The sequence below is a fragment of the Panicum virgatum genome, chromosome 3K (genome assembly GCF_016808335.1).
Source record: "Panicum virgatum strain AP13 chromosome 3K, P.virgatum_v5, whole genome shotgun sequence".
NCBI lineage: Eukaryota > Viridiplantae > Streptophyta > Magnoliopsida > Poales > Poaceae > Panicum > Panicum virgatum.
In genome coordinates, this window is record NC_053138.1 from 32,470,278 (window position 1) to 32,531,393 (window position 61,116).

General features: G+C 45.5%; 1 protein-coding gene and 3 pseudogenes across 1 annotated transcript; 3 read left to right on the forward strand and 1 right to left on the reverse strand.

Moving 5' to 3' along the window:
- The first annotated feature begins 2,431 nt into the window (after window positions 1–2,431).
- LOC120700850 lies at window positions 2,432–16,548 on the forward strand (annotated as a pseudogene).
- A 21,955-nt stretch (window positions 16,549–38,503) lies between these two features.
- LOC120700852 lies at window positions 38,504–39,877 on the forward strand (annotated as a pseudogene).
- Window positions 39,878–40,257: 380 nt separating this feature from the next.
- On the forward strand, window positions 40,258–43,402 carry LOC120700853 (annotated as a pseudogene).
- Window positions 43,403–44,810: 1,408 nt separating this feature from the next.
- Window positions 44,811–48,016, reverse strand: LOC120699015 (LEAF RUST 10 DISEASE-RESISTANCE LOCUS RECEPTOR-LIKE PROTEIN KINASE-like 2.1). The gene is made up of 3 exons (XM_039982853.1): window positions 47,251–48,016; window positions 46,308–46,343; window positions 44,811–46,211 (listed from the first exon to the last, which is right to left on the reverse strand). Exons 1-3 carry the CDS (start codon window positions 47,921–47,923, stop codon window positions 45,109–45,111), a joined length of 1,812 nt encoding a protein of 603 aa, XP_039838787.1. The 5' UTR covers window positions 47,924–48,016; the 3' UTR covers window positions 44,811–45,108.
- Window positions 48,017–61,116: the final 13,100 nt, after the last annotated feature.

Consider the following 61,116-nt stretch of genomic DNA (forward strand, 5'->3'; position numbering starts at 1 on the left):
CTAGAAACTCATGAAGGGCCTGGAGTATGACTTATAAGCTCCAAACCGCGGGGATGCTTTTGCAGCCTAGTACCAGTGTAGGGCTCTGGTCAAACTTGTTTGCACAAAACTGGCAATTCAAGGCATAGTCCATTGCACAGTTGTGAATAAGTGTAGCCTTTGTCCTAGATGGAAGTTTAACTTAACAGTCTCTGTCGAATACTGGTATATCAATGAGAGAATGAGGGTATTTCTAGTGTGGCTTGAATTTCTTGGTGGGGATTGTTGGAGTAATGGGCTTGGCCCATTTATTCTAAAGCAATAAAAGAATTTAAAGCCCACTATTAATACTAGGGAATCAATGTTTAATTCCGTACCGGGAATTGAGGAGGATCTCAACCGACTTAAAAGGTGGACTTCTTGTACACCACTTGTGAAGCCGGTAAGAGGAGGACGGTGAACCACACGCGCGCGCGCGCTCGCTCGCCTCGCCTCGCGGGCCGGGCCGGGCCGGGCCGGGCCGTGGCCGTGGCCGAGGCCGAGGCCGAGGCCGAGGCCGAGGCCGAGGCGCGGCGCGGCGCGGCGCGGCCGGCCGGACGGGCGGTGCGGCGCGGCGCGGCGCGGCGCGGCGCGGCGCGGCGCGATGTGATGGCTATTTTGCTGTTGACAGCAATTAATCGTGCGATTAAACGTGCAATTAAATCTGTAATTAATGGCCATAACCGCATCACCTAAATGACTCTGATGGTGTCCAGATTCAACGATCCTAAGCACCTGAGTCACTATATAAGGAGTGCCATTCCCCTCATCCATCCTGTACCAGAGCACTGAGGCAACTCGGCTCCTCTCTTCTCCCTCTCCAGTTGCAACAACTGAGTTCCCCAACGCTAATTTCTGCGCGCACAGAATTAGCGTGAGCAGGCCTCCGAAACCTTGCTCGCCTTGAGATCCTGCACGGGATAGGCGGGCAATCAGGTTTTTGGGTAACGCTTTAGCGTGACTGCTCAAAAATACTAAGGCTTTGCCCGATTGTACGACTACTTCCTGGTGGACGAGCCGAACGACTACGTCGACTACATTCTGGTGGCCGAACGACTACGTCGACTACATCTTGATGACCGTTCGTGGGACTGCACTGCGAACTTCAACCACAGCACGCTGCTGCTCCGCCCACCTCGCCACAGCGCAACGCCGCTTTGAAGAGCTGCCTAGCAGCTATGCTGTCTGCCGCAGAGCCGAGCCCGGCGCCTCGAAGCTTCACAACGTGAGCCACTTCCCCTCCGTCGGGCGAACTTGCCCCGGTGCTGTGCTTGCTGCCACCGCCGCTGGGCCCCTAGCCACGCCCGCGCCCACGCCCAAGCAGCCAGCGCCGCTCAGCCCCTAGCCTCCTTCCTACGCAGCGCCACGTCGCCGCCCCGGTGCGTCTGGCCCTGGGCGCGCTCCCCAACCCCTCCTCGCCATTGGGGGGGCCGCGGCGGAGCGGAACGGATTGAGAAGCCGTTGAAGGCTGTTTCCCCGCCGGGCGCCGGGGAAGGATTTTCACGGGCAACCAGCGCGCGTGGGGATCGGATTGAGAGGCCGGAGCAACTGATCAGCGGCAAGAGACGGCACATCGGTCGATGTGCTTCAACGGGCAAGCGCAGCAGTCTGTGGCTCTTGGAGCGCGCGCGCGCGCACGCTGTCGCGTGGGGAGGCGACGGCGTGGCCGTCTCCAGCGTCAGGCGAGGGTTCTTTTGCAAATTCGGCATCATAGAGACGGCACACAGACGACCATTGGAGATGCCCTAAGCAGAGCAGAGCAGTGCAGTGTGGCCGGAACCTTTGACTCGACGTCTATCCGCGCACGGCAACTTCCAAGGTACCCAGCCGGCGGACGGGGCAAGCGACGACCGAGGCGAGCCAGTGATGCTGTCCGTCGATTTGATCAAACGCTTGACTCGTAATACACGAATAACAAGCGGCCGGCCGGTATCAACCTTCCGCAGGGTGGATAGAGAAACAAAATCAATAACTTCCGCCGGGTATCGACCTAAACCGCGCTATACGCTAGACGGTGGCCATCAAACTTCCGCCGGGTAGATAGAGAAACAAAATCAATGACTTAGGAGTAAATCATAAGTGTTGGAATGTAAACTGGCCTGTGGGCCTGCCGACCCTCAGGCTCCCCAATAGTGCCTATATGTATTCTGACTTCTATTGATCAATAATACATCAACCATTCCATTATTCTTACGTTATCATGGTATCAGTGAAACGGCTCGCTTCTGCGACCTTTGATTGCTTCCGCTGAATTGCGCCGCCGCCGAGCCCCATGATCGCCGGCCGATCTCGCCGCCGCCGCAGAGCCCCACGCTCGGCGGCTGATCTCGCCGCCGCCGAGGAGCCCTCGCTCGCTGCTGATCACGCCGATCGCGCCTCAGTGCCGTCGTCGCCCTGATCTCGCCGCGGTCCCATGGCTGAAACTGAGGCCGAACGCCAGCCACGCGAGCAGCGTGAGCGTGAGGCCGAGGAGGCCCCCCGTCGCGCTGCCGCCCTCGACGCCTACGAGGCCCAGCATGCCGCTGTCCACGCCCAAGCTCTCGGCGTGCTCAACATCAAGGTACTCGTACCTGTGGTGTTGGATCGCACCGCCAACAACTACAGCCGCTGGCGCACGCTCTTCCTCGTCGTCTTGGGCAAGTATGCACTAACGGATCATGTCCTCACCGATGTGGTGAACGCCGATCGCTCGGCGTGGGTGCAGATGAACTACACCGTCCTCACCTGGATCTACGGCACCATCCACGGCGACCTCCAACAGTCGCTGATGCTGCGCAATCCTAACGCGCGTGTCGCCTGGACCTTCCTCGAGAACGAGTTTCTCGGCCAGCGGGAGTCGCGCGCCCTGCTGCTCTCCGCCAAGTTCCGCACCGTCAAACAGGGGTCGTCGTCGATCACCGACTTCTGCCGCCGCCTGGAGACGATGGCCGCAGCTCTCACCGAGTTTGGCGACCCCATCGGCGACCGCACCCTCGTCCTCACGCTCCTCCGCGGACTCAGCAGTCAGCAGCAAGTTCCGGCACATGGTCTCCAACATGAGGATGCAGCGCCCGTTCCCCACCTTTGAGGAGGCCCGCACGCTGCTCCTCCTCGAGGAGATCGACATCGACGACGTCGACGCCAACGCCACTCCGCCAGCATCACCCGTCTTCGTTGCTGCTCCTACCACAGCCCCGCGCCCTCCTGCTGGTAGTGGCAGTTCGGGCAACAACACCAGGCAGGGCGGCCAGTCTACCCAGCACTCCGGCCGTCGTCGCGGCTGCGGCGGCAAGCAGCCGGCCGCCCACGGCACCAACTCCGGACACGGCCCCGACTCCAGCGGTCCTCGTCCGCCTGCGCCATTCGCCAACCCCTAGGCCGGCACGGTGCAATTCTGGCCGCACCCGTACGGCCCCGGTAGTGCACCAGGGGCACTGCATCGACCTCCACCGACCGCCTTCGCTGCCCAGCAGTACCCGTACGCGACGTCGCCATATTTCTACTCCGCGCCACCATCGTTGCCCACTGGCATCGGCGCTCCGCCAGGGTTTGGCTATGGGGGCGTTCCGCCCGCCCCCCACGCCGCACCACCGGCGCCGCAGTCACCTTCTTGGACACCGATGAAAGGGGGGGTCCTGGGACGCGTCTTCGCTTGTCAACAACTTCAGCACCATGTCGTTGACACCCCCATCATCAACCGAGTGGTATGCTGACTCCGGTGCCGGCTCTCACATGGTCAACACTGCTGGTATTCTATCTTCCTCTCACCTTCCCATGTCATCTGGTCCTTCATCTATTATTGTTGGCAACGGAGCTCTACTTTCTGTTACCTCTGTTGGATCACACTCATTTCCTACACCACAACGCCCTCTTTTTCTTTCTATTGTTCTAGTCTCACCTAGCATTATTAAGAACTTGATATCTGTTCGTCGTTTTACCACTGATAATAATTGTTCCATCGAGTTTGATCTCTTTGGTCTTTCTGTGAAGGACCTACAGACACGTAGCGTGATTGCCAGGTGCAATAGCACGGGTGACCTTTACCCATTCTTCACACCAGCCAGCACTCCTGCTCCTGCCCTTTCCGCTGCAACATCCTCCACCACCCTCTGGCATCGTCGGTGTAACACCCCTCAATTAGGAGTGCTAAACACGATTTGAAGATTCAAATTTGGTCAAAAATATCAAGCCCACGTGTAGCTCTCTCTGCGCTCTCATCCTTGTGCGTGGTCACCGTGGCCAAGTTGGCCACGGCGCCGTCCGTGCACACGCCGAGCGCCGCGTCGTCCGCTCCTGAACTCTCTCGAGCTCGCCTTCTCGTTCGCCACGCGCACGCCTTCGCCCTCCGCTCGCTGTTGCCGCGCGCGTCGCGCCATCTCGCCACGAGCAGAGCTCGCCATGGCCACCAGTCGCCCCTCCACGCCGAGCCGTCGACCGAGCTCGTCCCGCCCTCCACCAACCCCTAAATCCGCTTGCTCTCGTCCCAATGAAGCTCCCGGGCCCGGCCATCACCTCCATGCCTCGCCGAAACGTCGCCGGAGCGGCACAGCACCGCCGCCGCCCGCCGCCCGCCGTGGAGCCGCCGCCATAGACCACCTCCTCGCGCTCCAAGGCCACCTACAGGTCCGCGCCGATCTCCTCTCGCTCCTCCACCCCTCCCTCGCCGCCAGCAATCCCTCCCATGGCCGGAATCACCGTTTCCCTTTCACCCCTCCCCTGTTTTTCGCGACCAGGGACTCCAGACAGCAATAGAAAGAATCCCAGGGTGTTTTCTGCGAAGTCCATGACTCAGATGAATAGTGCTTTAAGGACTTCTTTGTAATTTCTAGCTGTAAACTTTGAAATTCAATATCAATTCGTAGAAAATTCATAAAATAGAAAATCTTGTTGTTTTGGAATCCTCTTGAAGAGATCTATGCAGTAGAACCATAATATGGTAGGTGTTAGTTGCAAGTTTTTGCTGTAGAATTGGATTTGTGTTACTAGTGCATAAATATTGGTTGATTTTATCTTTTTCTTAACTACTGTTTGAAGCTAGGTATTGCAATGAAACTTTTATGGTAGTTTGTTCTTATAACACTAGTATTGCTATAAAAATTTCATGATTAGTTCTTTGGTGTAGCTATTTATTTGATTTAATCCTTGTTTAGTAGACTTTAATTATGGTAAATAGTTTCTGTTCGTAATAAATCATGAAAATATTTCTGCATGTTCTTTTTGAGTATCTTAGCTTGTCCAGGAAGTTTGAGCCTCAGTTCATGACAATAACAGGAGCTAAAAATGAATCTTGCTAATCTACTATCTGTTTTGTTTATTTTCTCATAATTAATTCAGTATAGATAAAATCATTAAAAATTCACAGTCACTAGTTCATTTTTGTGTCAACCTCCTGTTAAATTTTGAGCTTCTGTTTTGATCTAGTTTGACCTGTATAATTCAAGCTTGTTCTATGTGTTGTCTGAATGATTGAATTGTTGTGATTAATTGGCTACATGTCTTGGCATGAGTTTTACAGGGTAGATTAATCTGTTTATTTTATGTTTAGGGTAATTTTTTCTAAATTTATTTCTTTTTGTGCTTTGAGTTATTTATTTATTAGCAAACCGTGACTTATTGTTATAGGAAATCACCCCACTTGTTTATGAAGTTAGTAAACTTCTTTTGCGCCATTGATCATGATGCCATGGGTAGTTAGAAATGTAGTTAACTACTCTATAAACGATTGCCCATGTGATATGATTGTTTGTTACTTGTTAGACTACAACTTTATCGTGAAGGAAAAATAATAGCATCTATATTGTTGAGCAACTCAGAACTGTGCATTCATACATATGCATTATTGCACCTCATTTAGGTACGATAGATGAACCACGTGAAGAACGTGATATTGGAACAGAACACGAAGACGATGTTTGGTGGACATATCCAGAAGAGGCAAAGAACCAGGAGTACATGCTTGGACCGGAATACTCGCCAAGCAAGTGTCATCTAACTAACACTGACTTAGTGTTAATCCCAGGCAAGCCCCGGTGCACATCCGTTTATTTCAAACTATGACACCTATATTATGTTTCTATTACTTGTGCATTAGGTTCAGGAATTATTTGAAACCCTAGTTGCATGATCCCTAGGTCTCCTCGAGTTATATTAGTATGTAGAGGACGATAGAAATGCTATGCTTAATACAACTCGGTAGAAGACGAGTGATTTCGGGTCACTCGCGAGATATAGGATTTCTCGTTATTTTGAGTATATGGAATATTGGAATAGATTGGATAAGGAAAAGAAAATGGAGACCGGGCGGGGAAAGGCTAGCCCGCCTGTGTCGGTTAAGGACCGTTCGTTGCCTGGCCCTGTGATCGAGTTTGAATTGTACTAACTGCATGCCGGGAGTAGGAGGTAGTCGAAACCGGTAAGCCGAGTACTGCCTTGCTTCGAAAGTACAGGAACCCGCACCCAACTCCTGGGGCGAGTCGAGTAGTCGCGGAGAATTGGGATGCAGATGTTTACTTTTGGTGGTCTCACGTTGAGCTCGGCTGACCATATGTCGTTGGGCTGGTTCCTGTAGTTCGAGACGGGGAGGGGAATGGTTGGCATGTATAGTCCGACGGGGCAAATACGTGCCGTGTTGGTTAGGTCCACCTTGCAAGGTTAAATCGGATCGATCCGCCGTACGTCGCATCTCGGATATGAGCACCTTGATCACAGCACCACATCGTAGTGATGCTATATGGATTTTAAGTGATGATTAGTAGAGTCTACCAGAAATTATTACTCCATGTTGTTATGATTGCTTAGCAGGTGCAAATAATAGTTAATGATTTACAAATATAGAATTTGGAGCTAAAAGAGGGAAAATAAGGACTCATTTCTAGAACTTTTTCTGCAAAAGTAACCAACAGCCAAAAGCCTTGCATGTCTAGATTTGTGGGCTAAGTTATACCCACTGGTCGGGTAAGTCTTGCTGAGTCTTAGTATACTCAGGGTTTGTTGTTTACCCTGTTTCAGGTATAGAAGCTAACCAGGATTCGCATCAGTGGGCTCGATGTGACGTCCTCACGTGTTCATAGTTATCATTTCGTTTTATGGGTTCTCAATCAAATTTCTTCCTCTCAGGTCATATTCTCATCCGCTGCTGTCATTTAATTTATGTAAATTCTAAATTTAAAGTGATTGTGTAAATATATATGTTATTATCTATTTTTGTGAAATTATATTATGCTGGTACCGTCTGTGCTCGCCGTCGCGCGAGACTTCTGGTGTGTTTCGATCGGCCTATGGGTTGGAAACAGGCTGTCAGGTTACACTTAATTAAGCTAATGCGCCTGATGCGTTCAAATGATGGCCATTACGCTTAATTAAGCCGTTTAACTTGGCGGTTCTGTCACAGCTGGTATCAGAGCTGAAATGCACCAGGGAGGGTACTAGCATGATTATTTTTAGTGTTTTCAAAATTTAAAAATGAGTTTTAGAAAGATACATTTCTTTGCGCTTAAGGGATTAGGGAAGATTAGTACGTAAGCCCTATATAGTGTAAGTTAAATCAGGTGGCTCTATATAATATCAACTAATTTACAGCACATTACATTTATGTCAAAACTTACTTTCTTGCACAACCTTTATTTAATATTGTATCGACGCATCTACGCTGAGGTAAGCAAGGTGAGCATTCTTGGTAGTCCTTAGAATAGCCCACGTGTTTCATACGTGCGCGAGTCCCGTATGATGAGCATACGAGGAGGTGATAAGGCTCCATTCAAATGAGCCTGTCGCTATCTGCCGCCTGATATGGAGTGCGGACTTCCCGCCGTGTGATTGCAATCACGGCCATCTCGTAAGGCAATGTTACGAGATGTAAATCTGTCATGCGATTGGACATGACCGTGTACCTTGGGACACGTTTACCCTTGGGTGTCCCGTAAGGCGATTTGTACGGGAAGTGAATACGTTGCCTCGGTAACGTATGCAGCGCTGTCCATGCAGCGTTAAACGCATGGGCGCCATCTCTATAGTAGATGGTGATGTATGTGTGAATATGTGGGCAACTGCATATGCGTTACCCATGTGGCGTATGACACATGGGGGCCGTTCGTGTGTGCTGGCACGAAGGGTCCAGTCGTGGATATATATATATATGTATATCATGTGATTTTCTGCAGGTACACTAACAAATGATTGCGTGAGTTAGGTCGAGTACAAAACGACTAGATATATAATAGGGAGAGTACGTATGTATGCCACCGAGTATTCACGTATATTGCCATATAATTATGTTGGCAAATTTTGGAGAGGACGAAATTAGACGAGCCTGCATCATCATATCATTATGTGTGGAATTTTGGTTGGTTTTTCTGGTGCATCCAATACTCACTCGTTCACTAAGAGCATACATCGCTGTTTGAAATTTTGCGCTACACTACTATCGGTCCAACTTCTAGCTATCCAAATAATTTTTCCTGAACAACTAGATTATGAGAAAGATGTGAGAAATTATAGATTTACATATTATAGAAATTTTAACGACCTTAGGGGAATGTTCATATGGACCTCCAGACTAAACTTGGCCCCTTGATCCAGTGCCTTCTATGCTTATAGCTACGACTCAGTAGTAATGGTCAGGTCTTTCTTAACATTCTCATTATCTTTGAAAGCCCAAATAAGGATATTATCCTAAGAAGAATCTCCTAGCCAATTTTTCTTAACATACCATCGCATGAGCTAAAATTATCCTATCTGTGGCTTAATGCCCATTCCCATTTATTCAGCTATTTCTATTTTTCCACAATTGGTCAATATCAATTTGAGATCGTGCATCCTCATTTCTGGGCCATTCATTCAAATGCTCAAAGATAATTCATCCTGGCTATTCTTGATGACTACACACTTTCTGTTGTTCTTATAGTGTTGATATTCGTTTATATCGATCGCCTTGATTCCTATACCTAAAATGGATCCACTTACGTTCTTGCTCGAATAATATAAATAAATTAATGACTTGATTACAGATATTATAGTCATCCTGCAGGAATGAGGTCGCACGTTTGTTGCATTACATCGTCTTGCATTGTTGGGTCGTGCTAGGTTACTGCATGATCATGGGAAACATTGGTGGTAGTTCGGCTGACTATGTGTGTTCGTGCTTTTGAGTACGTTCTCTGGTTTCTTCCGACTTCTATAATCTCTTTTGTTCCAATTATGTTTTTCGGGGTGCTATTATTGATTCTTAGGCGGTGGAGATTTCTCCCATGACCTCTAGTGCCGCGACGGAACCTAGGGCCTCGCGTGTGTGGCCACCATGCGATTGTGCTACTAGGTGCGCGCTGGTGCTTGAGTGCATGTGGACGAAACTACATCGCCAATTCTTTTTGTGAAATCTTTGGAATCATTTTTCTCTGGTTCGATCTTTTAAGGGGGTAGGCCCTAGACGAATAACAGTGCGTATGGGTTATTTAGGTTTGAGTTTCTGGGTATTGTCCACTAACTGGCATGGCATCATGTGCATCCTCAACTCATATATGCGTGCATCATACTCATGCATCTTATGGCGAGCATCACTCAAGAGCATCATTATTATGCATCATGATGTATGCATCATTGAGTTGACATCATGGCAAATGCATTATGTCATATGCACAATTTTGTTTGTGCATGGAACATCCATCATGGCACTACACTGGCATTGCATTGGTATAAATGAACATATTTTACAACTAGCATCATGCAAATCATTCAGCTAATAAACTCTGAGCAGGGATGTTCTAAACACCACTCGTAAATCAATCTCTCACACTATCATCTCTTACTATCCATAAGTCTTGTGATGAATCTCGCCGACATTTGTTTTCCTCATGTTGTGATCTTAGCTCTATGAGAACTTGATCACCTTGTCTCATCATCATTCTTTGTTTTGTTTGATCTTTTCTTCTTGATCGGAAAACCTTACATCACTTAGTTATCCAATCTAGTTGAAGAGCCGTGCAAGAATCAAGTTCAGGTGTTTGCTTAAAAGCATCATTGTCATTCTGATGCATCCCTAGCTACTTGCAAGTGGAAGCTCCTTCCTCCCTAATAGAAAATCCTGGTTTCAAAATGTGTGTGTATCCTTTTCAGTCCTATAAATGACCCTGATCAAAGTTTGGAGCTATAAACTCTTATATGCAGTGCTAGTTATAGTTGTTTGTGCTGCAAAAATCAGAATTTATGCATAATGTAGACCTTTTGTTGACTCGCTAATCCCAACTAAGTTTTCTCAATAATTGCTTATGTCTGTGGTATGCTCATGTACCTGCTGGACAAAATCATATCTGACATTCACTGTTGAACCTCTCTGTCGCTTATCGTAAAGATGATCTAGTGCAATGATAAATCTCTTTTTCTATCATGGCCTCAGCATGTTTTCCTTGTAACTCATGTCGTTGCTCTGTCAGCCAAGTCTCTGGATAGCATATCGGTTTTGTTCCATGTATCCTGCTTGTTTCGTTTATAGTTCTCTAAGGTTCCTGAATGGTTATCGGTCTTAATCTCCTGTTGCTGCCCAGCCAGACTGAATCTCATGGTGATTGTTGATCCGGTAATCTTGTCGGTGGACGCAAGCTGTTTGTGAAACTTAAGCAAGAGTCTTATTTCCTGCAGTCTGTGATGGTTAGTCTCTGTTTCTCTCATGTCATGCCTCCGTTTTTAGATCACCTCCTTGCTATTCCTCATTCTCATAATGCTTATCCATGCATGACCTATCTATGCTACATGAGAATTCTCGTCGTATGCTCGGTAATGGTGTTTTGATTAACGATTGATGGTGATTGTATCCACGTATATTATCCACAGTCACTTGCTGCAAAAGCTGAAGTCCTGGAGCTTTTTAGTGTGGAAAAGCAATCGATTAGTTCACACAACAGCACGGTTAATCTCTAGTTAGGCAATGACAGTAGAGTTGCTAGGAAACTTATGTTTTCGGAACCATGTCGAGCAAGGAATTCACAAATCAATTGGTAATGTTTATACGGTTAAACCCAGCTACGTTGATTAATCTAGAGACTACCACCCACATCGGCCGATCTTTGTCCCTGAGTTTATCGATTGTTCTCCATTACTTTTCTCCACTTAAATCTCGGGACGAGATTTCTTTAAGGGGGTAGGATTGTAACACCCCTCAATTAGGAGTGCTAAACACGATTTGAAGATTCAAATTTGGTCAAAAATATCAAGCCCACGTGTAGCTCTCTCTGCGCTCTCATCCTTGTGCGTGGTCACCGTGGCCAAGTTGGCCACGGCGCCGTCCGTGCACACGCCGAGCGCCGCGTCATCCGCTCCTGAACTCTCTCGAGCTCGCCTTCTCGTTCGCCACGCGCACGCCTTCGCCCTCCGCTCGCTGTTGCCGCGCGCGTCGCGCCATCTCGCCACGAGCAGAGCTCGCCATGGCCACCAGTCGCCCCTCCACGCCGAGCCGTCGACCGAGCTCGTCCCGCCCTCCACCAACCCCTAAATCCGCTTGCTCTCGTCCCAATGAAGCTCCCGGGCCCGGCCATCACCTCCATGCCTCGCCGAAACGTCGCCGGAGCGGCACAGCACCGCCGCCGCCCGCCGCCCGCCGTGGAGCCGCCGCCATAGACCACCTCCTCGCGCTCCAAGGCCACCTACAGGTCCGCGCCGATCTCCTCTCGCTCCTCCACCCCTCCCTCGCCGCCAGCAATCCCTCCCATGGCCGGAATCACCGTTTCCCTTTCACCCCTCCCCTGTTTTTCGCGACCAGGGACTCCAGACAGCAATAGAAAGAATCCCAGGGTGTTTTCTGCGAAGTCCATGACTCAGATGAATAGTGCTTTAAGGACTTCTTTGTAATTTCTAGCTGTAAACTTTGAAATTCAATATCAATTCGTAGAAAATTCATAAAATAGAAAATCTTGTTGTTTTGGAATCCTCTTGAAGAGATCTATGCAGTAGAACCATAATATGGTAGGTGTTAGTTGCAAGTTTTTGCTGTAGAATTGGATTTGTGTTACTAGTGCATAAATATTGGTTGATTTTATCTTTTTCTTAACTACTGTTTGAAGCTAGGTATTGCAATGAAACTTTTATGGTAGTTTGTTCTTATAACACTAGTATTGCTATAAAAATTTCATGATTAGTTCTTTGGTGTAGCTATTTATTTGATTTAATCCTTGTTTAGTAGACTTTAATTATGGTAAATAGTTTCTGTTCGTAATAAATCATGAAAATATTTCTGCATGTTCTTTTTGAGTAGCTTAGCTTGTCCAGGAAGTTTGAGCCTCAGTTCATGACAAGAACAGGAGCTAAAAATGAATCTTGCTAATCTACTATCTGTTTTGTTTATTTTCTCATAATTAATTCAGTATAGATAAAATCATGAAAAATTCACAGTCGCTAGTTCATTTTTGTGTCAACCTCCTGTTAAATTTTGAGCTTCTGTTTTGATCTAGTTTGACCTGTATAATTCAAGCTTGTTCTATGTGTTGTCTGAATGATTGAATTGTTGTGATTAATTGGCTACATGTCTTGGCATGAGTTTTACAGGGTAGATTAATCTGTTTATTTTATGTTTAGGGTAATTTTTTCTAAATTTATTTCTTTTTGTGCTTTGAGTTATTTATTTATTAGCAAACCGTGACTTATTGTTATAGGAAATCACCCCACTTGTTTATGAAGTTAGTAAACTTCTTTTGCGCCATTGATCATGATGCCATGGGTAGTTAGAAATGTAGTTAACTACTCTATAAACGATTGCCCATGTGATATGATTGTTTGTTACTTGTTAGACTACAACTTTATCGTGAAGGAAAAATAATAGCATCTATATTGTTGAGCAACTCAGAACTGTGCATTCATACATATGCATTATTGCACCTCATTTAGGTACGATAGATGAACCACGTGAAGAACGTGATATTGGAACAGAACACGAAGACGATGTTTGGTGGACATATCCAGAAGAGGCAAAGAACCAGGAGTACATGCTTGGACCGGAATACTCGCCAAGCAAGTGTCATCTAACTAACACTGACTTAGTGTTAATCCCAGGCAAGCCCCGGTGCACATCCGTTTATTTCAAACTATGACACCTATATTATGTTTCTATTACTTGTGCATTAGGTTCAGGAATTATTTGAAACCCTAGTTGCATGATCCCTAGGTCTCCTCGAGTTATATTAGTATGTAGAGGACGATAGAAATGCTATGCTTAATACAACTCGGTAGAAGACGAGTGATTTCGGGTCACTCGCGAGATATAGGATTTCTCGTTATTTTGAGTATATGGAATATTGGAATAGATTGGATAAGGAAAAGAAAATGGAGACCGGGCGGGGAAAGGCTAGCCCGCCTGTGTCGGTTAAGGACCGTTCGTTGCCTGGCCCTGTGATCGAGTTTGAATTGTACTAACTGCATGCCGGGAGTAGGAGGTAGTCGAAACCGGTAAGCCGAGTACTGCCTTGCTTCGAAAGTACAGGAACCCGCACCCAACTCCTGGGGCGAGTCGAGTAGTCACGGAGAATTGGGATGCAGATGTTTACTTTTGGTGGTCTCACGTTGAGCTCGGCTGACCATATGTCGTTGGGCTGGTTCCTGTAGTTCGAGACGGGGAGGGGAATGGTTGGCATGTATAGTCCGACGGGGCAAATACGTGCCGTGTTGGTTAGGTCCACCTTGCAAGGTTAAATCGGATCGATCCGCCGTACGTCGCATCTCGGATATGAGCACCTTGATCACAGCACCACATCGTAGTGATGCTATATGGATTTTAAGTGATGATTAGTAGAGTCTACCAGAAATTATTACTCCATGTTGTTATGATTGCTTAGCAGGTGCAAATAATAGTTAATGATTTACAAATATAGAATTTGGAGCTAAAAGAGGGAAAATAAGGACTCATTTCTAGAACTTTTTCTGCAAAAGTAACCAACAGCCAAAAGCCTTGCATGTCTAGATTTGTGGGCTAAGTTATACCCACTGGTCGGGTAAGTCTTGCTGAGTCTTAGTATACTCAGGGTTTGTTGTTTACCCTGTTTCAGGTATAGAAGCTAACCAGGATTCGCATCAGTGGGCTCGATGTGACGTCCTCACGTGTTCATAGTTATCATTTCGTTTTATGGGTTCTCAATCAAATTTCTTCCTCTCAGGTCATATTCTCATCCGCTGCTGTCATTTAATTTATGTAAATTCTAAATTTAAAGTGATTGTGTAAATATATATGTTATTATCTATTTTTGTGAAATTATATTATGCTGGTACCGTCTGTGCTCGCCGTCGCGCGAGACTTCTGGTGTGTTTCGATCGGCCTATGGGTTGGAAACAGGCTGTCAGGTTACACTTAATTAAGCTAATGCGCCTGATGCGTTCAAATGATGGCCATTACGCTTAATTAAGCCGTTTAACTTGGCGGTTCTGTCACAGCCGGCTTGGTCATATCGGTCATGAGGCTCTGTCCAAACTCATTAGTTCCAATGCTATTTCTTGTAGTAAGCGCCACAATGATCATATTTGTCATGCATGCCAATTAGGTCGCCATGTGCGTCTTCCTTTCAGCATGTAAAACTCTCGAGCGCTTCATCCTTTTGATTTAATACATCGTGATCTTTGGACATCTCCGGTTGTTAGTGTGTCAGGCTATAAATATTACCTCATCATTCTTGATGATTGCACTCACTACACCTGGACTTTTCCTCTTCGCCTTAAGTCCGACACTTTTGGCATCCGCTCTAATTTTTTCTCGTATGTGCGCACATAGTTCGGCTCCCCTATTAAGGCAGTTCAGTGCGACAACGGCCGCGAGTTTGATAACTCCTCGGCCCGCACGTTCTTCCTTACCAATGGTGTAGTCCTCCGCATGTCCTGCCCGTACATCTCGCATCAAAATGGTTGCGCCGAGCGCGCTCTTCACACAGTTAATAACATCGTGCGCTCCCTTCTATTTCAGGCCAGTCTTCCCCTGGTCTATTGGGCTAACTCCTTTCACACTGCCACGAACCTTCTCAATCGTCACCCCACCAAAACACTAGACGGCGTCACTCCGTTCTTTGCCCTTTATGGCACCCAGCCTTCCTATACTCATCTTCGAGTTTTTGGCTGTGCTTGCTACCCCAACCTATCATCCACAGCTCCAGATAAACTATCACCTCGCTCCTCCCTGTGTGTCTTTCTTGGCTACTCTTCCGATCACAAAGGATATAGGTGTCTCGATCTCCATTCTAATCAGATCATCGTCTCACGACATGTTGTGTTCGATGAGACCCTGTTTCCCTTTACAGAGATGTCCACCTCCCCTCTGGATCCCACCACACTTGAGTTTTTGAGTGATGATGATTGTTCCTCTTTGCCCGTTGGGCCAAGTGCTGTGCATGCAGGTATTCGACTTCCTACCGCCCTTGGATCAGCTGGTGCATCATCAGCTGCCCCTAGGCCCCCAGCTAGGCCATTGGCTAGGCCAGCTATGCCATCAGCTGATCCATCATCGGCTGCCTCCCCAGCTGGGCCGCCACCTGGTCCACCGTTGACATTGCTCCCTGGTGCCGCTGCCCCTGTGGACTCGTCATCCCAGGCTGTTGCCAGTGGCGCCGGGCGCACTACTGGTCGGACTACCTCCACGACGATCCAAGCCATCGTCCCGGTGATAAATGCGCACAGCATGTGCACTCGTGGACCGTCAGCCCGTGGACCGTCTCAACCTCAACACGGTGGTCCTCTCTCCAGTACTGACATCCGTCCGCACTGCTCTATCCAATCCGGCCTGGCGTGCGGCCATGTAAGCTGAGTTTGATGCATTGCAAGCTAATAACACCTGGACCTTGGTCCCTCGACCGCCCGGTGTTAATGTTGTTACAGGGAAATGGGTTTTTCGTCAGAAGTTCCTATCTGATGGCCCTCTTGACCGCTACAAAGCTTGTTGAGTTCTTCGCGGTTTTACACAGCGTCCAGGAATTGATTATGATGAGACTTTCAGCCCTGTTGTCAAACCTGCTACTATTCGGGTTGTACTCACTTTGGCATTGTCTCGCTCATGGCCTATTCATCAACTTGATGTGAAGAATGCATTTCTCAATGGGACCTTGACGGAGACAGTATATTGTGTTCAGCCAACCAGATTTGTTGATTCTACCAGACCTGACTTTGTCTACCGCTTGAACAAGTCTCTCTATGGATTGAAGCAGGCCCCCCGCGCCTGGCACAACCGCTTCGCTTCTCACATCACCACTATGGGTTTTGTTGAAGCTAAGTGTGACACCTCACTGTTTATTCTTCGCCGAGGCACTGATATGGCTTTCTTACTCCTATATGTTGACGACATTGTTCTCACGGCTTCGTCTACAAGTTTCCTCCAGCACATCATTTCAGCTCTTTGCAGGGAATTCTCTATGACAGACATGGGGCCACTTCATCATTTCTTGGGTGCCCCTATTGAGCGCCATGATGACCATTTGTTCCTTTCTCAGCGACAATATATGCTGGATATTTTGGATACTCACCCATTATCGCAGTATAGCTGGAGCCCTTCAGTACCTCACCTTCACTCGCCCAGATATTGCATATGATGTTCAATAGGTCTGCCTTTACATGCACGACCCAAGGGAACCTCATCTCGGTGCTATGAAGTGCATCCTACGGTATCTCCAGGGCACTCTGGACCTCGGTCTTCATCTGCACCGGACCTCACCGGCTGATCTCACTGTCCACATGGATGCTGATTGGGCAGGCTGTCCAGACACTTGCATATCCACATCAGGTTATGCGGTGTTTCTCGGGGACAACCTCATCTCCTGGTCATCCAAGCGTCAGCCTACAGTGTCCCGATCCAGTACCGAGGCTGAATATTGAGCTGTTGCGAATGGAGTAGCTGAAGCTTGCTGGTTGCGTCATCTTCTGCAAGAGCTTCACTGTCCACTTCGCCGCGCCAGTGGTCTATTGTGACAATATCAGAGCTATCTACCTCTCCACCAACCCAATCCAGCACCAGCGTACCAAGCATGTCGAAATTGACTTACACTTCGTCAGAGAACGAGTCACCCTCGGTGATGTCCGTGTCTTGCACGTTCCCACTTCCTCCCAATATACCGACAACTTCACCAAAGGTCTGCCGACATCTATCTTTATGGAGTTTAGGTCCAGTCTGAATGTTCGCTGTGCTCCCAGTTCCGACTGCGGGGGCGTGTTGGAATGTAAACCGGCCTGTGGGCCTGCCGACCCTCAGGCTCCCCAACAGTGCCTATATGTATTCTGACTTCTATTGATCAATACATCAACCATTCCATTATTCTTACGTTATCAATAAGTGTTAGAAATCAAAAGGTTAGATAATCTCATCCATAGATTAGAACTATAACTGCCTAACAGTTACCCTTGTAATCCAACGGGTGTGTCCGTTGGCTAGTAACCGTCGACGACGTACAGATGCGTCCCTTCGCGTACAGATGTGTCCTTCCGGCGTACAGACACGTCCCTTTGGCGTAGGGACACCTTTTGGTGTACGGACGCATCCCCTCGTCGTCGATCCCCTATATATATATTTCAGAGATCAATGGAATCACAATCAGTTCATTCATTTCTTCATCTTTGTTTTCATTTCATTTAACAATAAGCACATACATACTCACCGCAAGCGAACGGGTTCGTGACGCCGTTGGTGCAGTCCTAGCACCAGAACAGATCAACACTGGCATCGACCTCGCCCGGGCTACCCATAACACCCACCGCCGGGCGCTGGGTTTCATGAGTGGGGAAAAAGTGAAAACGCAAAACCCTAGTGTCTATATCCATGTACAAAATAGCCCGCTAATAGCCCGCTATAGAACGCTATTAGCTTTTTAAGAGATCTACCACTACGCTATATAACATTTGTCCGCTATGTCCGCTAAAGGGGTTTTTACAGGATTTAGTGATAATAAATGTCCGCTACTTCCGCTAAAGATGTAGCCAAAAGAAATAAAGAATCAATATAACTAGGGTGGACCATAGACAAAGCAGCACGGGCACAGTTAGGCAGTCAAGAGATGTGTTGAGTCTATTTTAGAGTGTTAGACCAATGATGCTTCTAATTTTGTATGTATTATGGACGTATGGCTATGAAAAGTTTGTTGAAATTGGTTGCATTGCTGATGTTATTGGCCATGCATTTTTTTTTGCAGACCGCTAAATGGATAGCTCCGCTATAGCTCTCTTAGCTTTTTTTGGAAAAGCTTCCGCTAAACGTCTTAGCCCGTGATTTTAAACATGGGTCTATATTTATACTTGAACCGGCTATTTGGGCCGTGTTTGGGCTGAAAGGGCCTACATGTTTGGGCCGGCACCTGGCAGTGACGCGGCTCCATCAGGAAGAGTCACTAAGGGCAATCCCAATGCAAAAATCACCTAGTGGTTTCCATACTCTGCCATGTCATCTAGAGACTAGAAACCACGTATAGAAACTAGATCTCGAATGCAAGTTTCCTTGTCTCCATCCTTCTCTCTCTTTCACTCCAAATCCCAACACGGGCGGAAGAAACCAGCAAACCCCTCTAATGCTGAAACTAGTGGTTTCATGTGCCTCGGTGCGAGAGTTGAAACAGTTTCTCCAAGAAGAAATAGTTTTATTCTCTCTCCTCATTAATTTGGATGCCACATCAGATTTTTGCCTATGTGGCAAGAAATTTAATGCTATGAAAACTACCCTAGAAACCCATTGGGATTGCCCTAATATATCTACATATCAGTGACGCATCTAGACAACACGTGTCGCATTTATTATCAGCGACGTGTTTTGTTGAGAAGAGTCATTGATATGTCCTTGTATCAGTGACACATCCAGACAAAAATGTCATTCTCCTTATCAGTGAGACGTCTTGTTCACCAGCGTCACCAATACGGCCATATATATATATGATGCGCCTAGTCAATACGCGTCATAGGTAATTTTATCAGTGACGCGTTTTGTCTGTAAGGGTCACTGATATGTTGCCATTACTGACGCATCTTGTTCCTAGAGCATGGGCAACAGCTAGTCAGTGATGCTCTCGTTCACCCACGTCACTAATATTTTTATAGTGACACGTTTTGTTTCAGAGTCACTGATCGAGGCGTCACTGATAAGCTTTTCTGGCATAGTGGATAGGCTAGTGAAGTTAATTAAGCGGTGCAGTCTAGCAATAAATAAGTATGCAAGGGGCAACGGCCGCGCAGGGCGGCAGTGGTGGGCGTATGGAGGGAAGTATGGCATGCAGGGTGTCCCCTTTACTTTGTTTTCAGGAATCCAATAGTTCAGTAACTAGCCATATTAGAGCAAGTATAGTAGCAAGTCCTACTACTACTAGGCAGGCTGCAAGGTTGCACACGTCAAAAAAATCTGAGCCGGAGGGAAGAGAAAATAGGAAAGAGGCAGTAGCGGGCTCTTCTGCCACCGCCCGGCTGAGATGCCCTTTATGAGACAAAAACGCCCGCTTCCAGTCGACGCAGGCGAAAAGAACCGGCGTTTTGTTCCCCATCCCGATCCCCTACGCCGCACCCGCCTCACCGCGCACCATCCATCCTTCACCGCGTGCCAAATCCCCATCTGCTTGCGCCAAATCCTTGGAGACTTCTGTTTTCTCGTCGTTTAGATCAATAATTAACGACTTCCATGCTGCAGAATTTATTTTGCCATGCTTTTGGCTATGTTTTTGACACACCCGGTTTTAAGAAGATATGTTTTTGACACACCCGGTTTTAAGAAGAAAACCGAATGCATAACTATACGTATGCCAGGATCAAATTTCATACATGTAGAGACATTATAAGTGAATAATCAGTAACAGTATCACGTAAAAGAGAAAATAAAACAATTAAAAGACTATCAGAGTTATACAGCTTATCCTGAAAACGAAGGCTTCAAACTTCACAGGCAATCGACTGGGGGTTGCGTACGCCTAGAACTCATCAACATCTTCAATAAACTTCATAGCAACTTTCTCTTCTGAGCAGCAGTAAGCAAGGTTGAGTACACTTATGGTTGGTACTCAGCAAGACCACAAGAAATAACCAAAAAATGATTTAAATACATCTTTAAGTTTATTAATCATGTGAGGGTCCAAGCCGCTCTTGACCGTGAGCACGGCTGATATATCAGTTTTACACTCTACAGAGGTTGTACACTTTCACCACAATTCGCGTAAAAGTTCCGAAGAACTTTGAACCCAACAACGCATATGTGCTGATCAGGCACAATACCACACTTTCGAGGTGTGATTGCAAAGGGACGCTACGAGTGCTTTACTAAGAATCCCTATATGTATGTGTTGGTCCCTGCCATTGCAGTCCCTCAGAAGACACAGCTTCCTTCACCCGCTCCACCACACAAACTCATAACCACCAAGCAAAACAACCCCAACACAACATATAGTTCATCTAATTACTTAGCCAAGACCAGAGCCATGTAGTATTGTGGTTGTACAGTTTTCTTGGGTGGTTCTCCATGTTCCAATTAAATCATAATACTCTTGTAAGTAAGCATAGATAGAAGTATGGTTAGGGTCACTTGCCTTTCTCCAATGAAAAGCTACTTTTACTGCTCTTCAACTTTTGCTCACTTGGAAAACTTGATTCTTCAATCTTCGAACAACGATCCTTCTACTCGAAGTAATCATTGAGCAAACATACAAAACATACAAAACAAACAACAAGATACATCTAAGAACAATACACCAAACAAAAAAAAGCTTTAAGAGAGCGTACTAACGGATAGGGCTCACTGCTATGGTTAGGTTACGAGAGCGCAAGAAAAGCAGAAAACGGAACTAAAACGGCGATTCTATAGACTAAACGGTGCTTCATGGATCTAGTCGCGATTAACCAAAAGGTTAAGGACTAACATAAAAGATTTGTAAGACACAACAAAGTGTGCTCACAGAGGATAAAAAGGTTATAAAGCTATTGCACACGTTACAAGGATCACGGTAGCGCAAGAATCGATGAAAACGGAGCTAAAACGAAGAAGTTATGGCTAAAACAGGATTCTAGGGGCTTATTTATGAAGAAACAGAGCTTTCAGGGGCTAGATCTGAAGAAACTGGAGACTAAAACATAATTAAAGGTTAGATCCCGGGGCTAGACTGTGAAAGGAAGGGTCCTGGACGGCGGGTTCCATTTTTGAAAAAAAAACTCAGGGGCTAAAACAGAAATAAAAGGACTTAAACCTAATTACTTTTGAACTACGCTGGACCGCGGGTTGATTCTGAGAAAACTTAGGGTCTCTTTTGCAAAAAGGCCAAGGACGACTCAGATCTGGCTTGGTTCTGGTGGATCGGATCCGTTGGATCTCGATCCAACGGCGGACGGCGGCTAGGCTCAGCTGGAGGGCGACGGCTCGGCTTGGTTGCACGGCTCCAGGCATAGGGGAGCAGCTGGTGGCTCGGCACTGGCTCGGTAGTGGCGCGGGGCGGGGCGAGCGGCGCGGGGTCGCTGGCAGCATGGCGGGCGCGGCGCGCGGGGTCGCCGGAGATCACCGAAAACAGTGCTTCGGGCACGGTTCGGGGCAGGGGAAACGCCGGGGAGGTCGCTCGCGTGATGAGGAGGCTGATGGAGACCTCGGCGAGCGTGTGCAGGGCCGGGAAGGTGGTGCGCCACGGCGCACGGCGGAGTGGAAACTCCGGCGAGCAAACGCTGGTGGAACAGAGCGAGGGAGAGAGGGCGAAGGGGTTGGCGAGGATCCTCACCACCACGCGAAGCTCCAGGGCGGCTCAAGCACGACGAGGGAGCAGAGGAACGGCGGCGTCGCGGAGAGCTCCGAGCTCCCAACAATGGCGGCGGCTGCGGCTATGGTTTCGCAAGCGACGGCAGTGGCTGCGGGTTTGGGGTTCCAGGGGCCGCGGAGCAGCGCCTTTATAGGCCGGAGTAGGGCTCCTTGGCGTGCGGGCCACGCCGAGGCTGCGGCGGCGCGGGGTCGGGTCGGGCTTGGACTCAACCAGAGTCCTGGCTGCGCACGGGGAAGGGGATGACCCCAACAGGTGGGGCCCACCTGTCGGTGGTGGAGGAAAAAAAGAAAGGAGGCGCCGGGCCGGATTGGGCTGGGAGGCGGGAAATGGGCCGGCGGGGGTTTCCTGGGCCGCGGAGAAAGAAAAGAGATGGAGTTGGGCCTGCTGGGCTGGAATCAAGTGGAGGAAAAAGAAAAGACTTTGCATTTTTGAAACTAATTCAAAGAATTCAATTCAAACTCAAATTCAGGGAATTCAAATTTGAACCGAACAACAAGCAATAAAACAATGCATTGAAGCATGAATGCAACACAAAAACAACCTTATTTAATTTAAAAGACAATCAATATTTTTATATACAAAATTCCCTGTAACGAAAAATAAATGTTGGGAGAATTTTAAAATTATACAAAAATGATTGTTTTATTTTTAATTTTAATCACATCCTGAAATTTAAAAATTTCAAGTTGTGACAGTTTTCTAGTAAGACTTCTAATGCTTAATTGTTGGTGTCATGGACTCATGGATGTGACATCAGGTTATGTGTGATGTGCTTCAACATAACCTGTTATCTAGATGTTGTAATAACCCTGTTGCTTAAATTTGATCAGCTTCGTTATGTCATAATGGTTGGATTGTGTTACTCTGTGGTTTCTATATTTTGTTGTTTCATGAATGGCCGCAAAGATATAGACCACAGTTGATGGTATCCACATGCTTGCATTGAGTACTTGTATATTTATACAACTCTTCTCTTAGCCAATCTAACAGCCAACTCACTATACGAGCTAGCTGCAGAGTTGTCTTTTTGTGACATGGCAGTCTCATTTAGCCGGCGGCCGGTTGGCTTATTAACCATGCTCTTAGTACTGTATCTTCTTCTTGGCCCATGACTAGCCGTTATAGTAAAAGGCAGCGCAGCGTAAATCAAGGAAGTCTGTGAGATTAGCAATAAGCAAGAAGAAATGAAACAGCACCAAACAATAAAGTACAGTATTCGTCATGTGGACAGCTTGTCGGGGTGTGTGCGGTCTCAAGTTGGCCGGGCATCTTAACGCTTTGTTTCTGTTAACTGTGTTGGGTCCTCTCTTGAGATTAATTTGTTTGTGTTAGTTGGCATCTTCATCGGTAAACTAGACATTTGGCCTCATGGGTAAACAATACACATATTAAAATTGGCGCAGTAAAAAATTCTGAAGCATCTCAGTTTCGGGCTCACTGCTACTACTACAAAAAATCTTTAGCGATGCGTTTTGGAATGGGCATCGAAGGCAGGCAGCAATTTGAACCTCCTCAGTTAATGCCTGGCATTAACTAGATATTAACCTGGCATTAACCAGATATTAATCGAGGCGGACATTTTAATAAACCGAGGCTCGTAAAATCGATTTACGGATGCGGTTACTTATAAGAAACTTGCCTCAATTAAAAAGGCCAAGCCCACCGTGATTTAGAAGAGCCCAACTCGACCTGATAGATGGCTCCAAGTATATTTATAGAATCTAGGGTTTCACTCAGTCCTACTCTCTCTCTCTCCCTCCCTCCCTCCCTCAACTGCACTCCTCCCTCTTCCTCGTGCTAACACCGCGCGGCGCACTCCTCCCCACGACACCGCCCGAGCAGCGCCTCTCTCTCTCTCTCTCTCTCTCCTGCAGGCTCTCCCTCCCCTCTCTCTGGCGCAGGGGACACGGCCCTAGGAGCGCGGCGGGCAGCGCAGTCCACACTAGCGGCGGCATGTGACGGGTGGCGCAGGTGCATCCAAGGCTTGATCCGGTGGCGGGGAGGCTATATCCAGCGGCGGGTAGACCGGATGCAGTGAGTTGCGGAGGCGCCTCTCCTCGTTCGGTGCTGCTCTGGCCAGTAAAAGAAGCAGCGGTGCAGATGGGCTTGGTGGGCCCATGGGTGGGCTCACCGAGCTTATCAACTGAGGCAGGCATCAAACCGCTTCGGAAATTAACTGTGACCTTTGATCCGAGGTGATTGGCCAAAATGCCTAGGTTAATCTCTTTTGCCTGTCTCGGTTAATCTTTTGTGTAGTAGTGTGTGGACTCATCTAAGTCGTTCCATTTTATTGATACATCAACCACTACAAGCAGTGATGCAGGAATGTGCACTACAGATCTGACAATCAGTGCCATCACTATCGTTTTTTAGCTAAAACAGACAATGATAGGACCAACCAATAGTAATAATATAGTCTTCATTGTCGGTTCATGTCACTGCCAGTTTTAGCCAAGAAACGGCACTGATACTAGGACATCATTGTCAGTTTTAGGCTAAAATGGAGACTGATACAAAGTTGCATAACTTTTAAGATGTATAACTTTTGTTTTGGACGCTTCTGCATTTGAAATACTTAACTACCACTCCACACCCACTTATGCATGGAGCATATCAACTTTGAAAGTTATCCAAGTTGATATTATGGCCAAATTTTCTCACATTTGAAATTCAAATTTTTCAATCTACTTCCTCCATCCCTGAAAGAATGAATTCTTAGTAACTTTAGGATATATTAGCAATGAAGATGAAAGACTATGCTGTCCCTCATTAAACTACGGAACCATAATAGTTCCCTAGTTACCAAGAAGCATAATTAAGTAGTGTCATTAGGAGTACTCCCTCCAGGTCCCAAATAAGTGTCGTTTTGAGTTTGTCCTAAGTCAAACATTTTAATCTTTGACTAGAAATATTTTTTTATGTGTTGAGTTGTGAGATTTGAAAATGGTATGAGTAGATTCATCTCGAAAAAATATTTTATAAAAATATATTTTGACTATATTTAAAAAATATTTTGTAATAAAAAGTAAGGGTCTAAGTTGCTTTTTGAAGACTATATCGATGTCCAAAACGACACTTCTTTGGGACCAGGAGGGAGTATCCAATAGCAGCGCATGAGAGATAGGTTGTGCTAAATGCGACCCAGACTATGAGAGAGATTAATGTGGGTCCGACCGTTCACCTTTAGAAATTGATTCTTTTTGCGATAAATTTTTGGACTAGAAATTGATTCTTTCAGGGACAGAGAGAGTACCTTGGATGGAGAAATGACAAAAAACCAAAGGTGTAGATTTTAAAAAGTAGAAAACTTTGTAGTTGATAATTTTTTTTATTTGAATTCGTTTAGAATACCAAACGCATATTTTTAAATCAGATGAACATAAAATGGCTAGGACAAAAATCCCAACTGGACACAACCATCTTACAAGTGAATCCATTAGGAGACAAATACGCGAAGAAAGAGGTCAGGGGTTAGAGCGCCGGTGGCCATGAAGCACGCGTTTTTCTCGTGAAAACTCGTGTGACTTGTGATTAAAAAATTGCCTATTTTTTCAACCCCTTTTTAGTATTTGTGAAAACCAATGCGTACCACCAATCACTGCCGGTATGGTTGAGTCGGTTCAAAAATTGGCAGCGAAGGGGGGTTTTCAACCTATAGTGATGTGAAGATCGAGGATAACGGTGTTAAGTCTTCGTCAGCTTATTCATTGGCATGGCAAAATTTAATGGTACTACTAGCCGGTTTGCTAGACTGTCCCTGTTAATTATTGGATGAGCGTGCTGGCTCGCACAATCAACAAGACGCGTTGGTAACAATACTCTAACACGTCCATTTGGCAGAACAAAACACTACTACAAAACAGGTCTTTGTTCCAGGTCATTTGTCCCGGCAGCTTTTGAGCCCGGGACAATAGGTGACTTTTGTCCCGGGTCCAACGGCTAGCCGGGCCAGCGGGGGGGGGGGGGGGGGGGACAGGGGCCTTTTGTCCCGGTTGGAGACAAAAGGGGGGCCTTTTCTGGATATTGAAAAGAGTGTACTCCTGGAATTGAAGGATGTCAAAGTAATTAGAAGTTATAGAGATTTCTTTCAATTAATTAGAGATTTCTTGAGGATTAATGATACATTTCGTCTTTTTTATATGATTTCATTGTTATTTGCAAGAGTTATTAATCTGATCATTGTAACTGTAATAGTAAATAATTTTTGCATTGTAATGATAAGAATTTATTATTTTGTGGAAAATAAAGGTATTTTTCAGTAAAATATGGCTTCAGCAGCTGGAGGGAGTGGCGCCGGTGGGGGTGATCGTTGTCCTTCTGGAGAGAAGGGCACAACTCGAGTAGGTCGTCGGTCCAAAAAACCTAGTGCTTTTCATAGGGCAGCGCTCCGTTATTTGGAAAAAGAATATAGAGAATGCATGGCAAGGGGCGAGGAACCTCCGTTTGATCTTGAGGATTTATTGTGGCGTTACGGTTCGTCACCACCAAACTCGGAGGTTTCAGCTCCGCCATCTTCTTCTGCGCCAGCAAGAAATCCGTTAGAACATTCTGCGTTCTAACGCAAGGATGGTTGAAAACCTATGTGTTGTTGACCGAATTTTTAAGTTTCATGTATAATACTCCTTTGTTAAGTTCTGTAATGGATTAAGTACTCCTTTTAATTAATCAAGATGTATGATGGATATTGCATATCTTTTAATTATTCATGTTATGTTACATTTAGTTTAATTTAGATTTGATATATTTTATTTATTCGATACGTGTAAAGAATTCAAATCGATTTATTTAAAATGCAGATAGACCGGCAATGGATGTACAATGCTGACTGACATTCGAAAGAATTCATTGATGGCCTGCATTATTTTTTGTATGTGGCTGAGGCAAACAAGCAGAATGGTTTTATGTGCTGCCCGTGTGTTCATTGCAACAATAACAAGGATTACTCATCTTCAAGAATCCTACATAGCCACATTTTCGCAAATGGTTTCATGGAGAAGTATGTTTGCTGGACGAAGCACGGAGAACAGGGGGTTGCCATGGAAGACAATGAAGAAGAAGATTTTGACGACCACTTTCCCGGGAATGCTGGAATCGGTGCATTCGAGGACGATATTCCCATGGAAGAGCCCGAAGTAGATGTAGCAGAAAATAATCCCAGCGACGATCTGGGGTAGGCATTGCACAATGTGCAGGCAGACTGTGAGAGTGAAACGGAGAGGTTGAAGTTCCAGAAGTTATTAGAGGACCACCATAAGTTGTTGTACCCAGATTGTCAAAATGGATTGAAGAAACTTGGCACCACCTTGGAGTTGCTGCAATGGAAGGCGACAAATGGTGTATCCGACAAGGGATTTGGTGAATTACTCAAACTTGTTAAAAAAATACTTCCTAAGGACAACGAATTGCCTGCCACAACGTATGAAGCCAAAAAACTTGTTTGCCCTTTAGGACTGGAAATGCAAAAGATACATGCATGCCCCCAACGACTGCATCCTCTACCGAGCCGAGTACGAGAATTTGGATGCATGTCCCGTATGCAGTGCATTGCGTTACAAGATTAGAAAAAAATGATCCTGGAGATGTCGAGGGGGAGCCTCCCCGGAAGAGAGTTCCTGCGAAGGTCATGTGGTATTCTCCTATAATACCACATTTGAAGCGTCTGTTTAGAAATAAAGATAATGCTAAGTTGATGCAATGGCACAAAGAGGAACGCAAGAAAGACTCGATGTTGAGACACCCCGCTGATGGGTCGCAGTGGAGAAAAATAGATAGAACGTACCCTGAATTTGATTTGGATGCGAGAAACATAAGGTTCGGTTTGAGTACGGATGGCATGAATCCTTTTGGTGAGATGAGCAGTGGTCATAGCACTTGGCCTGTGACTCTTTGTCTGTACAATCTTCCACCATGGCTCTGCATGAAACGAAAGTTCATCATGATGCCAGTGCTTATCCAGGGTCCAAAGCAGCCCGGAAATGACATTGATGTGTACCTAAGACCATTGGTCGAAGAACTCTTATTGCTCTGGGGCGATGAAGGTGTACGGATATGGGATGAATACAAACAGAAAAACTTCAACCTACAAGCATTGCTGTTCGTAACGATCAGTGACTGGCCTGCTCTTAGTAACTTGTCAGGACATTCGAACAAGGGATACAAAGCATGCACACACTGTTTAGATGATACCGGTAATATATGGTTAACTCACTGTAAGAAAGTTGTATACATGGGTCATCGTCGGTTTCTTCCCATCAGGCATGCGGTACGAAAGAAGGGCAAGCATTTCAAAGACCAAGCAGACCACCGAACAAAACCGATGCACCGTAGTGGTAAAGACGTCTTCAACATGGTAAAAGATCTAGAAGTTATTTTTGGAAAGGGGTCTGGTAGCCAACCTGTTCCGAACGAAAACGGAATGGCGCCCATGTGGAAGAAGAAATCTATATTTTGGGAGCTACTATATTGGGAAGTCTTAGATGTTCGTCATGCAATTGATGTGATGCATCTCACGAAGAATTTTTGCGTCAACCTGATAGCATTCTTGGGAGTGTACGAAAAGACAAAAGATACAGTAGAAGCACGTCAAGAATTGCAACGTATGGAAGAACGAGATGCCTTACATCCACAACATCGAGATAATGGACGACAATATTTAAGTCCTGCCAGCTATACTCTTAGCAAGGAAGAGAAAGAAACCATGTTTGACTGCTTTAGCAGTATAAAGGTTCCATCTGGATACTCATCTAATATAAAAGTAATCTTAAATTTGGCAGAGAAGAAATTTACAAATCTCAAGTCCCATGACTGCCATGTGCTTATGACCGAACTTCTTCCGGTTGTGCTGCGGGGGATTCTGCCTGATAATGTCCGGTTAACCATCGTGAAGATATGTGCCTTCCTCAACGCAATTTCTCAGAAGATAATTGACCTGGAGAATTTGATAAAGCTGCAAAACGATGTGGTGCAATGTCTTGTTGGCTTTGAGCTGATATTTCCACCATCTTTCTTCAACATCATGACACATCTTCTAGTGCACCTTGTCAAAGAGATTGATATCCTGAGACCAGTATTTCTACACAACATGTTCCCATTCGAAAGGTTCATGGGGGTACTCAAGAAATGTGTTCGTAATAGAGCTCGTCTAGAAGGAAGCATCGCCAGTGCCTATGGAATTGAGGAGGTCATTGACTTTTGTGTTGACTTTATTGATGACCATAAACCGATTGGAGTCCCTGAATCGCGATATGAGGGAAGACTAACTGGAAAGGGTACATTAGGAAAGAAATCTTATGTCTGCACAGATGATTTCTCATTCAAGAAAGCGCATTATACGGTTCTTCAACAATCATCCTTGGTTGACCCATATATCGAGGAACACAAGAAAATTCTCCTCTCCAATTTCCCGGAAAAGTCTGAGGCATGGATTACACGTGAGCACATGAACACTTTCTGCAGCTGGTTGCGGAAGCATCTAATGCATAACATGGATATAAGTGAACAACTGTTCTTATTGGCTAGGGGAACATCTTGGAATATCTTAACATACCAAGTGTACGAGATAAATGGAAACACATTTTATATGATAACCCAAGATAAAAAGAGTACCAACCAAAACAACGGTGTTCGTATGGATGCCACGGACAATAATGGAAAAAAAGACACATATTATGGCTACATTGAAGAGATATGGGAGCTGGATTACGGTCCCAATTTCAAGGTGCCTCTATTTCGTTACCAATGGGTTAAGCTATCTGGAGGAGGGGTAACAAAAGATGAGTATGGGATGACAATAGTTGATCTCAACAATCTTGGGTATAGAGACGAGCCATTTGTCCTAGCCCAGGATGTCGCTCAGGTTTTCTACATTAAGGACATGTCCAGCAAGCCAAAGAAGGGGATAAACAAGCAAAAGGATGAGCCTAAGCGACACATAGTTCTATCAGGAAAGAGAAACATCATTGGAGTGGAGGACAAGACAGACTTGTCAGAAGAATATAATAATTTTGTTGCCATTCCACCTTTCGAAGTAAATGCTGATCCATGCATCCTGCTAGGCAATGATGATGCTCCATACTTGCGCCGTGATCATAATCAAGGGACATTTGTGAAGAGAAAGTCTGTTACCGATAATTCTTCATGTACTTGAATCATTTTATATTATTGTATAAAAACATAATCGCAATTCGAATACTTTTATTATATATGTACTGTACAATTATACTTTATGTGTTATATATATTATTTTGTATATTTTTCACTTAATTACCAGACTCAATTATAATTTTCATTCAATAATGGATTACTCAACTAATTTTATTTATTTCATGAAATTACATTCACATTAACACACTATACTCTCTCACTAACACACACAATCTCACTAACACAAACTATCTCTCAAACTCACACACTACTCATTAATATCATGAAATTGCTTAATTTTATCTAAAATTCACTTTTTAAACGTTAATATCGTGATAGAATCCACTTTCTGTCGAAAAGCAACAGTTCGAAAAAATTTGTTCACCTAATATATTTTTGCATGGTCAAAATAACAAATATGATTTCAAAAAAGTTAGATATTTCGTTGACCCAATCACTTGAATGAAAATTAATTATTTTTGTTGTGTATCAAGTTTATATAGAGATAAGAAATTTTATTCCATAATTTTTGGAATCATAATTTTATTAACTGAATTAACAAATGAAAGCCAATTTTAAAAGAGAAGTAAAAAGAAACAAAAACAAACATAAGATTGAGCGGGAACGAGGGAAAACGGGCCCCTTTTGTCCCGGGTGGTAGATTCACCCGGGACTAAAGGTGGGCCGCGGGCTGGGAATTTTCCCGGCCCGCCCAAAAACACCTTTTGTCCCGGGTGAATCCACCACCCGGGACAAAAGGGCCTTTTGTCCAGGGTTGTGGCTTCACCCGGGACAAAAGCCCCCCATATATTTACTTCCTCCTTCGCCCTTCCCAAACACTTGGTCGTTTCATCTGCGCCTGGTGCCGCCGCCGTCCCCTGCTCCCCCCACCGCACGAGCCCACCGTCCCCGAGCACCGCCGCCGTCGTCGTCGCCGCCCAGAGTACCGTTGTACCTGCGAGCGCCGCCGCCGTCGACGTCCGCCATCCCGGCCCGGACCCCGCCGCGCGAGCCCAACATCCCCGAGCGCCGCCGATCTCGCACCGCCGCCCAGAGCCCCGCCGCCTCCTCCGGCTCGCCCCGCCGTCTCCTGTGCGCTCCCTCGCCGTACGTGCGCCACGCGCCGCCCTGGCCCTGCCACTGCAGCACCCAGCCGGCGCCGCCGCCCAAACCCTTATGTGTTTAGAAATTAGTTTAAATATGGATTATTTGTTTAAATTTGAAAATATGGATTATTTGTTTAGAAATTATGTTGTAAAATATATATTATTTGTTAATTCGTTTAATTTTGATGACAAATAGGGTGTTAATTACTTTTGAAATTATATTATTTAGAGTTCATGTTATTTAGAGTGAAATCATAATTTGTTGTTTAGAGTGAAATCATAATTTGTTGTGTAAATAAAGGTATATTTACAAATTTTTAAATGTATGAATGTGTATGTATGTATGTGGAAAGTGAGTTTAAATTTCTTTTAAATATTTCATGTATATTTCTTGAATTACATAGAGAATATTTCTTGACTTCATCCATCAATCGTTACTTAGTGAAAAAACCGTCTAGAATATTTCATATATAGATGATTTCCAGTTTATTTCTTGAATTACTTAGAGAATATTACTCGACCTCGTCCATCGATCGGTACTTAGTGAAAAAACTATCTAGAATATTTCATAGTCGATACTTAGTGAAATTATAGATAGAATATTTCGTGTATATTTTTTGAATTACTTAGAGAATATTTCTCGACCTCATCCATCGATCGGTACTTAGTGAAATTATCGATAGAATATTTCTTTTATATTTCTTGAATTACTTAGAGAATATTTCTCGACCTCATCCATCGATCGGTACTTAGTGAAAAAACCGTCTAGAATATTTTATATATAGAATATTTCAAGTTTATTTCTTGAATTACTTAGAGAATATTACTCGACCTCGTCCATCGATCGGTACTTAGTCAAATGCTCGCAAATATGTGGATTATTTAGGGAATTTTTTTAAGGGTTTTATTTGTATTCATATTTTAGTTACGATGGACCCGCGACACACAAACACGGAAAACGAACAGTTCCTGTTGAATATGATTGGCGAAGGTCAAGGAGATGTCCCTGAACAAGCTGATGATGGCAGCAATACCGACATATATTTGAATATGTCCGGTGATGGAATTGAGCCACCATCTATTCAGGATGATGCTGCTGCTGAACAAAGTGCTAATGTACATATCACAACTATACTTATTTGTAGTGACAATCATATTTTCATCTGAATATATATATGAATACTATGAATGTTTTTTATAGCCATCTGGATCATCGTCACAGCAGAAAAAGACGAAGCGAGGCCCAACAAAAAAACTGGAAGGGCGGTTCATTATAACGGAAGTTGGTCTAGATGGCGAACCGATCGCTCCAGAAGCTGCTGCCAAAAAATTCATAAGACAATCCGGATGTATTGTCAGGGACCACATCTCGATCAGCTTCAGACTCTGGAAAGCAACCAATCCAAGCGAGGAACGGGATGCGGTACCCGAAAGAGAAAAAGAATGGTGCTGGCGGGAGCTTAAGAAAAACTTCACGGTTCCAGCTGAATCCGAAGAGATATGCAAATGCTGGACCCTGAGTAAGATGGCCGAACAGCTGCAATCATTCAAGAAAATTTTGACGAAGAAATATATCAAGACCGGGACCACACCCGTATTTACCGGCGAGCTCGAAAAGCTCAGGGGTCACTGGGATGCATTTGTGGAATACAAGTCTTCAGAGCTTGGGCTTCAGAAGGTGCAGAAGGCCAAAGACAATGCCTCGAAGAAAGTGTATCATCACACTCTAGGCCAAGGAAGCTACAATCTTGCAATACCCAAATGGGAGAAGATGGAGCAGGATCTGCTTGACAGAGGCATCCAACCTGCGACCATGAACTGGCCTAAAAGGTCAAGGACCTGGTTTTATGGTCACGGGGGAAGCTTGGACCCATTGACTGGTGACTGCATCTATGGGCCAAACATCCAGCGAGCAGCCCAGAGACTACAGGAGGCCATACAAGCAGCGGCCGAGGGAACATTCCAGCCGGATAGAGAGAGGGACGAGCTGACTTATGCCCTTGGGAATCCAGAGCATCCGGGCCGCACAAGAGGCAAAGGCGTGGTTCCGTGGAAGTATGGGTTCAGGGATTACATTGAATCATATAGAAGCCGACAAAGAAGAAAGAATGATGAGCGGGAGCACTTGCGAAGGCTAGAGGAACGACTCATGTCACACGATCAAAGACTGGAGGAAGAGGTTCAATGCCAAGTGGCCATAGCAATGAGCCAGGAACAACAAGCGCAAACGGTGCCTCCAGTGCCTAATGTCGCAGCCGATCACCTGTATCAGCGGAAAAGTAGCTGCGCTTCCACAGACGTCGCCGTCGCCGAGCCAACAGGGATCCAGGTCGCAGTTGAAGCATCGGCCCCGCAGCAATTTCCAGTGGATGAGATCACCCAGTGGACACCTTGTGACCTGCAGACTGCCGTTAAGAACTTATTGTTCACTGTTGCGTACGGTACCGCCATGCCAACCCAACCAGGCGACGTGTACCACGGGCAGCAAATTCTGCATGGATACACACGAGTTGGCATGGAGCAGGTGTGCCAGGGTTGGGAGACGCTCGAGCTTGATATTCCTGGAGGCGATGGGGAGAGGACACTAGCAGAAGCCATTCATGGCTACATCCTATGGGATAAGCGCTACATTGTCCTAAAGTCGGATGATCAAACACCAAGACTGGCATCTCCGCATGCCTCTCCAAGGCTGGCATCTCCGCAAAACTCCCCAAGGGCAGCACTGTCTCGCCAAGGATCACCGACACATTCTCCATCACCATCATCTCATGCGCCGATGAACACTCAAGCGTCACCGTCGCCTCCATGGTCACCCCCTCCGCCGCCGGCAAAGAAGCAGAAATGGCCGCCGGCAAAGAAGGTAGCTGCACCGGCTAAGGAGCCTCCAAAGAAGAAGGAAAAGGAGAAGAAAACCAAGGAGGCTCCTATTAAACCCTGGGACATGAGCCTTGAAGAATGCGATCGGATAACTCAAGAAAGAGTTAAAGAGCACTTCAAGCCGAAGCCGAAGTCGGAGCCCGAGAAAGTCATAAATCTGATAGATTTGAAATTTTTTAAGGGAATGTGCGAAGCAAATAAGAGAAAATTCATTCCGAGAGACCCCCCTTCAGACTACGAACGCACAATTATCAAAACTACTGAGAAAAAGAAGAGACAATCAAAGTCGTCGTCGTCCGACGTTCCACAGCTCGGAGCCCAAAAGAAACAATCAATAGAGCCTCTCGTAGTGGGACAGACGACGCAAGAACAAGACTTTGTTACATTTTTGAAAGAATCAAACCTGACGGCGGCTCAGATTGCAGGGGGAGAAGATATTCCAAAAGCCGATGTGGTCGTCAAATGGACGTTTGAGATCGGCAAAACTCTTGTACCCCCCGAAGTAGTGTCTGTGCTTCCAACGCAAATGTATAAGCTGTACCAGCACTACATGTGTGCGATGGCCGATTGCATCTTCATGCAGGGCGCAAAGATTAAAGATGACGATTTCTTACGGGGGGAGGCCATTATATGGATAAACTGGGAAGAAATTTACCAACTATTCCATCAGGAGGCCCTCGACATCTCTATGGTCGGCTTGTCTCCTTACGTATTGTTTTGCATGATCTCAACATACTGAACCCTTGATTTATTCGGTATCATGTAGAATGGAGATACAAACTTGCAGGAGAAAGGGATACTCTCACCTCGGCTTCATCGACCCAATTACTTGTACTTGGAGGCTTCTACGCGACAATTCCGATGAGATATTCCAAAACTTGTTCAAGTACATAAGCGTTCTTCACAACAAGCAAATTATATTGTTTCCTTACAACTTTGCGTGAGTGATTCCTTCCGTCTAACTCTTTCTATTCTGTAATCGAATTGTTTAAACCTTAACTACCAAGAACTGCTCCGTATAATCTTGCAGTGAACACTGGGTCCTAATTGTCATAATTCCCGAGAAGAGCCTACTCGTGGTTATGGACTCATTGAGGAGACCTCCAAAACAATACGAAAATCTTCTTAACATGATGAAAAAGTAATTCTACCACTATTCCGTCGATGACCGATAATTTGAATCACTTTGTTACTTGACTATAATTGTTCTAATCATGCACAGGGTTTGGAAAGAATTCACTAAAAATCATCCAGGCAAATTTGACAAGGAATTGAAGATCAAGACAGATTTTGCGGTACGCACTTGGATGATTCGTTGCACGATTCATTAGTTTTATTATATATTCATGTAAATACCTGATAATTTCTTCTCTCTTAAAGTGTATGAGGCAGAAACAAGGCACTGTATTGTGCGCATACTATGTATTCGAGAACATCCATGGTCTGGTAGGTCCTCCAAAGGGCTTGACAGATTAGGAGGAGGAAGTAAGTAAAAAACTTGTTAATATTTGAACTCGTATTTTAATTAGTCGAAATTAATTATCCCCTTTTCCATAGGTCGGGGAGATGCGCGATAAACTCATACCGGAGGAAAAGATTATGGCGATTCAAGAACAATTCTCCGGATTTATTGTTGAGCAAGTCATCGATCCAAAAGACGAATTCTACTATGATGGAATATCTAATATTGACAATCACAGCAAATATGACAATATACGCATATATATGTAATTAAGAACGAATATACCTATGTAAATATATATGTGTGTCTATGTATTAAATTTCTATTTATGAGTATGTATGTATGTATTAAATTTCCAAAAGGCGAATTCTACTATGTAATTAAGAACGAATATACCTATGCAAATATGATGGAGTATGTATGTATTATATATATAAGCACTCCAATAACATATATGTGTATATATATATATATATATATATTTATATAATATTAGTCCTAGACATTTTCATATGTAAAGGAATTCACATGTATAGATATGTGTATACATACACACATATATATATATATAAGTGAATTAATTTATATATGAAAACTATCTAGGACAAATATTATATAAGTAACTATATATATACATGTATATATTAGTGGAGATCATACACACTGAATTCCAATACATAAGTTTAATTGAAATGCAAAAGTATAATTGAAATAGAAAAAGAATTGAGAAAAGGAAAACATGAAAAAAAAAGACATTTTGTCCCGGTTGGTAACACCAACCGGAACAAAAGGGTGCGCCAGCCACGTGGGCGCTGGCTGCACCTTTTGTCCCGGTTGGTGGTCCTCTTTTGTCCCGGTTGCCAGACCCAGGACAAAAGGGCACCCCCTTTTGTCCCGGACTGGCGTTCCCGGTTGGGAAACCGGGACAAAAGGGGTTTCCCAACCGGAACAAATCAACGTTTTTGTAGTAGTGAAAGCATCTTAGTTATTTAGGACCGTATTAGGTCAAGATCGCGAGTGATCACTCAAGATGTTTGGAAATTTAAAAGGGACAGCCCCCATTTTGGGGTTACATTATTTGGTCAGTTCTAAAAGAAAAGAAAGCAAGAGTGGGCTTGGGCAGCCAAAAGTTTAGGCTGCTCCGAGCTACGGCTGACACTACCCATTTCGGGGGCCAACGAGTATTAGCTTTGGAGATTATATATCGGAGCCGGTTTGACGCGACGTGACAAGCTATTTCGGGTGGCCAGGTTGAAGGTCGTCAATGATTTTGGTTGTGCGATAGCGTGATAACCTCTAAGTGGGGCTTAGTACGTACCAAATCTTACATACGGTCAATACATATATTTGAAAAGTTGAGTCGACAGTGTACCAAATTACATTGTTTCGTGAAACTAGATGTATGATGATGTGACTCGTCTTTCCATGCACTAGTAGCATGGATTTTTTTTCCTAAGCACGCAACCATAAGGGTGCTCCTAATGGGGTTAAAATATAGGGTAGGTAGATGAAGTCTCATTGGTCAGATGGAAGAAAGAGCAGCGCGCTACTGACTCACTCCTAGCTAGCTAAGCTAGCACGTCCTTCCAAAATCTTTCTCACAGGCTACGTGGCAGAGTACTCTGACATCTATTTTTTAAAAAATTATTTCTACGTTGGTGATTTTTCTGTCACCGTTGCGGACGCTCTAAGCGCTACTAGCTCGAGATGTACAACGATGTGGAAAGACAGTGGCATGCAGCTGATTATACGTACTCCGGCCCACTGTAAAAACAATATTTATAGCAGCAGATCACACTACTAGAAAATAAGCCTTAGGTAGGTACCGGTTTATCTCCATACCGATACTTTTGGGGTGGATAGAATTTATGAATGAGCCTTAGGTACCGGTTGGTATTATCAACCGGTACCTAAAGCTCTCCATAGGTACCGGGTGATAACTTTTATATTAATACCGGGTGGTACCACCAACCGGTATCTATAGACGAGCCTTAGGTACCGGGTGGTACCACCAACCGGTACCTATAGACGAGCCTTAGGTACCGGGTGGTACCACCAACCGGTACCTTAGTCTCATCCATTGGTTACTTCAAAACGAAAATATCTCCTTCTCGATCAGAACAACTGTGCAGCTGAGATGGTAAAAGAGCAATGTGCGAGGCTAGAGGTCGCGATTTCAAGTCCCAACCAAAGAGAATATTTTGCGTGAATTTTGAAGGCTTAGGCACCGGTTGTTTTACCCGGTACCAAAGACTCAGCATTTGGTACCACTTGGGGGTACCGGTTCAAAAAACCGGTACCAAAGGCTCCTTGCAACCGGTGCCTTAAGCCGATTTTCTAGTAGTGTCACCGTGCACACGGCACGCCAAGCGCTGGATGAAGACATGTAACCATAAGTCCCAGGCAGGCACATCCCTAGGTTGGTATGGTATATATAATCAATTTGATTGCGCATCAAGCCTCAGGTGGCCTTACTCAAGTAGAGGCAGCCCCCCAGTACTGAAGCTATCAGTTTCTCCCAACTCATTCGTCACTCCTGAGCTCGTCGTCCACACAATCGGCCTGCTGGTGTGTTTTTGCTTGTGCAAGGGTAAGCCATAGTTGTTGCAAACTTGCATATGTATATATATCATGTACGTGATGTAGATCTGTGATGCATGCTGACACGCTGTTACTGCAGACGAATCGTCTCGGACAGTCGGACGGAGCTAATAATGGATGATCATGTATCTGGAGTGCAAAGGCTAGTGCACCTGTGGAATAAATCAGGGATGCAAACCATGGTTCTTTTGAGCTTCGGCATGCAAGTATTCCTCCTTGTCTTCGGAACCATCCGTTGGCGTAGCTCATCTGCCTTTGTAAGGCTGAGCCTCTGGTACAGCCATCTACGCTCTGGGCCACCTATCTGCAGGCAGAGGCGGGGATTCAAGCGAGCACCAGCTGCAATCCTTCTGGGCGCCCTTCCTCCTGCTGCACCTTGGTGGCCCAGACAACATCACAGCCTATGCCCTTGAAGACAACCAGCTTTGGCCGCGCCACCTGCAGCGCCTTGCTCCTCCTTGCCTCCATATCCATGTTTGTTGTTGGCCTTGCCAAGTATGGTGAGAGGACATGGGCACTCAAAAGCAGCAGCATCGGCAGCATCCGAAGCAGCCTTAGCAAACTCGAGATGACATGGAATTATGACTTAGTAATTAAAACATGATCCTAATATGAGCGACGACGAGTACTTTTACTTACTTGTTGCTCACAGCTCTCTCCATCTCTGCAAGGCTGCATTACTTGACATCCCTGTCTCTTTCGATGAGTGGTCACAACACGGTGAGGTGAGCCAACGCAAGACTGTTGAGATGCAGCTGTCCCTAATATATGACGTCCTGTACACCAAGGCAGCGGTGATTCACACATGGTATGGCTTCTGCATCCGTATTGTTTCGGTGCTTGGCACGGCCACCACATTCCTCTTGTTCCACCTCCACCTTACTAGAAGCAGCGGAAGAGGAGGAAACAACAATAATGAGTACAACAGACGGGATGTGATCGTCAGTTATGTTCTGTTGGTGGGGGCGTTGGTCCTGGAGGCCATATCACTGTTCAAGGCTCTTGTGTCCACCTGGACACGTTCACTCTTGCACAGCCATATCCATAGCCACAGGGGACGACACCGTGCCCTCGATTTTCTTGGCGAGCGTGTGCAGCCAGCACGCAGCCGACTGTGGCAGGGCTCCATTGGGCAGTACAACTTGTTCCACCTGTGCACCCGTGACAGTAACAAGCTTGGAAGCAGGCTGGCCAAGAAGATGGGGCTAGCTGGAGGATTGGTGGAATAAGCTGCACTTTACGGGCATTTTCACGCCCGACGACGACTTCTTCAAGAATTTGGTGGTTCGAGCAATAGCGGGACAAATGGCATTCTCAACTATTATTATCCCAAGAGGCACATCAATTCTCAAGGAAAAGGGATTATCATTGGAGTCTCTTGGTCTTCATCCAGAAGTGTTTCGGGCGCGAGACCATCCTCATTTGGAGCATTGCAACCGAGAAATTTATCTACTCAGCCGATCGAGCACAAACAAGAAGAAGACGAAAGAATACAAGGACATAAGCGCAAGCTTATCCAGGCTATTGAGGTGCTATCCAACTACTTGATGTTCCTCCTTGTCGTAAAACCTGAAATGCTGCCTAACCCTAGGCCCCAAGAGGCACATGCCGGTGTGTGCCGTGTTTTGGACAACATATGGAGCAGCCGTCATCATGGTGATAGTGAGGGTAACTCAAGTGCGGCATCATCGCATAAAAGTTGGAACCCTTTCCATATGCTTAAGGAACAATTTCAAAGGCTTAATGAATTGTTCCACCAGGACGGTCCCAATGCGTCCAGCAGGATCAAACAGAGGAAGGAGCTATTTTCGAATATGTGGAATAGAGGGTACGACGAAAAGGTACGTGTACCCTCATTTAATTTGTTTCTTTTTTATTTATTCCTGTCTCATTGCACTGATTTTTGTCAGTTTCAGTTTAATGGTATAGACGACGACCACGTTCCTGTATGCAACATATATAGGACTACTTATTTCATTAGTTAGTGTAGTACCTGCGCACATGCATGCCTGAAAATTAGTAGAGACCATCTATTAGATGAGTTTCAGTTTTCGTCATATATACCATCGCTCACGTAACAACAGTACCAGCTAGCACAGCACGTACTTGAATCGAATTCATTTCGAATATTCAACATTTATTTAGGCCATTGTTGTCATACCATCACTTTCTAAATAAGTATTGGGTTCAATTCGTACAGGCCGTACTAAGTAATTAATTCCTCTCTCTCTCGCGCGCTCTCTCTCTCTCTCGCTCTCTCTCTCTCTCTCAGTATTATGGACCCTCGGTTACCAAGCCAAACAAATACAAGGCTGTCTACGTTCGCTGGTGTGCAAAAAAAATTTGGAAAGCACTTGCTGACAAGATGGAGTTGTGTGATATGTTACCGGTGTGGGTGGAAATGTTGCTGTATGCTGCGGAACGCTGCAGCTTTGACTCCCACGCCAGGAATCTCGCTCAAAATAATGGCGGCGAGTTCGTTACTATACTGTGGCTTGTGTTCAAATATCATATACTAACTGCTCAAGCTCATGGCCAGAATTTTGTGAAACTTAAAGAAGCTGAAGAAGAAGAGGAGGGAATAGGTGAGGAGGAGCTGAAACAGTACGATGGGTCTGACCCGACCAAGCCTCTGCGCTCATGGCCATCAAGGGCAAGATTTACGACGTCACCAAGAGCAGGTCTATTTCTTACACCAAATATATACCCCAACATGCATGCATTCCCCTTGTTTTCCTCAGTGATCGATCAAACTAATGGGTTCGTGGCATTTGTCCATTAATTCTCCTAGCCTGTAGAAAAAGTAGGGCTCTCGAGATCTTGGAAGCGGTGTGAAGTTTTGCTGTTGTGGAGGAATTAGTTCTTTCAGCTGAACCTGTTGCCGTCCTTTCCTATTTTTGTTATCTTTTTCGTTTAGCGGCTGTAAATTTTGCCTCAGCTCTGGCGTGGGTTGAGCGCGGTGGATGTTAAACCCTGGGCCGGTAAACTGAATGATCATTGTGGTCTTTCATGTTAATGAAAGGCCGGGGCGATGTGCCCTCGAACTCTAAAAAGCAAAAGTAGTGCTCTCTCGCTCGAGTCACATTATATTAGATTTGTCCTTAGACATGACAAGTTATGAAAAATTAGCTAGGCTGCATAATTTATTAATTTGGCTATGTTGATAACGCAAGTAACACTGCTTCCACAGCATCTAAAATTCTGTGATATAGTGATATACTAGTAGGTACCTACCTAGTTATCATTGTTCAATCCTTTGCACAGTCCATCTTTTCACTTGGGTCAAATGCAATGACCTGTTGTACCAGAACGGGGTATTGGTTGTGTATGGCCCAATTAAAGGAAAGTAGATATGCAAACACCCACGGAATAACTACTACTAGCCTATCTGATGGTGGCCTAGTAGTTTAAATTTCAATTCACTACGGGAAACGGCCAGTTTGCCGTGTGTCCAAACTTTTGCCGTGTGCAAATTTTCGAGCACACGGCAAACGGACTGTTTGCCGTGTGTCGAGCAAAACAACACACGGTAAACTGTTTGCCGTGTGCCCAGATCTGAGGCACACGGCAAACAACCCCCCCACCAACCCACCCACCCACACACTTAATCGGCACCACCTCCCTACCTCTCCTCCCTCAGATCTGCCGCCGGCCCCTCCTGGCCTCCACTCCTGTCTGGTCACCTCCCCTCCCCTACTCTCCTCTCCTCCCCTCCCCTCCCCTCTTCTGCCAAGCCGGGTGGCCCCTCCGCTGCCTCCCCTCCCCTCCCCCCTCCGCTCGCCCCTCACTGGTAGTGAGGAGCAGCGGCGGGACGAGGAGCGGCGGCGGCGTACTGGGAGCGCCCCCTGCCGGCAGCGAGCTCCAGGCGCGGCGCGAGCTTCGGCTCGAGCTTCGGCAGCTGTGGCGGACTGCGCGGCGCGAGCTCCGGCAGCGACGGCGGACGACACGAGCTCCGGCAGCGGCGGCGGACAGCGCAAGGTCCGGCAGCCACCTCCCGGCGCGGCCCTCTCACGGTGCGGCGGCCCCTGCTCCTCCTCTAGCGCGCGGCCCTCTCCCTCTCCTCTCCGGCCACCAGATCTGCGGCCCCCGGCTCCTCCTCCGCCGCGCGGCCCCTTTCCTCTCCTCTCCCGCCGCCGGATCTGTGGGCCTGGACCCTCCTTCCCCGGCGGGTGGCCGGATCCGGCCCGCCGCCGCTGGATCCCACCACGTGCCGGCCCTTCCCTTCTTCCCCACCGGGAGGGCGCACTGGGGGACGGCGACGAAGTCTTCCTCCGGTGCTCGACGTCGACGGTGGAGGGGGATATGGCTCCTGCGGCGGCGGCTTCTAGTGGTAGCTGTGGTGGCGGTCCGTTGGTGGCGGCGGTGTGCGGCGGCCGGCAGGGCAGCAGCGGCGGGGGTGCGAGCGGCGGCGGGGGTGTGGCCGGGCCCAATTTTTTTATTTACTGTTCATTTATTTTGCCGTGTGTCGGAAGCTTCGCCGTGTGCCATGAGCACTTTACCGACACATGTATGCCGTGTGCGAGTTGCCGTGTGTTGCACACGGCAGAGCTTTTGCCGTGTGCAATATGGGCTTTGCCGTGTGCCCCAGGCACACGGCAAACTACTCGATTCCGGTAGTGATTACAAGAAGAAGGATTCTAAAATATAGTAGTCCAAATAAAACCGAATGCAATATGATGAGCTAGTGCATGTTTTCAAATTCAAAACATAATACAGTTTGTTGGTTGATTTGTTTTATCAACTTTGTTAGGAATTTGAGGGTGTTGCAAGAGGTCCAGTTTCCTGTGCTTACGTCATCATGTAATAATCTAATAAGATGTAGTAGTTGTGCGGGTGGATCATGCATAGTACTTTCTTGGTGGATAATTAATAATAGTATTCAACATTTAAAACCATTTTTTGGCTGAGTGTTTAATTTTTTGCCATCATTGAAGTGGTACCCCTATGGTAAAACAGGATCTTGTTGGATCTGTTCTTTAGACATAAATATTTCATTGTGCTTGCAAATTCACAATGTCAATCTTTTCTGGATAGCATTATATTGCTGCTCATGCATGCAACCACCGCAGGCAAAGTTGAGACGAGGAATGCATGTGCAGTCAAGTACTGCTATGTTAATTTCCATCCTCAGATGTGAAATGCCATTGTTGCCTTCTAAGCCCAAAAAATCCCGTAACACCAAATTACATTTAAGTTTATGTACTCGAGTGTTGAATTTCACGTTTATTTTGATTTTTTTTTTGGCAATCCGCAGAACGTCCTTTGGCCCTGGTGGACAATACAGCTTAAGATGCCAACAGAGCCATAGCCAAGATGTCTTTCGAGCCAGAAGACCTGTCCAGTGACATCTCCGGTCTTGAGCCTTTCGAGCTGGATGCCTTACAGGACTGGGAAGACAAGTTCATGAGCAAATACCCAAAGGTCGGTTTCATCAAGAAGAGCGTCCCATTGCAGAGGGAAGAAACAAGAGCACTTCCCTCTATATAATCAAATACTATTTTCTTGTTAATTTTAGTTTTATTCTTATATGTGTCATTTTTTTTAGTTTTCAATCTCCTTTTTTCAGTTTCAGTTTACAGCCAAGTTTTTTTAATATTATTTAGTTTCAATTTGCAGTCAAGTTTTTTAAATTTTTTTAGTTTCAGTTTTCAATCACCATTTTAAGCTCGAATGTCTTCCTAAATCCTGCATATTCACACGGTTATCGAAGCACAGTTAGGGTTTCAAGCCACTCAGATTGCTCTCTCCTTCCTCAGGGGCTAAGCTCCCTTTTTATAGGGTGTAGTTACAATTTTCTGGTATACAAAAATACCCCTACGATAACTACGACATATGCCAGAATATTCTGCTCCCTTATATGTCCTCTCGGGGGCACTTGAATCTTTTACTTCTATAACCCCCCCCCCCCCTGCTGATGAGTCCTCGACGATCTTGTTGTTTCGGCCCAAGAAGAGGCCCAGCCACCGTCCTTTGACTAGACAACCTCTTTTCGGGCTTCGTAGCACTCACTGACCTTGCGCGGTCATCATGGAACGTTGGCCTTTGCAGTGCCTTCATTGAGTATCGGCCTTCGCACTATCTTCATTCGACCTTCATAGTTTTGCGGCCTTCGCACTATCTTCATTCGGCCTTCGTAGTTCCGCGGCCTCTGCACCGTCTTTAGGACGGTGTTGGCTCGAAGACTTCTGTCGGCTATTTTGCCGACACTGGATGCAGGCCTTATCGGGCCGTGCTTGTGCCAGCCCATCATGCTGGGATTGTGGCCCAAGCACGGCACTAAGGCCCCCGACACGGCACTACAAGTCATCGGGCTGTGTCGTGCTTGGGCCGTGCTCTAACAGACCATGCCCCGTGCCCCCCGGTAAGGCCCAGCACTACTGGACATGTATAGTGCATCGTCGCGCCACAAGAGATGAGAAGTGGCGGCTCTGGCCTCTGGGGTTCTCGAGGTGGAGGATTTGGAGATGATTTGGGAAGAACAGAATACAGAGGAAGATTAGAAGGGGTGATGCATGCGGACAGCCGGGGCGGGGCACGTTGAATTTTGACTGAGGATAGTCTGACAACAGACTTGTAGGGCACGAAGTGGATCTTTGTGGGATTCTACGTGTTGCCCCTTTTGTCACGCAGAAACGAGTGGATCCTTGTGGAGATTGTACGTGTTGCCCCTTTTGTCAGAGATTATTTCAAGGGAGGCGTTCCCGTGTCGCAGGAGACCTGGAAGGCCTTGGTCGCCGCACTCCGGCCGTCCTGCAGATGCTTGCCGGCAAAGCCAGAATGGATAGCGAACTCAAGTAGAAGTAGTTAATCGATGGTCGTCGCAGATGGGAAGACCTATCGATCGCAACATTTTGGAGAAGTTTTGCTCTGTAGGTGCTCGGAGGATTGCATTTTACGCTGGACTAGTCAAACAGGATAAGATTCCAATGTACACCTTAGCATACAACAACAACAACAACAAAATGTGCAATATACAACAATACATGGAGTTAAACATTGTACCCCCTGAAAGTTACATATGGGAACACACTAAAGATAACTAAGTTCCCTATTGCCATTCTCATGCCATCTACTGATGTACCTGCATGCATATCATCCCTCTATAAACCTCGCCACAAATAAACTTCTAGTGAATTTCCCTTTAAAACTTGCATCATACTCTTGCAGAAACGATGACATATTTATCCACTTTTTTCTCTGGTGGACCCAGCAGATTTTATTCGGAATCATGTCCTGGTTCAGATGAAAAATATGATGGACGTGCGGATGAAGAAACGAATGGCTTAGGTGGCATTTCCAATTCAGTGGCATTCCTCTCAAACATTTCTATGACCTTACTCATGGAAGGACGATGTCCTGGGATTGTTTGTATGCACCAGAGGCCAATTAGAGTCATTTTTCTTTCGATCTCTTCTGTCTCGCATGTGACTTCATATCTTTGCATTTCTTCAACTACACGATCATATATCCAATTTGGAAGGTAGAGTCCACTAGAATTTTTTGCATTTTCTTCAAAAGTATTCCTTCCTCCTACCATTTCAAGAAGCAACATTCCGTAGCTGTAAACATCTGACTTAGTTGACACGAGTCCAAATCCTCTTGAAAATACTTCTGGAGCAATGAAACCAATGGTACCTCTTGCTTCGGCCATTGAGAGGACACTATCCTTAACACTACAACACAGTTTGGCAAGACCAAAATCTGCAATCTTGGGACAAAGATGTTCATCAAGAAGGATATTGTGCGGTTTGATGTCAAAGTGGATAATGCGGGTGTTACAACCCTGATGCAAATACTCCAAACCTCGTGCTATTCCAATTGCTATTTGCTGCAACTTCTCCCACCCAATAGCCTGCCTCGAATTATCTGAATAAATGTATTTCTCCAGAGAGCCATTGGCCATGTACTCGTAAATAAGTGCTCGCTTGGATCCATGTAAACAAAAACCTATTAGGCTAACGATATTGACATGACATGTGCTACGGATGCTAATGACCTCGTTCAGAAACTCCTTTCCATTTCCTTTAGATCCTTGTAAGAGCTTCACAGCAACCGTGCGTCCATCTTCTAGGCTTTCCTTGAATACCATGCCATAGCCACCTTCCCCTAATTTATCCTTGAAAGATCTGGTTATTTTCTTCAGCTCTGAGTACCGAAACCTTTTCAGGGCCAGAGAAAGATAACTTCTCAATGCTTCTTCTGTTTCTGTTTCATCCCTAGAATACCGTTGGAGCTTGAAGAAGCCGAGATTTTTCTTCAAACAATATTTTATCCAGATAAGACATATGAGCGTGGTAGTCGCCGTAGCAGATAAGCAAACTGAAGAACGTAACACAAAATTAACGAAAAATAATTAAGATGTGTATACCTTATACCTACCAACTATAGATTAAAAAGGCTAGAAAGAGAACGTACCTATCAAAATTAACCTGATGTTACGCCTTCCATCCTCTGTGAAGATTTATATTCTGAATCATTAAAATAATCAACCAAAAGTTCACGGAAAGGAATATATAACGCAAAGAAGACTGTAATGTTAGATCCCCACAATTTGGTCAGTACTGTTTTTTGTTCTGCTAAGAATGCCAACATGGCGTTTAGGATGGGAATGGAGTAATCCATTGATAATGAATCCACCCCAGTTCAATTTCATTAACTAACTTTTCAGTTTGAGCTAGATGAACTGAAAATTAGTCTGTTCACCCCAGCGTTGCTACCTCCCTATGCGGCTTGTGAGGCATATAACTAATTGCTGTTTAAGTGATACGAGTATCTCCAGAAATTAATTTTCTGACACGTCTTGTGCCAGCAGCAGGTTGCTTCTCCACCACTGCTTCCAGCAATCCAGACCGGTTATCACCGCGACGACCCTGCGATCTCTTCCTCTTCAGTGCCAAGGAACATTCATCACCAGCGCTCGTTTGCCTCAGCCCACAGGGCTGGACCTGGACGACGACCTTGGTAGCTTGGTGTCCCTATCACTCACTACAGCGTTCGAGTTAATTAGTTGGCATGCTACTTCGCTGTTATATTGCCGTACCCTCCATGCAACAATTAATTGAGTATATGGCCAGGTATTCTGGCGTACTCTGCCCTTGTTTCTAGATCAAAACAACACGAGGACGAAGAACTTGCTGAATAAAAGTCTAGACTACTAGATCGAGACACGTCCCATTTGCGAACAGTACTTTCATACACAATACTAGTAATATTTGAGATAAATACCATCACACTGCACACAGGAATTTTACAAAGGTGTTGATATATATTGCGATGCATGGAAGTGAACATCATGTTGTGTGTTACAGTTTGTCATTCTTTGTATCATTCAATCTCATAGACTGTATAATAGGATTACCTGCTGGCGGCGATGGCTCCCATGTCAAGAGGAATCCGTCACTGATGAGTTCCTCGTAGTTGCTCGCGTTGGCCTTGCCAGATCCCCCACGCACCGGCACCACGATTGCATCGCACCCCTCGAGAAAGTAGCTGTCGCCCGCCGGCTCAGTGACGCGGGCAAACGTCCCGTTTCCGCACCTCGTCTCCACAAGCCCCTCTGCCGGCGCCGGCGGCTTGCTGCACTGGTAGACGATGAGCAGTTCCTGATCGATGGGACTGATCGAGAACGGGAGAGCGATCTTGGATGAGGTGTTGGCCGTAGGGAAACGGGGACAGCCTGTGCGGTTCAGATTTGTGAAGTCCTCAAGCTTCCGCATGTCCGCGGCAAGCAAGGAGCTGTTGCCGTAGAAGATGGCCAGGATCTGGAGCTTGTAGTAGCCGGTCCGGCGGTATCCGAGGTACGGAGTGTTGTTGTCGCAGATGACCTGGAAGCCAAGCGAACCGCACACGGCCTGCGTTGCCTCCTCCGGGAGGACGATCCCGAACGGCTCCGAGATGGTCAGGTTCCCGCAGCTGGCCGGGCCGCAGGCTCCCCCTCCTTGCGCGTTTGCCGGCGGCGCCGCCGCCAGCATCAGCGGTAACGACCAGACCACCCAGACTGGAGAGACGAAGGGCACCAAGCTCGGAGCCATCGGAGTGTAGGTGCGTAACAAGGTTTCTAATTTTCTATAATTGCAGAAGAGAGGAGCAAAGGGACGAATATAACGGAGGGTAGGTGACTGGTGAACTGGTGATGGCTTCCACGGCGGAGACAGGCAAAAGGACAATATAACGACTGAGGCGCTGTTTAGTTGAAACGCAAAAAAAAAAAAAACGAAAGAATCTTGCTAATTTGAAGTACTAAATGAAGTCTATTTATAAAACTTTTTACACAGATAGGTTGTAAATCGTGAGACGAATCTAATGATGCTAATTAATCCATGATTAATTCATAATTAGTGGATGGTTACTATAGCATCACTGTTGCAAATCATTGATTAAGTAGGCTCATTAGATTCGTCTCGCGATTTACAGCCCATCCATGCAAAAAATTTTATAAATAGACTTCATTTAGTACTCCATGCATATGTTGAAACATTTGATGTGATATTTTTTTTTGTGTTTACGGATTTATGGGGTGGGAAACAGGACATGAACAATCGCATTTGGAGAATAATCGCAAGGACTCCTGCAGTCCTGGGCTCCTGGCTTCCTACGATGGAGATGGCTGTTTAGTGGCCACCAGCTAGTACACGGTAAAGTCACAGTCCTGCACATGTGACAAGAACCACCAAATTAAACCTATTTAATTAAGAGTAATGGTCGCTATTTAAACATGTTAGGTGCATTAGCTTAATTAAGTGTAACTTGACAGTCTGTTTCAACCCACGGTCCGATCAAAACATCACCAGTAGTCTCGCATAACGGCAAGCGCAGATGGTACCAGCATGATACAGTTTTACAAAATAGATAACAACATGAGTATTTACAAAACAGCTTTAAATTTAGAATCTATATAAAATAAATGACAGCAGCGGAAGAGAATATAATCTGAGAGAAGAAAATTTGATTGAGAACCAATAAAACAAAACAGTAACTACGATAACATGAGGACGCCATATCGAGCCCACCGATGTTAATCCTGGTTAGCTCCACCCTGCAGCAGCTACCTGAAAACCATTTAATAGCAAACCCTGAGTATATTAATACTCAGCAAAGCTTACCCGACTATGGGTATATTTAACCCACTATCTAGACATGCAAGGCTTTTGGGCTGCTGAGTTTGTTTTGCCAAAAAACAACTAATAGTGGATACTTACTTTCAATATTTTAGCTCAATTAACTGTGAGTAGTTATTTCTCTATGGTTTGCATATCTACAGCAATCGGTCTGGAAAAATAATTGATTAGATACAACAATATTAATCATCTCATTTCCTTCCATTTTCTTACTACGATGCGGTGCTGCGATCAAGGTGCTCATGTCCGAGAGCGACTGACGGCGAATCGATCTGATTTAACCTTGCAAGGTGGACCTAACCAACACGGCACGTATATGCCCCGTCGGACTATACACGCCAACCATTCCACTCCCCGCCTCGAACTACAGGACCGTCCCACCATCATATGGTCAGCCGAGCCCTACGAGAGACCACCAAAAGAAAAATATGCATCACCAATTATCCGCGGCCACTCGACTACCCCAGGAGGTGAGATGGAGTCATGTACTTTCGAAGTGAGGCAGTACTGGCTTACCGGTTTCGACTACATCTTACTCCCGGCATGCGGTTAGTACAATTCAAACTCGATCAGTAGGGCCAGACAACGGTACGGTCCTCAATAGACACAGACGGGTCTACGTCACTCAGGAACCCTGTCCTACTGTCATACCTACATCTCATCATCATTCTCCGCCCGGTCTCCAACTTTCATTTACCTCATCTTTCTTTCATTAGCTCATATATCCAAAACATAAGGACCCCCTATCTCTCGCGAGTAACCGGAAATTACTCGACTTCTACCGAGTTCTATTTAAGCATGACAGTGCTATACCTACACATATTAGCATAAGACCCAAGGGAACCTATGGATCCTGCAACTAAGGTTTCAAATAATTCTTAAAAACGTAATGCACAAGTAATAAATATATAATGATTCATAATTTAAAATAGTAGGTTATGTACCGGGGCTTGCTTGGGGTAACACTAAGTGAGTGTTAACATTATCAAGGCCTTGGGCCCTTCCGATCTTGGGCCGGGTCTTCACGAGTTCTTTCCCAATCCTGCTCCAGCAGGTCCTTCCATCTTCTGAATTTGCCCAGCAAACACCATCTTCTGATTCGGCTCCAACATCACATTCTTTAGTCCTCCACAGTGTGCATCTAGCGCCCTATATGAGATGTAATCATGCAAGCATAGGAATGTAATGAGTGGCGACACATGATGCATAAAGCATTTATAAAGAAGTTTGCACAACTAGAGGGCAGGGTATAAGCATCATACGGAGAGGTGCATATCACTAGTTACATCAACCCTACACTAGCTTAACACACAATCATTTCATACAACCAACAGATCAGAGGTAATTAAAGTGTTCCACAATTTTGTTAGACAGCTCATGAAAGCTAGCTCTAACAAGCCAAATCAAGACCCTAATGCCATACACCGAAATAATTGAAAACATCAAGTACACAAGACTACACCTTAACTTAATTGGATTAACCAACAGATATATAACAAATTTATAAGATACCTCAGGTAAATTAATTTAACATCACATGAATATACATATGCTCATTGACTATTAAACTTTCATTAATCTTTGATGTAATAAAACCTATATATATTAATTGCTGGTGATGTTTCAAGTATAGAGTTTGGAGCTGAGATTTTTATAGTGGCTAGGTGTTATCAAAAAATGGTTACTATATAAAGATTACATGCTCATATTTTATAAATTAATTATTACCACCAAGACAAGCTTTAAATGCAATAAAATAAGTGAGAGCTAGTTAAATCTAAGGATCCATATTTTCTATAAAATAAGGCCTTCCTAAAATTTCATAGGTCACAACAACACCATACAAAGCCAGTAGTACCACATGTCCTATTTTTACACACCTTTATTATTCGTAAACTATTTATTAAGCACTAAATAAGTTAAATCAATAACTCATGCACATGTGCACCAATAAATCTAAAACTTCTACCACATCACATGCATCACATAACTAACTTACCATAAAAATTTCATAGCAAAGGAGTAATATAACTATAGATATGAATTTATCTCTAACAAGTATAGGTAAAAATCTAGAGCAATATTTTTCTACTAAAGCATACAAGATTATACATCCACTGCATATATATACTCACAAGGATTCCAAAACATCTCATATTTCCTTTTTATGATTTTTCTATAATTTACTGTGTATTTTCAAAGTTTGTAGCTATTTAAACTAACATTTAAACTAGAGCAAAAACTATTTAGAAACTAAATATGAGCATGTAAGTAAAGTTGTAGATCTTAGAACAAGGAATCCAACAAATTTTAGTTTGTATTTTTCTGATTTTTCTATGATTTTATATTGATTTAACAAGTTCACTGTAAAAGGTTAGCAACAAATCTAGATATTGCATCGGGGTCCCTAGACTTTGCAGAAAAGACCCTAGGAAGATTTAGGGGCTCGCAACTCGGCCCTTGGCCGGACTGGGAACAGGGCGGTCAGTCCCGGCCGGATTCCGGCGGCTTGGCTCGCCGGCGGTGAGGGGCCAGGGGCGGAGGAGCAAGATGGAAGCTAGGGCTACCTTGGGGAGGGTTCGGCGCGAGCGGAGATGGCCGGTGGTGGCCTGTCTGCGGTGAGCAGGGGCCGGCGGCGGTGGTCTGCCGCGGCGGCGGCTCTCCGGTGAGGGAACGGGGGTGCGTCCGGGCCGGTGAGCACAAGTTGGAGGCGGGGAAGCTCACTAGAGACTCGGTTGCGGCGGAGGTGGGCCGGAGAAGGGACCTCCACGGCGGGGTGGTGCTCAGCGGCGGCAATGGCGGGGGCGGCGGGATTGGGCGCACGAGCAGGGTGGAGCTGGCCTTCTATAGGCGATAGGGCGGGGAAGGATGGCGTGGCGCGGCGCGGCTGGGCGAAGGGAAGGTGGCCGTTGGGCGTCGGGGTGGTGTGCAGAGCGCCGGCGTGGCCTGGGCGGCAGCGGCGAGTGCGCAGTAGGGGTGGTGTGGCGAGCGCACGGCGACGGCATTCGCACGCGAGCAGGCAAGCTCAGTGGCCGCGGGCGAGCACGCAGGGGAGGTGGCGAGGAGGCGAGCTCGAGACGGTTCGGGAACGAGCAACGCGACACCAGGGAACGGGCGAGGACGCACGGCGTGAGCGTGCGCGAACGGCGCCGTGGCCAATTTGGCCACGGTGATCACGCACCGGGAGAGGGAGAAGGGAACACGTGCCCCTTGATATTTGTGACTCATCTTGGGGAATTTTGAAACTTCAAACTTCATTTAAAACTCCTAATTGAGGAGGTGTTACAGCAGACTGCTGTACCGGCTGGTCACAGTTCATCAGATGATTCCAGCCTTTCTAGTTTCAACTCAACCACATTTTTTCGGGAAAAGCAGAAGACCGAACCGCAAAACAATGTCTAAGCCAAACCATTCACGTCCCTTTTGCTTTGGCTGGCTGCAGCTGCTGCAATTATATGAAAAGCAGAAGTGGAACGGCTTGGAGAACAGAATATTGCAATATAATGATTGGGCAGTTGGGTTAGGCCATCGGAGACCCCCCAAAAAAACATTATCCTTTTTTTAAGCATAAAGGGTAGGAGCACTGTCATTCAATTAAGCATTATTTTTTTTGACTCCGGCTTTCATTCAAAACATAGGGGCCAAAATGTCTACTACCTTCGTTCCTAAATAAATGACTTTTCAGTTTTGTCCTAAGTCAAATTATTTTAAGTTTGATCAAGTTAACGGAGAAGAACATTAATACTTATGCTACCGAATAAGTATTGTTGGATTTATATTATAAAAAGTATACTTATATGACATCGCAAATACAAATGGCGAGGCGCGAGCATCCAAGCAGCACTGAAGAAAATTTCGAAGTATATATCCACTCGGTGGAATCGTGAAAACCTTTTAAAAAATATACTTAAATATTTTACAAAAATTATGAAATAATGCACATCCATAATTTATCCGTAGATTTTCATGATTTATTTTTTTCCCAGCTGCTTAGATGAAGCTAGTTCGGCCATGATCCAGTGGTTGCTACTGCTTGGCCCCGCCGTCGCCACTCGACTGCACGGCGGCGAGCACCTCCCCTCGCACTCCCGCTTGGCGTCCTACTCGGCCTCGCACTCCGCGCCGTCGACGAAGATGAAGACACTGGGAGACTATTGAGGTGGGTGGAAGCCGATGTAGGGACGGTCACGGGCAGGAGGAGGTGCCGCTGTGCCGGGCGGGGAGGAGGCCAGCAGTGGTGGTGGTTGTGGAGCAGCCGGGGACGCCGGTGATGGAACAACAGGGAGCCGTCGCCGGTGTGGTGCTGAAGTAAGAGGGCTTCGGCAGGACTGCAGAGCCCCGTTGGAGGTGTGACATCCCGGCCCAAGAGATAAAATTGAGCCCAATGAGATCCATGTTGGGGCAAGTGTGTGGAAGAATAGTCCCATGTTGCTAGTTGAGGAAGGGTGAGACCAATTTTATAAGCCCTTGGCTTCCATCCATAGCACATTCGGGTTAATCTTTTTACACGAAGCGAAAACGAAAGTGTAAGTGGGGTGCTATGTGTAAGCAGGCTCGCCCCTCGGAAGTGTTGGGCTGTGCGGTACTGGGGGCGGGGTGTTACAAGAGGATGGCACTAAACGGAGGAAACTTTTCTGTATTGGGACGTTTTGATGGTAAATTTCTAAAACGGGAATAATCTTTCAGTGTCACGGATACAATTTTGCTTTTAAAAATTTAGGAATTTGTGTTACCTGATTTTAGAGTCGAGGAGAAAAGTTTTGTGACACGCGGGATTACGCTTCCATCCATGGGCCACTGCTAGGCCGGGCCAGTAGATGAAGGGCCAGGCTGGTTCTCCAATTTTTCAAGGCCCAGGTCCTGCTCATGCGGAAGTTCTGCTGAACTGATGCAGAGGATAACAACATCAGATTATTCATCTCAACAGGTGAGGAAGAACCATGTTGCGGCGTCTTAATAGGTTTCTGGAACTCAGCCTGCCATTAAGCAGTAGCCAAAAGAAAATTTTATGCTTGAATTGACATGAACTTTTCCAAACCCATCTAAATGCAGGATGAACAGGCAACTGGCCTTTGAAGACTTTATAAGCTTTCTGTGACATGTAATATGTGGAATTCCAGAGGTATCCTCAAACATCACTTTGCGCATATTGCATTAATGATGGTTGCATATCATATTTACACACGGGATTACGCTTCCATCCATGGGCTATTGCTAGGCCGGGCCAGTAGATGAAGGGCCAGGCTGGTTCTCCAATTTTTCAAGGCCCAGGTTTTGCTCATGCGGAAGTTCTACTGTACTAATGATGCAGGATAACAACATCAGATCATTCGTCTCAACAGGTGAGGCCGGATCTGTTCAAAGCGCAGGCATTGTGAAGACGCGTCACAAGTCTCTCAGTTAAATCAACGATCACATGAACTCAGATCGAACCAGTAACCGAAGGAAGTTCATAGATAAGCTAAGCTGTCAGTAGTGGAGTTCAGGGAGAGCCCAATATCTGCACTAACTAGAATACCCTATGTAGAGTCTACTTCATCGCCTATCCGGTCACCTGAAAGTCGACCTGCTTGATTCTGGAAGAAGGCCAAAGTTAAACACGACGACATGACATTCAGAGCGTCAGGTACATCAAGCTGATCGGTGGATTAACGTGCCTTTGGTCTCTTCATCACGCGGAGTCAGCCTCGGCGGCAAAGCTGATGCAGAAAAGCACCCCGAATACCTCTGCTACAATCACCTCGATGGCGAAGACGACTCCGTAAACTGCACGGACGGAGAGGAGTAAAGGACCATCCATCGTCATCCTCCTCATCGATTTCTGTATCCAAGGAACAAAGGACAAGAAAGAGGCGGAAAGAGAGAGAGAGAGAGAGAGAGAGAGAGGAGAGAGAGAGAGGAGAGAGAGAGAGAGAGAGAGAGAGAGAGAGAGAGAGAGAGAGAGAGAGAGAGAGAGAGAGAGAGAGAGAGAGAGAGAGAGAGAGAGAGAGAGAGAGAGAGATGACCGTACTGCTCCCACCGCGGCGGTGGATCACGATCAACCAACGAGACGCGCAGATAGCAGGCGTAGCCGACCACCACCACCGCGTCACCGTGGACCATGGAGAGCTGCCGCCCCAGTGCCCCACCTTCAGCGCCGGCACCACCTGCGCCGACTCGTTCGCGCACCGGGAGCACTCTGCTTCGGTGCGGTCCGCCGCGCACTGGCTCCCCAGCGCCGCGGTCGGCTCGTCATCGTCGCCGTAATCGTCGTCGTCGTCGTAGAACCAGCAGCGGAACGCGTCCTCGTGGGCCGTGGACGCGTTGGTGTCCGCGTACGCCAGGAAACACCCGGCGCGCCAGACGGCGGCGCGGCGGCTCCCGCCGCATCGGCTCCGCCCGAGGACATCCGTCGCCGCAGCCGGACCCCGTGGCTGCGAAGCCTGCGGGAGCGACCGCCGCGGCGGAGGGGAGCCCGGCGAGGAGCGCCGCCACGTTGGCGCGGAACGCGGTGCCGTTGTTGGAGGAGGGAGTACTCCCCGGCGCCGGGGTGCAGTCGACGAGAGGCGGGAAGTGGGCGCTCGTGCCGTCCGGCTCCAGCCTCAAAGCGATCCCCGGCTCCAGCGGCACCACGAGGACGACGACGAGGATCAGCGGGGGGAGGCCGGCCAGCTTCCGGCAAGCCATTGGCGGGCGCCGCGACGGGAATGCTGCCCCGGTGGCGGCGAGGAGCCAGGCACTTGAACTCTGGAAGTGAACACCTGCACCTGCTTGGTCGATCGATCAGGTCCAGGTCAGCTCGTGCGTGGTGGCGGAGGGAGTGCAGTTGAGTTGCTCCTCAGTGAGCCAGTAGCCCGTTTTGGATTCCAACGAAAGCCCAGGCCTAACCACCCGCACCCACCATCCATGATCCATCACAACAACGTACGGCCATTCACCGATTTGGCAAAAGGGTTGTGCAACCCGGCTTGGCATGGCGTGAGCGCGTGTCGACCCCGGCAGCCTGGCGACCCATTCCCGGCAAGCGCAGGCCGCCCCTCTGCGCCTGCAATTTCCCTCTCTTTGCGTTGCGCGTACGCGCATTCAGGCTGACCGCAGCGGGCACCGGTACTCCCAGGGATGAAAACGGTCGGAAACGGTAATTATTCGGTAATCAGTTTTTTGGTCGTTTTTCTTTGATTGCGAATAAATATGATATAGAATCTTGTATACAAATTTGTATTCTTGTTTTGAGCATTGAGCATGTAAAGATTCATAAAAGGTAAACCTTAAATTCATCCTATATTTTCTCAAATGATAGATATAAAATTCGGTATGGATTCGGAAACAAATTCGGTATTTTTTTCACTTTTTTTTTGTTGTAGGGAGCAAATAATGCATAAAATAATTTATGCAAAATTTTATTCTTATTTGTAATAATATGCTTGATAATATAAGAAATGATCACCATCAAATTTTATACATATCTATTTTAAAATATTAAATTTATTCTAACAGTTCAGATTACCACTTTCATCCCTCCGTACGCTCTTGTCCTGTAATTTTTTCATTCTTTTATTTTATTTGAATTTTGTGAATGAATTTCTTATAATTCTCTTAAAGTTCATATTACAAGCATTGTACGACCATTCATATTTACTATCGATGCTGATAAGTGGTTCTTATTGGTCACCATTGTGCAGGAGGTGTTTTAGTTGGTGCTATTGAAGACTAGCAAGGAGGAGACCCTGTTCTCTGACGGTGTAAGTGTTCATTAATTTGGTATGTTCTGTGCTTGTGTCTGAGATTCGAAAGTCTGAATGTTCTGTGATGTGTTGAATGCCTTTTAAAAAATCGTTCTCCGAAAATCTGGAATTCTGAATGGAACTGGGATGAGTAAAATGACCGGGTTAGAACTCTTAATGCTGATGTATTTCTCTGGTAATATGAGGAAGAATTGTTGATGACTCAGATGTCCACTGATAAATGTTGACTGGTTTTGTTTGAGTTGTTGTCTAATGTTAGGATGCAGTTTTCTGAAACTGAATGCCTATCTCTTTTGCTTGCTTTGTTTTGTGCTAAATTTTTGGCTTCTGAATGTTATTTTTTGCTAGGATGTATCTTTGCATGTTTCTTTGGGAAATTTGTGAATTGAAGGTAATCAGGGATGTCCATTGGTTAAATGTGTGATTTCTCTGAATGTTTCTATATTTGCTTGAGTGTGTGTTAATTTTCGAAATTGGTTGGTTAGTTGTGTCCATGTGTGGGATATATGTGCAAATTTCTAGTTTGCGGATTTGTCTATATGATTTGTTAGACATCATCTTATTTGTTAGGTTTCCGCAACAGTTCATCAATTATTTGTTAGTTCTGAGTATATGCTGATATGATTTGATATATGTGGTGATATAGATCTCTGAATAATTGCCTTTTGTTGTTAGCTAGGATTTTTGTAGTTATTTTGGTCTTATTGATGTATGTTATTGTAGACAGTCTGATATGTGTTAGCATGAGGAGGTTAAATTGAAGGTCTATTGATTTGTCGTTTTCTTTAGTCTATAGGTATTTGTTAGCTTAGAAGACTAAATGGTGACTACAGTTATCTGTTTGTGTATGAGACTGTGTTCATTTATGTTGTGTTTTGCTTGTGCTATATTTAGTTAATTTATTTATCTTTGAGTATTTGTTAGTTCAAAATTTATTGCATCTTTTGTTTAGAATGTTGTTGATTTGAGGAAATCTAGTTGTAGTATTCATGTTTTTTTATATGGAGTTATGTAGGGGTTCGTTGGGTGTCATCTGGATCTGTTTGTTCTTTGTTGGGTTGAGTTCTGTATGATTGAGGAAATCTAGTTGTAGCATCTCAGGGTTGAGTGTTTTTTCCCTTATTATGATGAGATTTGCTGGTTGATATGTTGTTTACTATTTTTGAATGTGCATTTTTATATTAACCTGACTTCCAGCGTGGCATATCACTTGACCATCTGGTTCGTTGATCCTGCTAGTTGTGATCAGCAGCCTAGTCAGCAAATTTTATTATCCAAGCAGCTAGGATAATTTAAAAGCAGTAACTGCTATTTTTATAAGTTCTATACAAGAGAAAAGCATTGGATGATTCATCGATTTTTAGCAAATTGGTAAAAGACCAGCACAGCTATTTATGATTTATAAATAGCTATTTATGATTTATAAAAGACCAGCACAACTGTAGGTTTGCTATGACAGCCTTAAAGTCTACACAACAAGCTGCCTAGTAGGTCTAGGATGCACAAACAAGGCAGTGATCAAAATGGTTGTCTTGTTTCTATGGTTTTGTTTATTAACTTGGACCAAATGGCTGAATCCCCTGTCCCAACCTTACTCACCACTTTTGCGTATGTTGTATTTGTTCCTGATGCCATGCTTTCCCTGCAGGAATTTCAAGATCGCAGTCCTGGGCATTCTGCCGTGAAAACCTGAAGAAGTTTTGTCCCCTGGGGACATGTCGATCTAGAGAGGTCCAAGTTGTATTTGACATGGAGGACCAAGTTGTATTTGACATGAATTTGAGTGCTACCTGGTGCAGTAGATTTGAACAGTGACAGTTCTGCCCCACTAGCATCGTCCAGAGGCACCGCCGCCGTCATGGCTTTGACTCACGGGATCGGAAGGGGTGAACCGGTATGCTGTTTTTGGGTTTAGTTCTGTTTTGTTTGGAGGACCCGGTTTGTTTTGTTAATGGGTTATTATCGAGTTGTTTGTACTCTTTCCAGAATGTTGACAGATTTTGCATCAACAAATCTGTTGCCTAGCTGTCACCATCTGATTGGTTTGATTTTTGACCGATTTTCAACCAACAAATCTGTTGACAGATAGCCAGTTGCTCCCAATAAAGATACTTCATCCATTCCAAAATGTAAGTCGCGACTTTTGGCACAGGTTAATAATTCATCTTTTTTATATAAAAAATAGTGCAATTAATAGAAATGGAAAAAGATTTAAGTTTAGTACCGTCAAACATTACATGAAGCCCTGAACTATATGCCTAGGATTTGGGGCACATGATCAACACAGAACACATGGTTAGCCAAGGGTGTAGCATATGGTTAGCCAGAAGAGCCGGGAACGTGATGATGGAGGAAGTACTCAGATTAGCCTACATGATGCTTCCGTATCTCTTAGTGTTTGAGAGTTGTGCTACCTGATCCGATGGTTCTTGATCCTTCTCTCACCTCTCATGTTGGCTCTTAAGACTTAAAATTTCTCATGTTGATCGAATAAAAAAAGACAAATTACCCATACGATGAAACCTATCCCAAAATAAATATGTTCCTAACTAAATATAACCCACCGTACTATTATTAACAAGTTAATACAATATATGCCTTCTTAGAAAATAAAAAATGATGGTATACTATTATGAACAAATTAATCTAACATATCTCTTAGCCACATATGAATGGTCAATTCTAGAATTATTAAAAATTAATAAAAAATAATTATTTATTCTCAAATTATATGCAGAGCATTATCAATTGAACAAAGAAGATAAATAGATAATAGTATGACACCAATAAATCAGAACATTGTGACAACAATCAATAGACACATATTTAAATTATTTTTATTTAGAAACATACAGGCAAAATAAAGGAGGAAGATGGCAAGGAGAAATACAAATATATCAAAAATCATAATAATATAAACATAAATGAACATTTTAATTGTTGATAAGTACTTCCTCCATTCCAAAAATAAGGTCGTTCTAGTTTTGTTCTAAGTCAAACTTTTTTAAAGTTTGATCAAGTATATAGAGAAAAGTATTAATATTTACAATACATAATTAGTATCATTGAATTCATCAAGAAATGTAGTTTCATAATATACCCACTACATGTTGTAAATATTAATACTTTGGCCCTATTTGGTTACTACAGGAATTTTTCCGCGCACGTTTTCCGAGAATAGAATCTCACATGCATAGAGTACTAAATGAAGTCTATTTGCAAAACCTTTTCAGGGATGGATGTAATTTTTCGCGACGAATCTAATGGCGGTAATTAATCGATGATTTGCTACAGTGATGCTACAGCACCATCCTCTAATCACGCGGTCAAAGGCCTCGTTAGATTCGTCTCGCAATTTACATGAGAGGTGTGGAGGTGGTTTTGTAATTAGACTTCATTTAATACTCTAAATTAGTGGTCAAAGATGAAAAAAAAATTATGAAATCCTAACCAAACACGGCCTTTTCTCTATAAACTTGGTCAAACTTATTTTTTTTTTGAACCGAGGGAGTACTCACTACGCACCCCCACCCCTGCACCTCCTCATTACGCGCACGCATTATTTTGGCCTTCTTGGATGGGTACTCACAATTTCGCTCATGTTTGGGAGAATCTACGTGGGCTCGAGATTCGCAGCCTGTTACGCGTAGATACGCTGCTCCGCGCCGACGGCGGCTGACAGCCTGACACGCCCGGCGCGGCTTGCGGCTTGTGGCGTCTGCTGCCGCTCTGCATCCAGCCGTAGTCCGGCGTCGTGAGCTGTGAGCCGCGGCAGCGAGCCACCTCTCCTATCGCTCGATCGTGGCTGTTGTCATGGATGACAGTCACGAGATCGCTGTACAACCTGCAACCGCGCGGCCCCGGCGGCGGTAATCGCGGCGCATGGAGAAATTGCATCATTGCAATTCCCAGCACTAGTCCAATCGGCGCCACCGATGGCCCAGACCCTTGCTTCGTCATCCGCCGGCCGTGGCCTTGCTTCGTCGGGAGATCCGGACAAGCAGCGGCTTCCAAGGGACCAAGTAAGTAGCATGAACTTTGAATACGTGGTAGATTTTCCCGTTGCTGTGATGCGGTAGTAGCTAGATTTGACTATATACCGTTTTACTCTTTGTTATGGAGAAGTATCCTGAAATTGCAATGCGTTCATGGTTTGGATTAGGGGGTTCTAGGAATTCAGTTTAGCCGAGTGTGAAAATGTGGATGCGCAACCTTAGGATTTGCTGGCGACACTTCTATTTCTGTAATATGTCAATATATGTCAGGAGAGCTGCTTTAACTTGGTGACGATTCTTTGTTATCCCTTTGTGTGGTGTTTTATTCATTGGAGCCTATGAGTTTTTACTGGAGAAATAACAAGAGATTTGAAGCCTGATTGTTTTG

Excerpts from the sequence above, each read along its gene's own strand:
- LOC120699015 (XM_039982853.1), bottom strand. The coding sequence starts at position 47,923 with ATGGCTCCGAGCTTGGTGCCCTTCGTCTCTCCAGTCTGGGTGGTCTGG. Across the intron at positions 46,344-47,250 it reads GGAGCCATCGCCGCCAGCAG|AGGATGGAAGGCGTAACATC; the intron begins GTAATCCTATTA and ends AAATCTTCACAG. Across the intron at positions 46,212-46,307 it reads CATCAGGTTAATTTTGATAG|TTTGCTTATCTGCTACGGCG; the intron begins GTACGTTCTCTT and ends TACGTTCTTCAG.